We start from the raw sequence: 71,860 nt of genomic DNA on the forward strand, positions 1-71,860 counted from the left end.
CCAAGATGGGGTAGAGTGGAGGGTGTTCAAGGACATGACAGAAGGCCAGCATGGCTGGAGCTGAGGCATTAGCTGGAAGAGGGGCTGGCGGCGGGGTGGGGCAGGAGCATGGGGCAGAATCGCAGCCACCTGAGAGATTTTGATCTCTGGCCACAGAGAACTAGGTGCCATGTACTTGTAGGGTTCTTGGCAGGGGAGAGACATGGTCAGTCACACTGGCTGCTATGAGGCCATCATCTTGGAGGGGGCGCGGAAAAGACACTCGCACACACTCACTCTGACACACTCGCATGGGCACCCACATACACACTTGCTCTTGCACACTCACCTACACACACACATATGCACAGCCTCCAGCCTGTCTGACAGACTTGGGTACAGTTATCCGTAGGAATCCCAGACAGAGCTCTGATAAAGAGAGGCCCGAAATCTCCGAAATCCGAAATATTCCGGATCTTTCTGAAGCGACCTACCCCGTCCCCCTGTGTCGAAGCTGCCCCTAGAAAGAGGACCGTGACTTGCTTTTTAGTTTTTAACCAGTTCTGTGAAACAATAGAGACAGCACTTCCCACACCGTCACGACTCTCAGGGAGACCTTGTGGGTCACGGTGGATAATGTGCCTTTATCGAAGCCCATTTTCTCCTCGGTGTGGGGAAAGGGCCCGGACCTGGGGTGCTAAAGTTGGACAGGAGTGGAATTCACCCCCAGGTCAGTGTTGGCTGGAAAGCGAGCATTAGCACGTATTCAATTTGGTATAGGAGCTCCCCTTGGACACCGAACCTAGTCCTTATCTCACTTTTCCCGTTAATAATGAGCTGTTAAATCACATTGCTCGTGCCATTTGCAGAGATAGTGATGTGCTGGCCTAATTGTGGCAGCTCTGACGCCCCTTCATCTCAATCTTCCACCTAATGGCTTGGCTGGGTGAGTGGCGACTCGAAACTACCAGTTTGGGCCTGCCTCCTTTCGCTTCAGAAATCTCCGGGTTCAGAAACAGGGACTATCACGACTGAAGTGGAGTGGGGCACTGCGGAGGGGAGACCGCAGCCTGTCCCATCTGCGCATCCTCTGCTCCCCATCTCCCCAGGGACTCTCTCAGGAATGCCAATGGGTTGAGGGAACGGGGCCAGCATGGGGCACGGCTGGCCGGCCTTGCACTCCCGTTTCTCCTTTCTGGCTTCTTGCGTTCCTTGCCTGAGCATTTCAAGTAGGCCCTCTGCTCCCATCTGCATTTTTCGGGCAGCACAGACAAGCTGCTGACTTCTTTGGGATGAGGCCAGCTGATAAACAGGGATAATTATATCTGTGGGTTTGTAATCCCTCAAAACCCAAGGTGAAATGATACGCCTCAGAGGAGGGCCTTCTCCAAGGAAAATGACTCGTGTCCTGTGGTAAGGTGTGGTGAGAAAGGAAGTACGTTTCTCAAATGTGGGGAAGATGACCATTCTCTGCTCTCGCTCAGGGAGTCCAGGCATTGGAGCGCTGGCTGAAGTCAGGGTCAGGGCAGTGTTGGTCTGTAGAAGCCTGCAGAGTTTAGGAGATGGTGGCATCACAGAAAAGTCCCAGAGTTCTGGCCCCATCCTGTCACCAACTGGCTGCGTGAACTTAGACAAGACACCCTTTTGCTGCCTTGGTCTCAGAGTCCCGATCCTCACAATGAGTATGACAATGGGTTCCATCAAAAGTATCATCCTCTCCCTCGCAACCCCCATTTTTAGGCGTGTGGCTCACTTCCCTTGACCGAAGAAGCCACCCAGGTAGAAGGGCCTGTGTTCCTAATGTTGTGATCTCAGCTGCTCTTTCCACAGTGGGGAGAAAGAGGGTCTCTTATGGGGTGAGATTTGAGATACATTCCTGAAGAGGTCGCCCTCTGTTTCTGTCAAAGTGCCTGAAATTCCCATATTCACCTCTACTTTGAGAGGAGGGCCAAATACTGTTGCTGAGAGAGTGTGAGCTTTGGTCATGAGCCCTGAGCACTGGGCATTTTCCAGATTACTCACAGCACTTTGGAGCCGAAGTTCTGGGCCAGCAGGTGCCCCCTGCCCTCCGTGCTGGCCCTTATCCTTCTGGGGCTGCTCCTGCCTGTGAGACATGGAAGGCGGGCCACACTGCAGCTTGTAGTCTGTGGTTTCCTCCGTGCCTACCAAGGGGCCAAATGATACCATGTGGAGGCCTAGTCAGGTCTCAACAGACTTGGGCCAATGGGAAGGAAGGCATGGGGGGGAGCTGGACAGATGTTCCCCCACTCTTTTTCCCTCCCACAGACCACTCTGAGGTACAGTTTGTCCTTGTAGAGCAGACACACCTGCCACGTGACCTGCCATGGCTTGTAGCAGTAGAGCAGTGGCCCACATGGTGAGCCGTCTTCTTGCATCCTTTGCCCCGTCCCTCAGTCCTCTTTCCTTTCTTCCCACTCTCACTGTCCCGGGACAGCACCCCCCTCCCTCCCCCGCAGAGAGGGCTTGCCCTTGAATTTCTGCTGAAGCTCTGCTTTCCAGAGGGCCTGGACTAAGACAGCTGGTTTGGCATTTGGCTCTGCCACTGCCCAGAAAATTCTTTACGTCTCCTTAAATGTCAGTTTTTGTCACTACAAAATAGGGATAACAATGTCTCTCTTCTAGAGTGTGAAAAGCAGAGATAACGACACAAGTGCTTTGCACAGAGCCTGGTGTGTATGGCATAGTGAGCGCTCAGTTCAACATGGCTTCTTTCCATTGTCTTTATTATTGCCACTGTTACTATTTGTGACAGAAACAGCTGGCTGTCCACCAGAGACCCCTGCCACAATGAAGAGTTACTGCTTGGAAGCCCTGTCCACCCAGGGACTTTATTCTCCAGCCTTCCTCAAATCTCGGGAAAGCCATGTCCCTAAGTTCTGGCCAGTGGGATGTGGGTAGAAGTGACGTAATGTCTCATCCAGGCCTGGCCCGTAAAACGGTCTTGCTACAGCTGAAGTGTGTGCTGACATCAGCAGAGTGCCCATCACCCTGGAGCCCCGAGTGGCTGCAGACTGGGAGCCTTCTGCTCCCCAACCCCTTACTCCAGCCTTGGACTTTTCCTGAACAAGAAATGAATTCCCCTTGTGTTGAGCTACCGAGGTTTTGGATCTTATCTGTTAATAGCGGGTGATGTTACCTTAATAGTTATTTTGTTGTCGCTACTGTTGCTATAATTTGTTATTATGCAGAGGAAGGCCTTCTCCAGGAGGCCCTGTGAAGGCGCTGCTGGTGGTCAGGCACGAGGTCTCTAGCGTTAGAGTCTCTGCAGGTGAACTGCAGCTTCATTGCTTTCCGAGCTATGGGACGTCTGTGCTAAATCGCTTTATAAGGTAGGTCATAGGGTGTTGTGAGAATCGGGTAAGGAAGACTATATGAAGAACAGGACAGTGTCCAGCACAGAATGAGGCCAGTGAAAGTAAACAACTGCCACCATCGTCACCACCAGCACCATTGTCATTTGTCAGTGGAGGGTTGGGGGCTGGGTGAGTGGGAGGTGGGGCCACGGTCTGGCTCTCAGGTTGAAGAGGGGCGTGAAGATTCAAAACACAGTGCGCAGCTTTGAGAAAGGCCTGGAGACGTGGGAAGGGGAGGCGATGCGGTTCTGAAGACAGACAGGGCCCACCTCACATTTCAGGGAGGAGCGGGTGACAATCTTCTGGAAGAGGTCCTACTGGCCACTCAGCCTCTTGTGAGAGCGTCCCGTGGGTGGAGCACCATTCTGGGTGCTGTGGGGGATGCAGAGGAGAGGAGGAGGGTGTGAGGGAGGACCCCCAGCACCTAGGGTGCACCAGACACGGTTACTTCACCACAAACCTCATGAAGTTGCTAGGATGCCCATTTTACAGATGAGGAAGCTGATGCACAGGACTCCGTGACACTTGCGCAGAGTCACGTGGTAAACTGTGGAGCTGAGATTTGCATCTGCAGCTGGGCAGGGACTCTGCGGTCTCTTGAGCCACATCCATTCACTAGAGCAGATCCAACAGAATTTGGAAACGTGGCTGGGGAAAGACAAGGACTGTCAGTAGCCAGGTACTTGCTTTATCTTTACTGGTGGCTGACATTGTGGCATTTGGCACGTCCCTTTATTGTCTCTGATGTATTTTTTTTTTTAAATAAGAGGGAAAAGGCTGTGAAGGAAAGCCACATGTGTCAGGTGACTCACTGGATTCTTTCAGGACAACAACTAACTCAGTATCTTTCCAGCAGTTTACAAGGTAGGTGATGTTATGGAAAACTGAGACCCAAAGAGAAATCAAGTCACTTGTCCCAAATCTCTGTGGCATATCCAACTGCCTGGGCATGTGTGTCAACAATGTTTTGGTGGCTTAACATCCCCAATTATTGTGCCTCCCCATATTGGGTATCTTCAAGACTTCTTCCAGCTCTTAATTGACTCAGACTTCTTTTTTTTTCTTTTTCCTTAAAGATTTTATTTATATATTTGTTGGAGAGAGAGAGAGAGAGAGACTGTACAAGCAGGCAGAGGGAGAAGCAGGCTCCCCACTGAGCAGAGACCCCCCCGATATGGGACTCCATCCCAGGACCCTGGGATCATGACCTGAGCCAAAGGCAGAGGCTTAACTGACTGAGCCACCCAGAGCATTCCAACTCGGTTTTCTTTTTGCAGAACTTCTTCAAGATAAGCAGCAACTTGAATATGCCTAAGAAAATGGAAATGGAGCCAAGCAGCTGCCTTTGAAGCAGAAGGTCAGGGATCTTGGTTCTTCTGGCTCCGAACCCCTCTCTTCCCGCTCCTGCCCTGCCCCCATCCTAGCTGTGGCTACCAAGCTTCCTCTATTTTTTTAAGGATAGGGAGGAAAAATTTCAGTGCTAATTTCACATCCTTTCCCTGCAGATCTTCTACTGTGTGTTTTGTGTCATTGACCAAGGCCCACCCAGCACAAAAAACAGGACTAGGGCTTATTGGGGTTTAAAAGAAAGTAGACACAACTCGGGGTATATCTCTTCGATGGACAGCTCTCCAGGGAATGGAGTTTCTGGACTTGTGGAGGGAGTTTCTGCCTCTTAATGAGCTGCTTGCAGCCTGCCAGGTGATAGCAGAGGGCCAGTGACTGCTTTAGGGGATTTGATGACAAGAGTGAGGACTGTAGCTCACACAGAGTGCTGCCCGCCCACCCGAGTCATCATTAATACAAACAGCTGAACTGCAGAACTGCTTAGGGCTCTTGGGTGCATGGGAACGAGAGAGAGAGAGACCCAGGGCATTGTGAGGGTGCCCTTGAGTATGCCCGCCCACCTCTGCACTCGGGGGATCCCACAGCTGCCAGATGTGGATCTCTGTGGACGACTATGGGGAATGCATGTTGACATATCTGGGCCCAGTGGAGAGAGATAACTGGTGTCAGCCCCGCCCCTCAAAGGTCCTCCGAGTCCTTCAGGCAGGTGTGATTCATTTCTCACAGAAGGGAGGGAATCAATAGTGAGAAAAAGAACACAGCGTGAGCCAGTGAGGTCGTGCTGCTGCCAGTTGGGCCAGAAGGGAGTTCTGTGCATTCCCTTCTCTGAACCCTGGTGGTTTTGCCCCCTCTTATTGTACGATTTGAGATACCAAGGTCCACTCTTGTCCAGAAGACCTGTGGTTAGGAGAAGGTTCTCTCCCTTCTGATCCCCACCTGAAAACATTTTCCAAGTGGACAAACCAGCTGGAAACAAGACCCAGGCAGTCTCTTTTTAGCTTACTCGTGGCTTCCCTGAAACTGAGCAGGATGGTTCTTTTCAAAGCTTAACTGGTAGATTTTCCATCAGACTGTCCTGTGGAGACCCGAGTGACCATTGGCACCTGTACCTTGCTTCACAGTTTTCAAAGCACTCCCATGTATCCTCGTTTGAGCAGCTTGTGTGGTGTGGAGGGTCAGAGCCTGGGTTCTGGAATCTGACGGAGTAGCTTCAGACCCCAGCTCTCCACTTCCTGGCAGAGACGCCAGGACCAACGTGCTCAGCCTCAGCTTCCTGATCAGCAAAGTAGAGATAGTAATTCCTGTCTTGCAGAGGTTTGGGGGAAGATGATAGGAGATGATGCATTTAAAGCACTAGGCTCAGGGTTTAGCATTTACTTTGCAGCTATTATTAGCACTATAAATAATTCTTACAATCCTGTGAACTACGAGGTAATAATCTACGAGTTATTGGGTGAAATAATATGCAACCTTGACTTTAAAAAGACGTTTGCCTCACAGCCAGACCCCCTATCTCCTTTCACTTAGTAGAGTAAGTTATAGGATGTGGATTCATGGACCAGCTACGAACTTGGGTTGATTTGTGAGGATGTCCCAGAAAGAGTTCTGTCTTCTCATCCTCGGTGTTCCATGAACCCGTCCTCCCGTAGGACTCCTACAGGGAGGCATGCTGCCTTCCTTCTCTTTCTTTTGACCAAACACATCCCAGCACCCTGGTTTTAGCCTGAGCTGTTGCCCATCACAAGTGATGGGAAATGGTTAAAGGTGTTCAGGATGGCCTGGGTGCTTCTTCAGCGCCCCTGCTGGCCTGGCTGTCTCACTGCATGGATTGGAAGATGAGCGATATGCTCCTCCCCAGAGAGCAAGATGGAAAGGCCACCTGGGGCTGGGACACCCTTGGAGTTTTAGATCCCTACCCTACCCCAAGTCCATTTTTATAGTGGATCCTGGTATGTGGTTCTCCTAGGGGAGGCCATTTGCTCTTTAGCTGGACGATCTTTGCAGAGGGACATGGTGTTTTGTGCTCTGGGCTATGAGTGTTCATGACATGAACTTGAGAAGTTGCCTAACCTCACTGGTCCTCAGTTTCCTCCTCGGTAAAATGAGACAGTTCTTCCTTACTACTGTGCGCGTTCAATGCATCATATGTGTATGCGTGCTGCATGTTACCTGGCATATAGGAAGCCCTCAGTAGATACCGTCTGTTTTCTATTTTGCTCCTATAATGACTAGTTGTATAAATAAAGCCTCTTCGGCAATGAAATTAGAGTCTGTGCAGGAGAGAGAGACGGGGGGGGGGGGGGCAGCCAGAGAGTCAGTCTGCTAAGAGTGATAGCTAAGGAAATAGAGCTGTTTCGAGCGCAGTTATTTATTTGCAAAATAAACCACCCAGGATTGTACACAGCATGGGACTATTTTTTTTCAAACTGTGAAATACAATTTGTATAACATGATCTATGGATTATTAAATTCACTGAGCCTGGAGCCAGCCTGGAACTGAGTGATTACTCTTACTTTCCCCTCCTTCCTCCTTCCCAGCCCCAGCCCCTGGCTCTCATAAGCCAGAGTGGACCTGGCCCCCCAGTTTGGGAAGCTGGACCCAGTGAGGTGGGCTCTGTGCTGAGCACAGACTCTCCCATGGCTGTGTCCATGGTGGTGTGTGTGGGGTGGGGGATTCTTGAAATACTTCCTACGGGCATCTTCTGAGGAATGTGGGCATTTGGTTTGAAAAGTGCGTGTCGAGAAGTAATAGCTATGGGCAGGATGCGTTGGTCCTGGGCCTACAGGGAGGACTGTGAGCTCCGGGGTTGCCCTTCACTGCCCGTGGAGACTGCTTCCATCTTTTCTGCAGGGACTTCCACCTCTCGGGGCTGATCCTCCTCCCTCTTCACTGAGGGTAAAGGGGAAGTTAAGGTGGAATGTTTGGGGGGGCAGGGGTAAGAGCATGGGTTGGGGTACACTTTTACTATTACAGTCTCTGGCCATGTCTGCCTCCCCCGCCAGGTTGTGTGGTCCTTGAGGGCAGGGCTGGACCATGGCAGTGACTTCTATGTCCGTGGTGCCCAGCACGGGGTCTGTCCCAGAGTAAGTCAGTGGTGCTGCTAAGAAAACAGTTGTGGGCTCCAGTGATTCCTCTTCCTTCTGCAGTCTTCTCTTGCATCTGTCCCCAAACCTGAATTTGTGGCTTCATCCTGTTATGGTGAGAACTAACCAGGCATCCAGAACAGAGAGCAATAAGGAGCCTTATTTGCTTTTGGGCGGGGGAGGGGTATGACAGGAAGGGAGCCTGACCTGAAAATTCTATCATTTTCAATTCACCACTGGGACTTCATAAAAGAAAGTAACTGCCTAAGTGTTTGGGATGGGGAGAAGAAGACCTTCTATGATGACAGTGAGGGTCTGGTCAAGGAACTTTGAAGTCCATTTGCGGCCATACACTGGAGATACTGGGGTGAGCGGCAGTAGGGTGTGTATGAATTTTTTAAAATCCCTTCTGAGGCCCTTTGGAAATCAAGCAGCTGCTAATTTCCCTACACAGCTTCTAGTGATTCAGCTCCTCGATGGCAGGGGGTCACTTGCAATCAGCAGCACTCAGAGCTGCAGGATCTCCTAATTTCTTTCTCCTTTCATTTCCTTCTTTATCAGTCATTGTCCAAAGACCAGCTCTTCCGAGTTGCAGGGCCCTGGAGGAAAAAGCCCTGGATGTAGGAAAATGGCTTGGTTTGTCATTTCTGGGCCAGAGCCAGCCCAGGCAAATCAGCAGTTCTAAGTCCTGAAGTTATTCGTTCTGTCCTGTAGTATAATTAGCAAAAAAACAAACAACAGCAACAACAAAACCCCCCAAACCAAAACACGAAAGAACAACCCTTTCCTAATCTGTTAATAGCTTATTCGAAGCAGCTCATAATTCAAAACTTTGCTATTTCCTAGCTGACAAAAAATACCCTATTAATAAAAATACCAGAAACTGTCACATCCGTAGGCTCCTTTTGACTGTTGAATGAAGGTCTGGCCTCCTGAGTGTTGAGTTAGTGAGATCTGCCCATGTAACTTTTATGCAACTTTGTCATTTGCAGTGAAGTCCTACAGCTAGACTGGCTTCGTCGGTTTTGTTTGAGGTAGGAACATGGTCATGTATGGTTTCCACCAAGTGGCATTGTTTCTTTTCTTTCAAGTTTGAGGTCCTCTGTGTGACTGGCCTGTACTTAGTTTATCTGATGCTTCCTGATCTGGGCTGCCTATGCACCGCAGGTACCAACGGGTGGGTGATTGTTTGGGTCTGCTGGGTGGGGTAGAGATCTGTAGCAATTGTGGAATAAGGTATGGGTTTAGGTTCAGAGAGGATAGCGTGATTTGGAGGTTTCGGATGGGAGAGTCACTTAGTAAATAACCACATAGTAGGGACTCCTTCAGTTACCCTCCCAGGATATACAGACACAGAAGATTTAACTCACCCCAGATGAACTCTGGAAACACGGAAGGAGCTGCTAAGATAAAGGGATCTAGTAGCTTTGTCTGCCCCTTAACTCTGGCCACAGCCCTCATCCTCTTGCTCCAGAATGGAGTTCCAAGGCTGCTGTGTGTGTGTGTGTGTGTGTGTTGTTTCCCTCTCCTCTCTGTTCCCTGCCCCTCCCCAACTCTCTTCTTTTTTGAATCTCATGTATTCCTAGAACTCTACCTCTGTCCCCCAAGCAGCACAGAATCTGTGACACCCCAGAAAGGGAAACATACCTCTTTCTGTTGGACTCATTGTCCATCTACACCTTCTCCTAAATGATACATATTTTGTCTTCCCCCTTCCTTCTTCCCTCCCTCCCTTCTTTCTTCCTTCCCACTTTCCTTCCTTCTGCCCAGCAGTTTATCTAGTGCAGACCTGCTCCTGGTATGCTCTGGGCTGTGTTGCCAGCACCCAGCAGTGGAGCCTGTGATCTGCAGGTGACGAGAGGTCACACCGCCAGTGAACCTTACAGGTGACACGAGGGCTATGGAGAAGTGTGGGATGCTAGAGCACCCAGTGTCAGGGATTCAAAATGCCTGTGTGTGTGTGTGTGTGTGTGCGCGCGCGCGCTCGCACGCACGTGCACGTGTGTGTGTGTGCATGAAGCCAAAGATCCCCTTCTCCTCATTTCCCTTCTGTTACTTCCAGAGAGTGAATGGCCCTCCAAAAATCAGTCCAACTAAAGGCAAATTTGAGGAAATCTTTTTAAGGATTTAAGGAAAACTCATTTAAGATACTAGTTATCCAGCACCTGCCATGCTCCTGGCCATGCTGGGCCCTGAGATACCGAGACCAATGAGGAAGACACAGGTCACAGGGTGGGGAAAGGACCACAGACAGAGGGCCGTAATGAAAGGCCCCATGCATTTCTTCTCTTCCAAGAATGTTACCCACTCCCCCTGGAGCACCTTCCTTCCTCAGTCCCCTCCCCTGCCCTGTCGGGATGCCACATGCTCTCTTTCCCCCACAGTCCCATATTTCCACTTGGACAGTTGCAATAAGATTACAAGCACTGACACAATGGTTTCTATCCTCAGAACAACCCTAAATAAAGGTACTTGCTGTCCCCATTTTATAGATGTTGAACCCGAGGAACAGAGCTATGAAGCAATTTGGTCAGTGTCCTATAAACCCAAAGTCATGGCTGGTGAGCGCCAGAGCTGGGGTTTGACCCCAGGCAGTCTGCGTCCAGAGGCTGGGGTCATAACCCTGAGAGTACATTGCCTGTATTCAGTGTTTACTGCTATGAATTCCCCTTTAAATTAACAGCAGACACCACATCTGCTGGGTTCCCTCTAGATCCCCAGCACTTAACCTTGTACCTGGTACATCACAGGTGTTCAAAAGAAACACAGGGAGACTTGCTAATTGCAGATGACGGCAAAGTAAAATCCTGGTCAACAGATACAGGGACCGAGCACAGAGCAAAGCTGTCAGGGTTGGAAGCCCAGGAGGGCTGTGGTCCAGACTTGACCCAGTTCTGTTGGCCGAAGAGATTTCGATCAGTTCACGAAAATTGATATCTAATCTTACACTGGATATTAGTAGTGCATTTATTTGGAGGATCCCTGACCTTGCGAACACATTTTGGTAGATGGATGTCTCCTCTGGACACCCTCTGGAGACTCCCACAGGCTGCCTGGACACACGCACGGGGTGTTATCTCTGATACCTGGCTTTTCCGCACAGCCTGGAGGCTCCACCATGCTGGTCCCCCCAGCACAGCCTGCCCTGTCCGCTGAGCCCTGAAGCTCCGCCCACAAGTCACCCCCTTCCTCAAGGGGCCACCGTCACCTCCCTCAGAGTACCTACCATAAGGGCTCCAGCTTCCTCTCAACTTGCCACAGCCCTGTCCACATGAAAGAACTTGCTCTGGAAGCAGCTCATTTACAACCTGACTTAATTCTCTTCAGATTGGCTGGAGGGACCCAGGAGAGGCTGTCATGGTTTTGGCCGAGACCCCACTGGGCCTCTAGCCCCTGGGTTTCTACCACTCCTGGGCCTCAGAGCAGAGGCCAGGGCTCGGCCCAATCCTTGAGGCCCTGCTGCTCCCCTTCTCCTCCTGAAATCCTTCCAGCCAGGGGTCTAGACCTTTCACTGATAAACCCTTTCTTTTTAAAAATGACTCATTTAAGGTTTTGTCTCCTGCTCAAGGCCGGAGTCAGCTCTTTCGAAAAGGGAGGAGAGAGCCCATCAGGAACCATTTGTCTGCCTCCCCATCACTATTGTGCCTTAACTGAACTCCTTTATGTGGGGCGAGGCCATTATGATCATTTCTCGTTATTAATTGCTCATTCGATTATGCCTCTGAATGGCCTTCCCTGGCAATTTTGGAGGCCGTTCTCTGCCGCCGTCTCAGACACGGATTCTTCTCACGGAGCCATGCTAGCTCGCACACAACGAGGGGCCTAGGGCTGCAAGACCACAGCTTAAAGTCCACAGTCCTTGCCCCTGGGGTCAGTGCCACTCAGAGTACTGAGTGGGCTGAGGGCTGGGGTGGGACAGCAGGGCCTTGTCGGGAGGCTGACCAGAGAAGCAGGAGGAAGGGCTCCATCTCCCAAAGGTGACCTCGCAGTGGGGTGGTCGTGGGGGTTCAGCTTGATTACACTGAAGGCAAGGGGTATGTGCAGAGGGGAAGCCATCCACCTGGCCTCATGGGTGAGGGCCGACACCAGCTGCCCACAGCTGTTTGGGGCCGGCCAGGAAAGTAGGTGTGAGGGAGTTTTGAGGGTCACAGCCCCTCTGCGGCTCACCTTTAAGGGTGGATCTCTCATTCAGGCCTGTCACCCTGAGGGCTGGAGGGTGTCCGTAACACCTGTCATTTATGGGTGGCTAGGCCTTGTGTTTAGGGCCTTACGTGGACTAGACTGGAAATGTCCCGGATGGGAACATCTCTGCGGACAGAGATCCTGTTCTTTATTCATGCTGCATATAGGCTTGTTGACTGGTCATCGCTTGCCTGCCCTGTGCTGAGATGGCAGGCCAAGCAGGGCCAGCCCTTCTGTTGGGGAGCCTACAGGAGAATGGGCAGTGAACCAGCCCAGGAATTATGGGGTCAGCGTAGCTGAAAGCCATAAAGGAGGCAGATGGCCGAAGAGAACATTTCTGAGGAAGTAGCAACTCCTAAGAGAAGGAGCAGCCAAGGAAGTGAGGGCTGGGAGGTGGGGGACAGACAGAGGCGACAGCACATGCAGGTCCTGAGATGCCACAGACCTTAGTGTTTCAAGGAGGAAAACAAAGGCCAGTGGCTAAAGCAGCAGCTCTCGAAGTGGACCCATAGACCAGGAGCGTCAGTGTCACCTGACAACAGGCTGGAAGTGCAAATCCTCAGGCCCATCTCAGACCTACCAAGTCAGGGACCCTGGGGTGGGGCCCCACAAGCCCTCTGGGGGACTCTGACACACGTTGGATTTCAGGAAGCCCCTGGGCCGGAGCACAATGAGCAGGGAGCTCTGGGACTTGCCCAAGAGCTGCAGGGCTGGGGAGGGTCAGGAAAAGGGCCATAGCTGTGTTGATGTTCAGTTTCACAGGAAGTCACTGAAGGATTTCCAGCACTCGGGCGATGTGACCTGATTTTTAATTTTAAAATCCTTCAGGCTGCTGTGTGGAGAGGAGATGGATCGGGGGCCGGCAAGGGGAGATGCAAGACTGGTTGGGAGGCCGTCGACCTTCATCCCTACCACCTAGAACCACAAGTGGTGCAGACGAGATAGATGTCCAGTAAATATCCACAGAATGATCACATTTTAGACTGTTACATACTCTCAAAGCATCCTATAAGTTTCATTCGTAGCATTCGCCACATTTGGAAGTAAGTGACTTGCCCCACATTGTTGGTATGTCTCTGCAACCCTGCTATGATTTCTGCAAGACCAGGACAGGGACCAGGCACAGGGCCCACCCCTTAGGGCCCCGAGGAATATTTGTTGAGTGAATAATGGAATGCCATCCCAGCATCATGATCAAGGGGTACTAATATTGTTCCCATTTTGCAAGAGATGAAACATTACAAGGGGTAAGTAAGTTGTCTTCCTCCCAGAGCCAGGAAGCAGAGGGGCATGCCTCGGAACCCAAGCTCTTCTGCACTATGTTAACTCCTCCCTCCTTTGTCCTTTTGCCTTTGTGCTGTTTCACAACAATCACCAGCAGAATTCAGGGTTACGTCTGGCTGGTGAAACAGTCCTCTGAGAATGGTTCTCAGCCTTGAGCTACTGCGCCAGAGCCACATCTAAAGGCCGGGGATATTTGGGAGCCTGCAGGGTTGCCATGGTGTTTGACCTCTTGAAGGCAGAGGTATCCTCAGGGCTATGGCTGAGTCCTGAGTGTGCATATTCATGGTGGGGCCGGCCCTGCAGAGGGGGGTGGGAGCAGGCCGCGCAGACAGCACCAGCAGCACCTGCTGGCCAGGGTCTGAGTCCTCCGGGGTGAGGTGGGTTCATCTCTACAGCCTGGATCTCTCCTGTCAACTCCTCCCAACCAGGTGAGGAACCCGCTCTTTAGACCATAATCAGGAGGCTCTGCTGGTACCGGGAGAAAAAGGAAAGTAAAAGAACTTGCATTTCAAGGATACGTGCAATGTACCAGGTGTTCTGGGGTATTCCCTAATGGGATCACAAGTCCTATCAGCTAGCTAAAACCACCTAGTGGTCTGAGGTGCTATGATGGGTCTCCAGGCACTCTTCCATCCTCAAGCCCCTTTGAGAGATAATAATGATTATTGATAAGTAACATCTATTGTGTGGGACAACTTGTAACTTGTAACGTAGCTGTTACACAGACAAAATGCTTGGGGCTGGAGAGCAGATGAAGAGCTCACCTGACCTCCCAGGGGGAAGTTTCGGAAAGGGACCTGAACCAGGTCTGTCTGACAGCACAGCGTGGCTCCCCGCCCCACCCCACCCCCGGCTCTCCTCTCCGGGCAGTCCTCTGGGATGGCTTGGTTGTCCCTCCCCAGTACTAGATTCTGCTTTCCAGTGATTTCTCCTGCCACACGTGGTTATGGAGGGGAGGAGAATCGGAGATGAACCCAAGGCCTTTCAGACTCAGTGTCTGTGGTCCCATTCTCTGACGTGCCCTTTCCCTTGTCGCTTCTCCGGCATTCAGCTCTTCTGTAAAATGTGATCAAGGCAGGGGGAGATCAGGAGACTTATTGGGTTCTTTCATTTATCAGAAACGGTAATGGAGCTTCTGCTGTGTGCTCGACCCTGTTCCAGGCTCTGTACACGAAACAGATAACATCTCCGCTCTCATAGAATTCATTTTCCTATGGCGGAGGAATATAAGCAAAATTTAAGTAAGATGGGAGAGAAGGAAAATAATGCTACCACCATGTCATTTTGGGGAGTAATGCTACATATTGGGGTTAACCAAAGTCAAATGATGGGATAGAAAAGGCTGCATAGGGTGGGAAGCTTGACTCTGGTTGGGTGGAGGGGAAGCGGGTCTCTAGGACGGTGACTTGGGGGCAAGAAACACAGCACTGTGAAGACCTAGGGGACCATCAGAGGAAGAGCAGGTACGGTTGCTCTGTGGCTGGGAACTGTTGTTCTGTCACTGGGAAGAGTGTCCCAGACAGAGCCAGCTCTTGGAGGGCCTTGTTGGCTGCCGTGAGTTCAGGTTTCATTTTAATTAGGATGGGAGGCCATTTGAGAGGTTTAAGCAGCGAATGACACCCTCTGATTTACATTTTGAAAAGGTCACTGGGGCTGCCACAGGAAGGAGAAAATACGGGAGTGGGGTAGAGAACAGGAAGGCCTGTCATCTCTGTAGGAGATGCCTGGCCCCGGCTATCACAGGCGATGTGGAGAAAAGTAGACAGATTTTATAATAAGTTTTAGGGCAGGGCTGTCCTGGGAAGAGGGGAGAAGAGAGAAATTTGTGATGAAGCTCTTGTCCTAAAAGACCTTCCAGGCTTGTGTTTTACCCCCAAGAAATAATTATAGAGAACTGAAGAGAAAGAAATGCAGGAGTGGGTTGTTGGGGCATGGAACCATCTACAGACAGGTGTAGGAATTAGAGGAGGAAGGGAGATGGGGGGGGGTCTTCCCTTCCAGGCCCACTTAATCACTGTCTACCTTCTTTCTGGACCCACAAGCCTTGTCTGGGCTCTCATCACATGGATGGTTTCATGACAGGTATGGCACCTGTGGGTCAGGCGTCTTGCTCCCGCCCAGTCTGCAAGCCCAGCCAGATGAGAGCATCTGGGAGGCGGAAATATCGTGGGAAGAGGAGACCAGGAGTGGCCTTTGGGCCTGGTGCCCATAGCTGTCACCCAAGGAGTGGCTCACGCCACAAGAGGTGATTCCAGTGACAATCACAGTGCAGCAGGTGGGAGCAGAGGGGGCTTGTGCCAAGGAGTCAAGGGAATGAGAAGGGGACAGGCTAGCCGTGCTGCTCCCAGAGCCCTTCCCATGGATGTCTGGTCTGGATGGAGAGGAAGCATCAGGTGAGGGACCCTCCACTCATGCAGAGAGTTCACCAAAGCCTTCCTGTAGCGAGCAGGTCAAGGCTAGCTCTGCACATGCCCTGGAAACCTGCCCCAGAACATTCCCTGGCTCCCTGTGTCCAACAGACCACACTTAGACGGCACTTAGTATGTGCTAAGCACTGTTCTAAGTGTTTTGTGTTTGTTTACTTATTTAATCCTTACAATAACCCTTAAAGGTAGAATCTATGATCACCCCTGATTTATAGATCAGGAAACCAAGGCACAGAGAGGTTAAGATGTTCCAGCCCCACAGCTGGTAAGAGGAGGAGTCAGAATTTAAATCCAAGAAGTCTGGCTTTGAGCCCCATGTGTAACTAGTTCACAATAAATGACAAATAGAGCCCAGAGTCCTCTCTTGGCACTCTTGGCTCAATGGTCCATCAAGCCACCTTCTAGACATCTCTCCTACCTCTGGAAGGCAGTCATCTACACACCGAGTAGTTATGCATTCAAATGCTGTGGTGTGGGAGTGCAGATTCAACTCCTGACCGAGACCTAGACCTAGCCTCAACCAACCTTGGCCTTGTGACTGGGGGCAAGTTACTCAGGCTGAGAGCAGCTTGGCTCCTGGCAGGGAGGCTTGAGTGTATGAGTACAGGTGACTGGTGCTGGGGTTGTGGAGGAGAACTAATAGGCCGTGAGCCTGGAAATGTAGGCTGAGCTCCTACTGTTCAGGTCCTCAAGATCCCTCAGGAGACTGAATATCATGCTAAAGGCAGGGAAGAGCCCCATCCATTTTAGCTCCCAGTTGTAGGGCGGCTACCAGTTGTAAGCTGTAAGAAAGTCCAACACCAACTAGCTTCAGCATAAAGGAATAGCAGGGGATAGAGAAGGTTTAGGGCAGGCTAGATCCAGGGATGACACACCATGTCATTAAGAACGTGCATCTCCTCTCTGCAAGCTGCATTCTCATATACAATCTCCTCTGGGGTGGTCAGGGGACTGTCAATGCCCCTGTACTTAAGATCCCCAAGAACAGAGCATCCTTTGCCTGAGCCCAGTCCTGGGATTAGCTCTGGGGCTAGGATTGGCTTGGTTTCGGTTACTTGCCCATACCTGGACCTATCACTGTGACTTGGGGGGTGTGGTGTTCTGATTGGCCAGGCCTGGTCACAGGCTCACCCCAAGGTAGACTGAGTGGAGGACAGTCCCCTCTATTACCAGGAGAAGGACAAAGATGGCAGCAAATACAGCAGATATCTCCATAGAGCCATGCTCAAACAAAGGAGTGGGGTAATCAAACAGTATTTTAGAAAGGATTCTTTGGTGGTGGCATGAGGATGGACCAGGCCAGGGAGACGGTGGGGACAATGGTGGGGGTAATCTTCTTGTGCTGGAAATGTACTGTTGGGTATGGACACTGGAAAGACTGGAACTAGACTGAGGAGAGCCTAAGTCCAGGCTAAGTTTTTTAGATATTATTCTCTAGATACTTGGGAGCCATAGAATGTTTTTGAGCAAAAGAGTGCTACAGCCTGGGTTGTGTTTTAGAATGATCACTACCACGTAACCTAAAGGGAGGTTTGGAAGTGGGAAGGAGAAAACCTTCCAAGATTCTGATCAGTGTGGTATAGTGGAGAAAGAAAGAGGTTTAGATTCGGAGAGTGGGACTAAAGTCTGGTTCCTCCACTTTTAATTTGTGTGACCCTGGGCAAGATACTCAACCTTTCTTTACTTCAATCTTATTTTTCATTTTTCCTTCTCTCTTTTTCTTTCTTTCTTTCCTCCTTCCTTTCTTTCTTTCTTAAAAGATTTTGTTTATTTGACAGAGAGAGTGAGAGACAGCGAGAGAGGGAACACAAGCAGGGGGAGTGGGAGAGGGAGAAGCAGGCTTCCCACTGAGCAGGGAGCCCGATGCAGGGCTTGATCCCAGGACCCTGGGATCATGACCCGAGCTGAAGGCAGACACTTAACAACTGAGACACCCAGCGCCCCTACTTCAATTTTCCTATCTGGAAGGTGGGTTAATAATCTTTAGAAAATTTCTGTAAGCTCCTAGCATGGTGTACGGCATATTGCCAGTAGACAGCAAATACTACTTTCTTTTTATCCCCCTTCCTCTTCCTGTGATTGATTAGGCTGAAGAGTTTCAGGAAGTAGGTACTGATTTAGGGTGCGTGTTTGGGCTTTGAAGCCAGACACCTGGATTAAATCCAAACCTCCCTGTTAACCAGCTGTGTGACCGTGGACAATTAGTCAATCTCTTGAGCTTCTGTCCTCATCTGAAAGATTTCATTTACAGTCCCACTTTACCTAACAAAGAGAGCTCAGCATGTTGCCTGCCTGGCACATAGTGGATGACCTCCAGATAGTAGTTATTGGATATCATCATTTAAAACAGTTCCTGGGCAGGGAGAGCAAAGATGAACTTAGTAGGTATGTGAATATCTCACTGGCGACCCTGCAGGAGAGCTTCCCCTCGCTTGATGGGTGGAATTCTTGACGCTCCTCATTTCCTTCTGCGTGCCACAGAGGGATTTGAGACTTACAGCATGCTTCTGATGGGATTCATAATTTCAGATCCTTAGAATTAAATTCCAGGTCTGATTTTCCAGGAGGGGGCGATTAGCAACTCCAGTGGCTTCCATCTGCAGAGTTCAGGTGCTGTGATGGTAATTTGTAACCAGCACCTTCCCATTTGGCTCCTTTGCAGCCATCTGGTCCCTTTAGTGGAGATCTGTTTTGCTGGCAACTACCATGCTGAGTAAATGCCACGGAAAAGTTGAAATTTATCCGTCAGAGCTCAGGGCACCACGGAGATTCCCTTTTTAGCGACCCTGCCTCCCCCCTCACTGGTCCATCGCCAACACTCCTCCATGGGGATTTTCTAGCACTATGATTATTTTATTGCCAAGAAGCAGAGCAATTATAACTTCGGAGGGATTTCCTAGGAAAAGATGCACTTAGATTTATGCACAAGCCCACGTGAAAGAAGAGATTTGGGACTTGAGCATTTTATGTGGTTTTAGATGCAAACCTGAGTTTCATTTCACTTAAAATACTTCATAAGTGTCTACCTGGTGCATACTTCATTAATAATAACGCAGATGATGATGATGATGAAAGCTACCAGTAATTGAGAACCTATGCAATGGGCCATGTGCTGGATATTTTGCAAACCTCTCTTCTGATCAGTGCAGCTTGGAAGGGACTGCTCGGATTCTTGTTTCTTTGTAGGCCATAGTTGAAGATCCACTCATGGGTCATAAAATCATCTTAAAGAACTGGAACCAGCATTTTAAAATTGAAATAGACTAAGATGATATGAAGTAGAAGAGCAGATAGCAGAAAGCCTTGCACGTAGCAAGGGGAAGAAGGTTGCCCGAAACGTGCGTCTCTGCGATGAATGTAATGTGTTTGTGTTGTAGTACTAGTTATGATGACAGATGCCCAACTTACTGTGGGTTGGGTGACAAAAGTGTGAACACACTGGGCCTCTTCAAGTGGTTCTCGAGCTTTATGTACATCAGAACCACCTGGGGTCCTGCTAAAGCAGCGTGCTCTACCCGATCCCTAGAGTTTCTGATTAAATAGGGCTATGTAGGACCTAAATATTTGTTAACATGTTTTCGGGTGCTGCTCGTGCTGTTAGTCGCAAACATTTGAAAATTACTGGCCTAATGATCCCCATCTCATAGGGGAGGAGATTCTGAGATTCAGAGAGGGAGAGTAACTCACCCACCACCGTCCGCCGTTGGTACAAGGAAGAGCTCGGGCTCAGATCCAGTCTGCCTGAGCCCTGAACTGTGAACTGTGTTGTCCTTACTTTGGTTTTGGAAATAATCTGTCTTCAGTGATTAGGATCCAGCAGGAGTTCCTCTCTGTATTTTGCGTGTGTTTGCATTTTCTAAGTCCCATATAAATAGCCTGAGATAGAAGAAACATGGCATTTGCAAGCTCAGCCCCCCCATTATTTAGATGAGGTCCTACTACCCAGAATGGGAGAGTGATTGAGTAGCACAGGCTGGATGAGAAGCCAGGCAGCGTCCTTACCTTACATCAAGCTTTGCAAGCCCACACTAACTTACGCTGTTTCTTCCTTCGTGCCTGGGTCTTCCTTGGAGTCTTGACACATGGGTTGCTTGGTTTCGTGAAGACCCCAAGGCCAAGAGAAAGCCCTACTGTTCAGGAATGTGCCCTATATCAACTGTTTCCAGAAGAGCCCCCGTAGAGGCCAAAATTTGGTACTTTCTGGGCTGGGACACTGAATATAGTACTGAGAGTATAGTATTGAGAGGATACTCAAGCAGAATACTCAGGGTACTCTACTGAGTATAGTATGCAGAAGATACTTCTTTTCTTCTAAGTGTAGCTGAGTTGAGTAAGCAGTAGCTATGGGATTAGACAGAGCTGGGTTAAATGCTGGGTCTATTACTGTGTGATCCCCAGCCATCTACTGAATTTTCTCCAGGTCTTGATTTGTCATTTTGTATACAGGACTAAACATACTATACACTCATAGGGATTCTTTGAAAATTAAATAACATACAAAAACACTTAGTGTGGTACTTGCTACTTTAACGAGCCCTCACTAGGTAGCAAGCAGTATAGACTTCATTCATCCACTCACAAATGTTCATTGAGCACCTGCTCTGTTTCACGCCCTGTTCTATGAATGCCAAAGCCACAGAGCTGGATACAGCCCCACCCCTGGCTTTAGGCAGCTCCCAGTCTATTGCTAAACTGGCACGGGTGCCTCCACTCTCCAATCCCGGGCCCGTGGCAGACGAGGTTCCCTGATTGTCATATCATTTCTCGGGGCGCTCAACGTGTACCTTTAGCATGAGGCTACCCACGGCCATTAGGGCAGTGCTCCCAGCAGATGGAGTGGGCACAAACCACCAACTTCTCTGCCTTCACTAGATTAGTGAGTGAGACCCAGAAATGGACAATTATGGGATGTTTGTAAATGTCGCTAGGGGAAAGCGGAGGTCCTCAGGAGCTGTGTGACAGTTGTTGAATTCTCTGGGGAGCGCATGATGTGTAAGGCTTCCAGAAGGCACGGAATCTGGAGGGACAGATAGGAGTTAATGAGGTTTAAAGGAGGGGTGGTGATCAGAGAGAAGGGAGGACAGCGTCTATGCATTCATACACGTAAGACAGACAGACAAGCAGGCAGATAGCTATCTTCCTATTCCTGTCCTGGGTTCTGGAGGCAAGCAGGCACAGGGAGGGTTTGGGGACCTGAAAGGAGAACAGAGTGTGAGGAAAGAGAGCTGTTGAAGTTGCAGTTGGAAGGAGGGGCCTTCTGGCCATGTTGATGCCCATGGACCATCAGTGTGCCCCTGGAAGCTGGTGGATGAGTGGCCCCCACTCCCCCCGAGGGAGCTGAGTGGCCACTGCTCTGCTGTGTAGGAGGAAAAGCTGAACGGATGAGGATTAACCTGGAGAAAAGAAGCCAACAGGCAAGAAATGTTCCTGCTCTGTGTGAAAACCCCTGAATCCAGCGAAAAGATTTAAGGGATAATGGAGGCATTTCTCTATTTCATATGGTAGTAATCCGGGTCCCTTAGGATCAAGCACAGAACCTGATTAGTGCTGGGCCAAAGCGGCCCAGAGCACCCGTTTCCATCACAAGCTGACTGCAGGCTATACTCTAATGGGATTGTTTGTTTGGGAAAAAAAAAAAAAAAATCCCTGCTTGAAAAGAATGTCCTTCTCATGGAGCCCAAGCTCTGTTGCTACTGTGAGGGGATGGGGCTGGAAAAAATATTTCAGGCCCCATTCTTGGGGGTGATTGCCTTTGAATTTTGGCTGCCGAGCTTTCTGGTTAATGAGCTTTAGAGTTGAGGGAGTAGAAAGGGAGTGAGTGGATGTAGGGAGATATCCTCTGGCTGGAGAAGAGTGATGGACAGAGACAGCACTCCTCTTGGTCTGGCACTTGGACTCACACCTGCAGGACCCTAAGACCCTTCCCCTCTCTGGGCCTCAGTTTCCCACCTGCAGGACAGAGAAGTTGGAATCCTACTGTCTATATCTCCTGCCATCTATAACGTTCCGTTCCGTGTTCAGATGGCAACTGCCAGGGAGATTTAGCTCACAGGGAGTTTGTTCAGCAAAGTTTCCAGGCTCTGTCTGTTCTCATCCATCAGGGGGATACATACAGCTAACACGCCTCATCTGCATTTGCTGTTGTGATCAGAAGCAAACTGTGGGTTACAAGAAAGTGAGCCATTGCTGCCAGGTCCCTGCTGAAATGCGTGCTGTGTTCCTACAGTTGGTTTTTGGGTCTCTTGTGTCAAACTCAGAATGCACTTTCCAGGGAATATTCAATTTAAAGATAACTTTCTTGGCCAACCTTCAAAAAACAAAAAACAAAAAACAACCCCCCCCCCCCAAAACTACAAAACCAAACCAAACCACAAAACCCCTGTTTAGCTCTTAGTGGAACTAACATATTCATTCTAGGGGACTGAGCTGATGACAAAACCATTTCTGTGGAATAGCTTGGAGCTTGGTTCCTTCACAAGCTGGCCTGAAATAGTAGGGTTTTGATGGGGTTTCTATGGACTAGTCCCATTTCTTTGGATTGGTTTGGAATGGTGTTGATTTTGATAGGCTGACTTGGGATGAAATTATCTTACAGGCGGGCCTAGGAAAGCATCCATGAGATAGCATTTTCTACTTCCCTTTGAGTAAGAGGACATGGGGGTGAGGGACTGTATGGGGAGGTTGTATATTTTCTCCTGCAGATATGTCAACTATGGTAGCAAGGTATGAGTGCTTCTGATTGCCCAAAGAGAAGGGAGCCCCCTGCTGGAGGGAGGACTATCCTGCCATGGTAGCCGCAAAGAAGTCAACATTTCTATTTTAGGATTTGTCTGTACCTACAGGTAGAGTAGAACCAAAGATCATAATTGGTTTGAAAAGTAAAAACTTTTTTTCTGTTAAATAACCATTATTTTTCTAAAAGATTTTGACTGTTATTAAATAAATTAAAATTTCAGATTTGTAATGAAAGACTAAGAAACTCTGGACTTTTTGTGTGTTGGAAAGAGATGGAAAGGGGAACTTAAGAGAAAATCCCATGAGTTGGGCTTTTGAGAAAGTGACTGAACTAGTTTGTAGCTGAACTCAAAGATCAGATGAGGGTAGAGCCTAAAACATACTCATCTGAGGTTGTGCTTTGGGCCAGCCACAATTTACGTTTAACATTTCACTTTTTCCTCGAAACCACCTGTGATGTAGGGATCTTTCGGTTGGAGAAATTGAGGTTTAGCTCACTGGTGGTGGAGGTGAAATTCAAACCTGGCTGTCCGATTCCTTTACTCTTTGATCTTAGAATTAGAAATGGTCTTTTTCCTAAGGAAGGAACCCGGAAGGTAATCAGTAGAGAGGAAATTGAACAGCTAATGCTCTCGATGGAAGAGCATTAACCTGTCCCTAGAACATTTGATGCTTCCTAGAGAGACATAGGGGTCCAGAAATGTACATGAATATGAGCGTCATTAAAATGCAGTTCACGGTAGAGAGTTCATTTGGTTGAATTTCCTGTTTCCATGAGAGAGTGATGATGATGATAATATTGGTGCTGTGTGCGTTTGGTATATTATTTAAATTTTTATAGCAACATGCCAGATGGGAGGACAGGCAGCATTTATAAAAGCCTTGTTGCTGCCCTGGGTGATAGGCCAAAGTAATGATTCACATGTTTCATTTTGTCTGTATTGGTGGGATTTCTCCCCCTGTGACCTCACCAGAGAAAATGCATTTGCACCTGTCCACACTCCCCTGTTTCCCCCACCAAGTGTCCCCACTGTGCCTGTCCCTGAGATGGAGCTGGTGGCAATACACTTGGGAGGGACTCTTTCCAGTTCAGGGGTGAATGGACTTGCCTGCAGGGCCTCCTAGCTTTTGTTTCTGAAAGTCTGGGAACAAGGTAAGAGGTGTGCAGGTGTGCAGGTGCCCGAGCCTGCTGCTGCTCAGAGCAGATGAGCCTTTCTTGGAAACAGTCCCAGATGATGAATCATTCATGTGGTACAGAGAGATTCTCAGGAAATTTTTCCATTCACGATGTCCACTCTTTGACTCTTGAATGCATTGATGTTTGCTTAGTCCCCAGCTCCATGTGGCTTGGGAATGAGCCACACACATAGGCTCTGAATGAGCCCGGGGGAACCCCATGTAACCTGCTACTTGGAGCAGGAAGGGGAAAGGTTGGAACATTTCCCTGGGCAGAGCTGTCACTCCCCTTCTTCCCCTCCACTTATAAAACATTGTAGAGAGCTCAGAAAATGCAGAAAGTTACAAAGAAGAGAAGAATTTCACTTCCAACCTGCTACTCAAAAGAAAAGGATTTTTAAAATGTATCTCCTTCTGTGAATCTGAGAAAATCTCTCTTTCCATCACCCTTCTTAACCCCCACCTATCCATTTTTCTTTCTTTCTTTCTCTTTCTTTCCTTCCTACAGTCCAAGTTGTGGTCATATTATTTGTACAATTTTAAATTTTTTTTTTCACTTAAACTTACAGCATTCATATTATCCCATGATATTAAATTAGCTTCAGAATTCACATTTTGCATATGCCAGATTTGATATTTAATATTTCAGAAGAATTTTTTAAATCAGTAAGGCATAATATTCAATGAGTCTACCACAGTATAACCCATCACCTATTGTCAGACATTTAGGCTGTTTTCAAAATAATAGTATTTTAATAAGCATCTTTGAACATGAATTTCAGTTGGCATTTCTGATCATTTTATTAGAGGCAATTTCTAGAAGTGAGTAAAATCTACATACTTAAAACAGAAAACCACTTGTGATATTTGTGACTGACTTACTTACACTCCAGGAAGTTTGAACCAATTTACATTTCTGTTAGTCGAAGAACTTGTTCCTTGGTACTCTGGGTGAACACAGATTTTTCTTGGAGAAACATTGCATTTAGAGTGAGTTGAAGGGAGAGACATGATGTCCAGTGTTGCCCGAAATATATGGGAAGTATCTTGTTTCTCGTGAGCACCTGCGAATCTCTCAGATCTTTGGATGGATCAGAATGACCTCTTGCTGCCAGGCTCAGCATCTTGTCCCTGGATGGAACAGTCTGAGGGCAGCTGGGCAGGTGCTTGGTGAGGCTGAACTCACTGTCCTTAGCTCTGGTCAGAGCAGAGAGGATGTCCACCTGGTCCTGGCCTGAAAGAGCTTTTGGTCTAATGATGGAGTCCAGGCTCAGCCCAAACTGAAGAGGGCCCACAGAGAGGACGACATAAAGACAGGTGCCACGTGGCCACACATGCTCTGTGGAAGCACGGGAACTCAGAGAAGGGAGAGGTCACCGGGGTGAGAGCCAACAGGCAAGCCTTCCGAGAGGAGGTGGGCCATGGAGCCAAGGAGCCTCGGGGTGGGCAGCAGGTGCATGGAAGGGAATTTGCATGTGCTGAGCCTCTCTTGTGGACAGGCTGTAGGCTTGGGTCATGCACGATGGTTCTGGAGTCAGACCCCCTCACATTCCATTCCCAGCCCCACTACTCACTCTCTGTGTGATCTTGGACACGTTAGTTAACTCCCCTGAGCCTCCTCATTTTTCTTATCTGTAAAAAAAGGAAAAAAGAAGTTGCCTAGGGTTGTACAGTAGTTTCCCAGGACTGCTGTCATGAAGTACCATTAGCTCGGTAACGTAAAACAACAGAAATTGATTGTCTTACAGTTCTGGAATCTAGGTCCCAAATCTATCTGTTGGCAGGGCCACATGCCCTCTGAAGTCTCTGGGGAACGATCTCCCCTTGCCCCTTCCAGTTTCTGGTATTCCAGACTTTTCTTGGCCCGTGACAGCCTAACTCCGATCTACCTCTGCCTTCTTCCTGTATGTTCCCGTGTCTTCCCAGGTCCCTTTCCTCTCTGTGTCTCTCCTCTTCTTAGAAGGCTACCATTCACCTAGAGCCCAGCCTCCTCCAAGATGACCTCATCTTAACTGATTACAGCTTCAATGACCCTATTTCCAAATAAGGTCGTATTCTCAGATATTGGGGATTAGGACTTCACCATATCTTTTGGGGGAGATACAATTCAACCCATTACAGGTTGGTTAGGGGGACTGAATTGAAGTAAAACTCATAGTCCAGTGCCAGGCTGCAGTAAATCGAAAAAATTGGAAGCTATCACTGGGAGCTATTATTACGGTTGCCGTGCAGCTAGGCCTCTCTCTGTTATTGCATATTGAGGTAGCTAGTTAGTCCCCATTTTTTGAAGAGGAAATTGAGGTGCAAAGAGGTTATGTGAAATACGGATCCCATAATGATTAGGTGTAGAGACTGGGGAGACAAAGAGCTGCGGTTTCAGTTCCCACAAACTATGTCTGTGACCTTGGAGCTGCATATTAGGGATAATCAAACTGACCTTGTGGGATGCCCATGAGTTCTTGCGAGGCTCCAGTGAGAGCATTTCATGTCAGGCTCCTAGCCCAGTCCCTGGCAGGCAGAAAGTCCTCAAAAACTGGTAGTCATTTTGTTTACGTGGCAGAGCTGGGATGCGCTGCCTCCCAAAGGCGGGTGGCTGCTCCCTGGCTCCGGTTCTGGTTCTGGTTCTGGTCCCAGGAATGCCTGTGTGTGGATGTGAGTCAAGAAAAAACGGAGGCAAACTCCCCTCCCCCACCCCTGGATGAAGCAGAAGTGATGGGGAGGCCATCTCTTCAGACTATGGTCTGTGGCCTTTGTTATCAGCTCTGTGCGGGTGGAGTGAAAGATAGCCTGGGGCTTAAAAGATTGGCCCTGGGCTTCCAGAGGATGGAGTGTTCTCCGCTGTCCCTTCCAGGCTGAGCAGGAAAGACCCACCATTCCTAGAAACCAGTCCCACTTGCCCTGCTAATAAAGCCATCTGGTCCACCAGAGCTGTTGGGCTCATGTGGCCAGGGGTGTTAGTCCCTATGGTTTCTCATCTCCAGCATATTCCATGATGACTTCTCATCTCACCTTACCGGGTGGACTGTCACCTGCTGCAGGATCCTGGCAGGCTTTTCCTTGGCACATTTGGCAGGCATTAGAAAGAACAGGAAGAAAACCACTGAAGTCCCAAAGTTATTTTCCTGATATGGAAAGTTTCTGGCTGTCCTGTGTTTCAACCTGTTCTATATCTTCTTACTGGACTACTTTTAGTTAATTTTTCTTCTTGCTGTATTGAATTTTTCCAAATAGGCAACTCTGGCCAGTCCTGCTAAAGCCCCCCTGAGGGGCTCTCACTTTGATTCTCTGTCTTCTTAGAAGGAAGCCAGAATGCAAACTAAGGCAGGCCCTGTGCCTTGTCTGTCATCTCAGTCCCTATATTAATGCTAAGAGAGGAGGGTTGCCCGATGACCTGGAGGTAGCTTGACGGTGAGCTTGCTTCTGGCTAGAGGGTCAGCCCAGGTCATACCAGGCAGCCCTTACAGGGGCTCATAGGGATTTATTTCTGCAGATATTTCATTTCCAGGAGTGGAGGTAGGGGTGAAAGACCCAGAGGGGCCAGTGAATCAGTGTTGGCTGACCCATGGGGCTTCCAAGAAATGTTGGTTGCTGTGATGACCCCCTGGAGGTTTTTGGACTGTCCCCTAGACAGTCTCCAGGAAAGTCAGAATGAGTCCAGTAATGTTTCTGGAGTATAGACTCCCTGCAATCTTAGAAGCCTCAAAGAGGGCTCCTGTAGGAAGTGGGTAGCACACTGGGAAGGATTGATTGGAGGGGCTTGATTGAGGGACTCTTTACAAAGGTCTGGACAGAGGTATGGGAGCCAATAGCAACTAACAAAAGTAAGAGCTCTTCCAGCCCCTAGGAGGGAGTTGAGGGGAGAGAGCTCTAGCCTTGGGCAGGGGCTGCCCCAGATCATCCTTAGCTTTGGGCAGGAGAATGAGGCATCTTGGCAAGGAGGGAGCTGGGGAGTAACTCCCTGATCTCCTCTCTCCCTCTTCTCATGTGAGAGCCTCTCATTGACCTAGAAGGAAAGGGAAGGCAAGGCAGTCTGCAGAGTCTCTTGAGCCACCAACAGGGTGGAGAAATGTGCAGAATGGATCTGGTGGGGCAAAAGGAGAAAATCAGCCACCACCACCTGCCCCAAAGTCTCTGGTTTTAGTGAAGGTCATTTGCACTGGCGTTGAAATTTGCCTTCTATCTCTTTCCCATCTCCGTTTTCTGGATGACTTTCTTAGCACCCATGGCTGCATCCTCCTGATATTGGCATCCTTTAGAACACTGCTCTAAGGGAGAGACAGGGCTCCATGCAAAACACGCACGCCAGGGAGTTGGTTGGTTGGTTCCTTAACCTTTCCAAGTCTCCATTTATTCGTCTGTGGGTTGGAGATAGTAATGCCCTCCATAGCAGGTGGTTGAGATGAGGAAGTATAACGCCCTTTGCCAGTACCTGACATGCGGTCAGTGCCCAGAAAGTTGCAGTAGCCCTCGTGAGCCACAGCAACAATTATTTCTTGAGCACTTACTCTGCACTGGGCTGATGTGACTGCCTTTAGGACCGTCAGTGGATTGAGTTTTCATTGGTGGAGGAGGTCTTCTTTCCGACATGATTTTATCTGTGCGGGGCATGAGGGGGTAGAGCTTAAGCAGCTATCATCACACTGAGAGCCGATGAGGGAGCTGACCCAGGACTTCATTCTTAAAACCCTCACCCTCTGCTGCCTCTCACTAGTGAGTACATCCCCGTCCTCAACCTTACTAAATACTCACCTTTGATTTTCAGAGGTAGAGAAAGCATGAGGAGGGCATTGCTCAGCCCAGTGAGGGAACTGGGTATGATCGCGGCCCCTGCTCTGCTCGGATGGGGCTGCCCTGGCACCCATCTCTCTGGCTCCCAGAGCCTCTAGGACCTTCTCTTACTGAGCCACTTCACTCTGCTTCCCTTCCGTTAGGTGCTGCCCTCAGATACCCCCCCCCCACCCGTTACAGGCACCTTCCTTGAATACCAGTTAGACCTACAAGATTCCTAGATCTGTTGAAATAAAAAAATGAAGTTCAAGGAGTAAAGAGTGCTTTGCTTTTAAACTTAATTTTGAATTCCTCCCCATTTCCTAGATCTTGGCTCTGCTCCCGGGACTCTTGGTCCCATCTGTGTGTTATTGGGCAAGTCTCTTTTCCTCTCTGGCTCTCAGTTTGTCTGTCTGTAGGATGGGGAGATTAGACTCTGTTCTCTGCTCTCCCTTTCAGCTCCAGTATTCTATGGCAAGCTGACAGTGTGGAGGGGAATGGGGGGCAGTGAGGCCAGATGGCATAGCGGATAAGCACAGGGATTCCCAAGTTCATTCCAACCTCTACTTGCCGTACACTCTTAGGGCTTAACTCCCTCCTTTGTAAAGTGCGAGCATTTACTTTGTAAATTGGAGCATTTACCTTATAGAGTCGTCCAGAGAATTCAACAGCTGGTATGTGCAGAGTGCTTAGAACAATACCTAACATAGATATGGTAGTAATAATAGTACTCTTGCTGTTATCATTGAGCCCAGAGCCACACAGGGCTGATCGAAGCCTCACTATCAGCCTCAGCAAATTCATCAATTGGTCTGGAACCTGATCTCCCCATCCTGTCAGACCTAGGTCTCACAGAGTGTCAGGAAGAGTAATAGGATGTTATCTGTAAGCATCTGGCCCATAATAGGCCCTGGGAAAGTATTGTCACCTTCCTCCCTTGATGCTGTTTCTTCAAGGCTCCTGATTCTTGGTCTGTTGAGGCCGTGCTGTTCATGAACTCAGTGGTACCTGCAGGGAAGATGAAGATCGGCCTGACATTCCAGTGGTGAGAGCACCCTTGAGGCCGCCGAGTCTGGTGCTGTTCGCTATCTGATGTGGGGCCCCCCCAGCAGCTTGGCTGTGGGGCTTCCACAAGCACCACTATTAAGTGGAGGCTTTCCAGGTCTGGGCACAGAGCCCACGCTTTGTGCTGCAGGCCAGTGGGCTCCATTTTTCAGATGAGAAGACCGAGGGCCCACAGGAATCTTCCCAGGTCTCCGGAGAGAGCATCCAAACTGGGATTTGGAGCCAGGCTTTCCGAGTTTGGCATTCTGGTTCAGACCCATACCTGCGTCTTTGCTGCTGCTTCTCCCAGCTATGTGTTTTGAGATCAGAGCCAGCCGAAGCCAGAAGCTAATATGGCTTAGTGGGGTCCGTGCGGGTCTATTTCTGGCCAAGTTGGGTTTGCTTTGTTCATACCTCTGACAGAATCTTTAACAGTTGCTAGAATCCTTGCAGATAGGTCAGAAACGGGCCCAGGTTGGAGAATGTAGCTAGCCCAGTTCAAAGTTATGTCTGCGAAATGGGCACGCTCATAGTCTGCAGGAGGGTTATAAATTGGCATGGGCATGGGTGAAGGGGGTTGGGTGAAGAGGGTAGCTGTCCCTAGAGCGCCTCCCAGTAATCTTCTGCCTGCAGTAGTCTCCACCAGCGACAGTTTTAGGGAACCCAAATTAAGGAAGCTGTGCTCTAAACCATAGGAGTGGTGGAAGGATGCCAGGAGCAAGCAGTCCCTGTCACCTGCTGTGATCCCACATCTCACATCAGCTCTGAAGAAAACGCTTGCAAATGGGCCCCCAGGAAGCAGCACAGTGCTGCTGGTGAGGGAAAAATCAGCGAACAGCTATTGAACCACAGCATGGCTGTACTACAGAGCATGTTAAGAAGACTGAGAAAGTTCTAGATTTGTGGCATTCTTCTATCCCCAAGAGTTTATTGCGTATAAAAACTAAATTGTGGAAATATATTCATAATATGATTATCATTTTATTAAAAAGTGACAAACACTACATAAACGTGTAGCCTTGGAAGTATATAGACTGTGCATGCTTTGAGGAACAGTAGAAGGTTACCAGAGAAACTTCTATAGTGGTTGACTTCGGGGAGGAGAGACTGCATGTGTGAGTGTAGGGGTGGGGTGAGGAGATGGAGGAGGGTGGTATAAGGAGCTTTAAGCTTTTTCTGTACTCTTTGGTAAAAATAATATATTAGCATACATACATGGATTATTTGTTTGATTAGAATTTTTTTAAAAAGATTTTATTTATTTATTTGAGAGAAAGAGTGAGAGAGAGAGCACGAGCCAGGGGTGGGGGGTAGAAGGAGAGGGACAAGCAGGCTCCCCTCCCTACTAAGCCAGGAGTCTGATGGTGGGCTCAATCCCAGGACTCTGGGATCATGACCTGAGCCACCTGGGTGCCCCTGTTTTGTTAGAAATTTATATTTAAAAAAAGAAAAAAGAAATTCATCCTCAGTCATGGGAATCACAAAGTCCTCTCCCAAGGATAGACGGAAAAAAAGCCAGCTTTGCTTTCCAAAGAAAATCCTTTATTTTCATTTCAAGAGGCCTCAAGGCCTTGGACAAATCACTCTACCTCCCTGGCCTCAGTTTCCCCATCTGTGTAATGTCAGTCACAAACTGCCTCTCAAATATCGCAAGGTCCAATGGGTAAAATTTAAGAAGCTGTTAGTGTACTTCTGTGAGAAGGAGAGGATGGACTTGGAGAAAACGGTCCTCTGGTTGTTCCTGACAGAGTGTCAGGCTGGTCAAATGAACAAGGGTCTGGCTCAGCCTGACTGGCCAGTGGCCGGCAGTGTAGACAACCTTCAGCAGGGCCCTGGGTCAGCAGCCACAGGGAAGGGGAGGGCTTCTTTCCCTGGTCACAGCCCACACGTGTGGGAGCTGAGACAGACTGTTCCAGAACGCTCCAGGTGTTCTGCGACTGGGTCTCCGTTTCTGGGGTACGAGCAGCAGCCTGTGTTGCTGCGGAGGATATATTTTATATTATGTCAAAGGGTTCGGGTGGTTTTTCTGTCCTCTTCTTTCTCAGAATGAAGAGGACAAAGCCTCCCTCTCAGTGCAGCCCAGCAGACCAGAAAGGCTTTGAAATAATGAAATGCAAATTCTGGCTGCTTTTGAGCTGTGTTGAAGGCAGAGCTGCTGAATTAAATTAACACGGCCCATAAATACAGAGGTTACAGAATGGGAAACGAAGTGCTCAGAGCCTTTTGTCCCGAGGAAAAATAATCACAGGACAATGATCTATTTTGTTTGGATTACAGGCTGGGCTGATATCACATTAGCTCAAACCTGGCAATATTTATGTTGAAAACTGCTGTTTGCTGAGTACTGTTGTCCCAGTGTATCCCCATGGGGAATCCCTCCACGAAAAGCAAGCTGGGCACAGGAAACCTTTGCCTCCCGCTGACCCGCCTGGCTCTGCCCAGATTGCCTGAGTGCTAGAGTTTGGCTGCTACCAAGAGATGTGGATAGAGATGGAAGGGGAAGGCTCTAGCACAGACAAACTGGGGACCCACAGGAAAAAAAAAAAAAACAAAAACAGCCTGCCAAAGAAATTGTTTTTTGGGATCTGTCTCTCCTGCTTCTCTTGAGAAATAAAATTGCAACAACATTTGACCTGCACACCCACGTGGCCATATCACAGGAGCCAAAGAGTGGCTGTCCCTTTGGCCAGAGTACTCCTATTAGCCTCAGTCCCCACCAATCCCTTTTGCTCCCCTGCCCTCAGGCTGAATGTCAGTTGCCATTAAAAGCATATCACTCTTGTGCTATTGTTTGTCTTATCGCCCAAAAATATTTATTTTACCCAACCCCGGGCATACTAAAATGTAAGATAATGTGAGTAGGATCATCCAGACCTCCCTTTTTTTTTTTTTTTTTCTTGTAGCCAGCTCTGTTCCAATGGGTACTGCTGAAGCTGCTAGGCCTAGACATTGGTCTAAGTTCTTCACCAACTGATCTTAGGCAACCAGTTGCTCTGACTGCCCCCACCCCCCACCCCCTGCCCCACTTTGGGTTCCAGTGTCCTCCTATGTAAAAGAAAGAGCATCCTAAACTGGGTTCCAAGTAGCATTAGCTCTGTGGGACATAGATAGTGTCCCATGATCCAGTATACTGGGAAGTGCTATTAGACAAAATAAGGTCAGTCTGTCCCCACAGGCAGGCTTTCCAGAGCCCCGAAGGCATTGACAGGTGTCTGTTTCCCGAGTGAATTTACCAAGGAAGCCTATTTTCATGGAACACTTTAGACCACTAGAGTTCTGTGGCTGGGATCCTAGGGATGGGAAGGATGGTGCCCAGGTTCCTGCCTGGCAGCAAGGCTCAGTGCCCGGGTCTGGCCCTCCTGGTCCTCAGCCAGCATCACGGCATCTTGCCCAGCACCAGCAGGCCCTGTGGTTCCCTTGTCGTGTAGCTTCCTTCTGTCCTGCTCCCAGTTTCCTCTCCATGCCCCCCTTGGACATCAGGGGAGTCTGGAGGGTGAGAAATCTTTATCTTCCCCATCATACCATGTTCCTAAGGGCCCTAACACCCAGTCTGAGCCACAGTAGGATAAAAGCAGACAGTATGGGGTTAAGCAAAATGATGTTTTTGGATAAGGATATGAAGACGCTTTTCAAGGTGAATCAGACACTTGCACAGCCCTTCATCAATGTTGGCAGATGAACGGTGGTGAGGGTATTGGTAAGAAAAAATGGCAAAGCTTGTAAAACCCATCTTGTTTATGGCCCCTTTTGTCAGACTCTGACATTCTCTGTCTCCTACAATGTTTGCTGCTTGCGTGACACTGAAAGCCCTAGAGGGCAGGGAGCAGCATTGATTTTATTTGCATTATTTATTATACCCTATGCATTCCAACAGTTAATCAAGAAGGATTTATTGAGTGGGGTCGCTGACCCCTCAGGTAGAAGGTCCCACCTTAGAGTCACAAATAGCCAAATGCCCACCGTATGACAGAGCAAGAGCTGCAGACTCTGCAATCAGATAGAACAGGAACAAAATGGTCTACAGGGCTTGGTCACATCGCTTCTCTCTGAGCCTCAGTTTTCTTATCTGTACAATGGGGATCATACTGGAACCGTCACAGCCCTCACAAGGATTCCTAGCACAGAGCCTGGCACATAGCAGCCTATAGGAGATTACTGTTGTTGTGATGCCTGAAGGTTTGCAAGAACCTTCTTTCATGTACATCATCTCATTGCCTGCTCCCTGAGCCAGGTGAGGCCAGGATCAGGACAATCTGCATTTTACAAATGAGGAAACAGAAGCTCAGAGAGGTCGAAGGCCTTGCTAGAGGCTTCTCAGCCAAGAGGATGGCAGGAACCAAGATTTAAAGTTTGGACCTCCTATTCTATATGCTGGGTGGCATCTAGCACACGACTGGTTCCCACCTGATGGTGCGTTGCCCAATGCAAACCCCATTTTGTATGCTGGCTGATGTGTTGTTGTCATGACAGATGCAGCACTTATTGCTATGAGTGAGCAAGGGTCTTTCCTAGAAAGATGTCCTAGAGCCCTCAAAGAGCCTTTGTAAGGGTAAGAAGCTGTGCCCGTGGCACAGGGTTCTGTCTGGTAGAAAGGTGGTCAGGATCAACACCAGAAAGTGTGAGTGTCCGGGGAGAGAGGGTAGAGCACAGGAGCAGGAGCCCCTTTTGGCAGGTGGGGGGAGGTGGGATTCTGGTCCACACAGCAGGAGGGAAGGGCAGAGGAAACTCAGAGAGCAAAGCTCTGCATCAGCAAAGCAAAGGGGAGTCTGGGTCATTCAGGGTGACTAGACAGGCCGATCCAGAGCCAGGTGGCTGCAAGAATCATTGATGGAGGGCTTTCAGGGTGAGGGTATGGTAGAGGAACGGCTGGGGGTTTGCAGGAGACAATGTCAAAGCAACATTTTTTGACAATGTCAAAGACATGGCAGACCAGTTTGGAGCTCACCAAGGAGGAAAACAGCAAGGGCCTAGCAGACCAAAGTAGAAGGAAAAAGAGGGGGCTTATTAACTAATTACTTAATAATCAAATAGGTCAGTCAATCAGTCAACAAAAATGTATCAAACATCTACTGTGTGTCAGGCTTGGTACTCGCGGCTGCACTAGCAAGATGGTAGGGCTCAAATGAAACCACGACCGACCCACCAAGATGAGAGCCAAGGTCTCGCCTGCTGTCCTAACCCCTCTGCTGTTTGCATGCATGTGTGCACATGTGCACGAACACACTCGCATCCCCATCTTCCGTTCTTGCTGGCTTCCGGAAGCATTACCGGACATCCCTCCTCTGTGCCAAGGCAAGGTCCCCGACTTGTCAGGTCAGAGATTCTGATGCACACACAATGTCTACTTTAGAAACAAGGCTTTCCCCATAATGAGATGATTAAAGCGGAGGCTTTGCCTGGCATCCAAAGAACTGTTTCTCATTACATGAGACAGGTGCACGTTTTTTGTATAGCTTCCAGCTTCCAGAGGTGTCCCGTGACATTGGCGGTCTGGACTGGGCCCACAGACGTTCGTGGGCTTTTTACCAGGTTGCCCCAGCCAGCTGGATGGGGCTGAGTCTGGGGGGCAGCTGGGAGTCGAACTGGGAGTAGTTCATTCGGTGGCCCCAGTCACTGTGTCGGGTGCAATTAACTGAGTTGAAAGGAGGCTAAAGCAACTTCCCTGACAGGGAGGTCAGAGAGGATGAACTCTGATGGGAAATTAATGATGAGAGTCTGGGAACACCACAAGAGGGCTTTGCCTCCAAGGCTCTGGGGGGTACACTAGTAGCGAATCCTGCCCACTACTTACCTTCCAACACAATGCAGGCACCCAAGGGGCCTCTTTGGAGATTGTTTCTTCTGGGTGTTTCAGAGAACGCACCACTGCTGGATGGTAATATTAATGATACCAACTAAACTGTCATCAGTGACATGAATAATTAGTGAGCACTTACGTGACAGTGGCTATGCCAAGTGCTTTATATTCTTACAACAAAGTGTCACAGTGACTCCCCCATCCATACACCAGGAGCCGTCGCAGAGCTTAAGTCATTTACCAGAGATTCAGAATCACTAACTGGCAGAACTGGGATTCGGACCTCAACTCTCCCCTGCTGTGTTATTTGACCTTTTAGTAGGTCTTGCCTAGAAAAGAATGCTGGGGCTTGGGTGGTTCATGGTCTAGGGCAAAGACTGGCAAACTGATGCACCAGCTGTATTTTAAATAAAGTTTTATTGAAAAGCAGTCTCCCCCCCCCCTTTTTTTTTGCATATTGTCTACGGCTGCTTTCCACAGTAAACAGCATTATTGAGCAGTTATAACAGCCTGGCTGGTGTGCCAAGCCTAAAATACTTACTGTCTGACCCCGTTCACGCCAAGTTTGTCAACCCTGATTTAAGGAAACCCACAGTGACTCAAATTAAATGGGTTTCTTTGCCGCATGCCTTCTCAGACATTGTAAAGTTCCAAGAGAAGACTATATATTATTCAGTATGAGGCAAACGCTTACCTGTTTGACCAGAGGACCCCCCCCCCCCACCTTCACAAGGCATCCTTGAGCTTTCGGAAGCACTGCCAGAGACTGATCTCAGTCATTTGGTCAAGGTTCTCAAAGAGAAAAAGTGGCCCAAAGGCACGTAACTTGTGTGTGGTTGTACAAGGACTTGACTTCAATCCCAGGAGTTTCCCGAGGGGCTATGCGGTACTGTTTGCCCTGTGCCAGCTTCAGTCAGAGAGCTCTGTGTAGCTCTAGCGGCTCCTTCTCCAGAGGGGGGTCAGCGGCGGTGGTGGCCAAAGCAGCCTTTTCCTCATTCAGCTGTCCGATTACAATGATGTTCTACAACCCTGTCTTTATGGGGCCTGTTTGTTCTTCAAGCCCAAGAAGAGAAGGAAAAATCATCATACTAATAATGAATGTCAGGTTTAATCAGCATCATCTGACATTATGAGAATTGAATTTCTACCTTTCACTGCATACATTAAATATGGGCCTTTATCTCCTCATGCAGAATTGATTTGCTATAATTCTCTCCTTTGGTTCTTGTCATGTAAATCGTGGCATTTCTCCCCTATTGACTGCATGAAGCATAATCTGCAGAAGCAGATTAGAGGTGTGAATCCAGCCTCCCGGACCAGCTGCTGCTGAGCTCTTTGTCTGTCTGTCTTTCTTTCCCTGCTCACGCTTTCCCTCTCTAGAATCCTCTTTGGGGCTGCCTACTGGCCAGTCATGCCCTCTACAGATGGAGCCTACCCCAAGAGATGGTGGTGTGCGGGCAGTACAGAGAGGCTGCATGGAAGTCTTGAGACCTCAGCCATGGGGACCTCCAGCTCCTGTACTGTAGACCGGTGACCAAAGGGTAGTTTGTGAAAATGGACAATGGGGCCATTTGCAGTTCTTGGCCCACTACTAATCAGACCACCAGTGTCTTCAACAGAGCTATACTCTCAAATATGCCCCAATGGGTCCTGGAAAATCTCTAGTTCCTGGCATCTGTACTGGATGGCTAAAGACAAAAGTGACTTCTGGCTGGTGGAAGAGCCAGGAGCCAGATGAGGACCTGCCCATGGGCTAGACCTATGAACTCTGGCTTGAAAACCTGCTCAAGGCTCTGTGGAAAGGAGTGAGTTCTTGCAAGAGCTGTCTCTGACACATAGGCTGTAACACTCTGTGAGACCGCAAGTGTGGACATTCATACCACCATTCTGTAAAGTCCTTAATCCTCAATTTTGTCTTTTAAGTATTTTTTGCTGAATATCTGAGTAGTGGCTAAAAGACGGAGTTCTGGAGGCAGAAAGGTCTGGGTTCGAGTTCTGTCTTTCCCACTTAATATTAGTTGGGTGGCCTTGGGCAAATTACTTAACCCCTCTAAACCTCTGCTTTACCATCTGTAAAATGGGGTCATAGTGGTAGCCTTGTCCATGAACTTCTTTGGAAGATTAAGTGAAATAATCGATGTGAAGCATCTGGAAAAGTGCCTGACACATAGTAAATGGTCAACACAGAGAGGCTGCTCTTAATGGTAAATTTTTATTCTGTGCCAGCTACGTCTTTTTTTTTTTTTAAGGATTTTTATTTATTTATTTGACAGAGGGAGATCACAAGTAGGCAGAGAGGCAGGCAGAGAGAGGGGGGAAGCAGGCTCCCTGCTGAGCAGAGAGCCCGATGCGGGGGCCCAGTCCCAGGACCCTGAGATCATGACCTGAGCCGAAGGCAGAGGCTTAACTCACTGAGCTACTCAGGCGCCCCTGTGCCAGCTATGTCTTAAAACACAACTTGTGGGGGGGGCACCTGGGTGGCTCAGTTAAGCATCTGTCTTCAGCTCAGGTCATAATCCCCGGGTCCTGGGATCAAGCCCCACATCAGGCTCCCTACTCAGCGGGAAGCCTGCTTCTCCTTCTCCCACTCCCCCTGCTTGTGTTCCTTCTCTCACTGCCATTCTCCCTCTCTGTCAAATACATACATACATACATACGTACATACGTACATAAAATCGTTTTTTAAAAAAAAGCCACAATTTGTGGTAGACTATATTAATATAGCGTGTCTACCAAAGGGCTTAAAGGCTATTGAATATCAACAATAGGTCTCAGGGGTACCCCACAAAGGTGGGGAGGGGCACTTACTGAACACCAGGCACTTTTTAAAATAATAAGTGGTCAATGACAGGTGGTTTTCATAATATCACTCATTGCATGTCCCTCAGTGTTGCTGTCAAAGATAGAATCCTGGGCAAATAATCAAGAGGTCTGGCTCAGGTGGAAAATTCTTAATGCTTTCCATAGGGACATATAACTTAAAAAGGAAAGTATAAGTTACATTTGTAATTTTCAATTTATTATTCATTTATTGAAAGACTGCTCTGTGTAAGCACTCTGTCCAGAACTTTATTGTAATCTAATTATATTTCACAATAACCCAGGAAAGCAAGTACCATCATCATTCCCATTTTACAGACGATGAAAGTAAGGACCATCTACATAATCACTGGAAAGAGGACCACATCAGTTCCAGAATCAACTCCAAGATGAATTTCTTCTACAAGCCCTCTGCTGCCTCGTGGTTAGCCTCCCAATTCTGTATTAAGCCTCTAGTAATGAGAATGTGCTGCTGAATTAGTAACTTGTTACCAGAACTATATCCATCTAAACTCTATTGCTCTGGACCAGATGGAAGTCCCTCAGGACCCCTGGGTTGTTGCCGCCTGTGGAATAAGAAAGCAGGCTTCCATGAGTCAGGCCATGGCCAAAGCAAAAAAGTGGAGGTGACATGTTGATGTCGATGACCAGGAAAGGTGAGGCTTTAGATGATGTGAGCCACTCTGACCGCTCAGCACTGTCCTCTCCAGCGGCCTTTACAAGTCAGTCAGGGCTGTTGGCACAGGCGAGGCAAGGTCCTGAGAGGCCAAGAAGTCAGCCTGAGCTGGCCAGGTGGGAGGTGACCTGGGATTCCTGTCAGGACCACCTAAGCAATAGCCAGCATACCTTAGTGCTGTTTGTCACAAGGTAATGAGGTGGGGTTAGTCTCCCCCTAAGTGTTCTGGGGAGTCACAAAGACTCCACCATCACATGTGCATGCACGGGTGAATATGAGTGTGTGCCTGTAGGCATGTGTGTTTGGGCTTTCTTGGGGGGGGACTGGTGCAGGGACAGCAGCTAACATTCCCCACCATGCCTCTCATTGCTACTGTGCACCATTGCTGGGCCCTACACCCCCGTCTTCACATAAACACCAGCTTCCATTTCCTGAGCCCAGCTTCCTATGTACTGGGCATTGTGCAAGCCTTTGAGCCTGCCCTCTGACTGAGTCAGACGCTGAACCCCCGTCGTAGCTGAGTGAGCACTGTGATTCGACTTGGTTTTCAGAAGAAAAGACAGAAGTTCAGGGAGGCGAAGCCACTTGTCCAAGAAGTAGGAGAGCCAGAATTCACACCTAAGTCTCTTGATTCTGAAGCCCAAACTTTTGACTCAGCAGATACGGTACAAACACTTCTGTACCCCTCTGATGACGGGGAGATCAGTGCTGGTTCCACTGTTGCAAAGCCATGGCTGTTAGAAAAAGCATGTCTTCCTAGGGAACCATAATAGTCCCCTGGAAAACCTTGCTCCCGATGAGCAGTTTGGCCAACTGGTGTTTTTCTGTGTAGAGGAAGGGGCGCTCTAGCTCTTGACCCTGAAAAACCTTTGCTTAGACCCTGAAGTATCTGTTCTTCTTGACCTTGGGCTGTGATTTCTCCCTGCTCCCAAAAGTGGACCCCTTCTGGGGGAAGTTCCAGCTTCTGGTCTTTCTTTCCCAGAAGGAGGCAGCAATAGGCTTTGTCCATCCTGAACCCAACCCCCTCCCTCATCAGCCCGCCGGCACCTGAGCCATCAGCCCTCCAGCCCACGCCCTCATCAGCCCCACAGCTGCCGGCTTCTGGGGTCAGGCAGGCAAAGGGCTGATGGATGGGCTGGCAGGTGCAAAGAAGACCACTCAGTGTTGAGTCTCTGGCAGCTGGCACAGGGCCCAACTTTCATCTGCCTGCTCTCCGCCCATGTTCCTGCCCCACCCATTACCCATCTAGACAAGGCTGGGAGGGAATCCATATGGGGTGATAGGAGAGTTCTGTTCCCAAGGCCAGGAGAATCCCTGCTTCTTGGGATGTCTTCATTCACCCCTCATGCTAGAGGCTCAGGATGCAAACCCAGTTGTTTGATTTCCCACTTCAGCTCTGCCCTAGGACTTACCATAGGCAACTCCCATGGATCCCTCTGGAAATCAGCATGGTACATTGGACAAAGCACAGGCCTGGGATTCCAGAGTCCCAGGATCCTTGCTTGGCTATACACTTGCTGTGTGACATTTGGCAAGTCACTTCCCCAGCTTGGGTGCTGATCTTCCCATTCACAAAGGGCATGTGTGGGTTTCTGGAGGAGTCTTGAGGCCAGGTGGATATCCAAGGTTTTTCTGGTCCTGAATTCTCATTGTCAGAACCCACTGACTTGAGATGTCCCCTGGGCACAATGTTCAAGTGGGAAGTGAGTAGAGGAAAAGAAGGCTAATTCATCTTTCTCTGCCCTCCCTTCTGCCTGGGATCAGACTCCTGGAATGTTACCAGCAAACGAGGCTTGATTTGGGAGATACTGAAAGGCTCATCTATCACCAATATCTTCTCCATCGCTGTTAATTTAACAACTGTAGTCACTCTTTTGGGGGCACATGGTATCCAGAAGTCACCTGTCCACATTTAAATATGGTACTTGGGAAGAGAATTGAATAAACTCATTCCCATCCACTAACTCCCAACAGATGGAATTTGTTTCCTGTGAAGCAGACCCTTGAAAGACCACATGGGTAGAATGAATTTTGATATGGGAGAATTTACTAAGGATTAGAAAGAAAGAAATTGGTGGGGGGGGGGAAGGGAGGAAGGGGGGGGGGGGGGGAAGGTGGGGGGGGTGTGGACAGTCCAGGGGATTCCTTTGAATATTAGGGCACAGAGTGTACAGGGGTGGGATGCTATGGCGTGGAGATGCTCTGGTTTCTAATTATGCCAACAATAGGCCCTGTGGCCTTGCGTTGTACAGGGCAGGCCTGCGCCAGGCTGCAGGGCTGGAGAAAGGAGTCTGGCAAAAGCCCCTTGCATCATGTACCTCAACCTGACCGAGCTGGGGAAGCTTGGCATCGCCCACTTCTCTGAGTGGGTTGGGTTTTGCAGCCCTTCAGGAGTGGGGTAGAGCAAAAGCATACCCCACCCCTCCGCAGTAGCCCTGCCCAAGAGGCCCAACCTAACCTTCCTTTGATGTTTACCCAGTGTAACCTCTGGGGTATTAGACCAACCAAGCAAAAGTGGGTGGCCTCAGGGTTGCTGTGGGAGGTTGCCAAGGAGCAGGGAGGCTTTACATGCACCCACTTATAAGCTCCCCCAAACCCTGTGCCCCTGAAGCCACCAGGTAATGGGCTTTCCCACCATTCTCTCAATCCCCAGGCCGTGGGTATTACAGGTTCTTCTGCCTCAGTTTCCCTTTCTGCCTTTCAACCTACAAGACTCAGCTCAGGTTCTTCTCTCTGAAGCATCCTGCCCGTGAGTGAATGAAAGAATGAATGTGGGTAGTCCCTCAGATCTAGAACCATCCTCAATCTATGGAAGCACTTCCTAGTATCCTTGAGTGGGGGCTCTGCAGCCCCAGAGAGCTCCTGGAGGCCCCACAGGATGCCCAGGGAAAAGTACAGTCAGTTAGCTGCAAGCTGCAAGTCCTCTCCTGGCCCTCAGAGAGTGATCAGGATTCAGGTGGATCCACCTCACCCAGAGGGGCGCTGGGCTCAAAAACCAAAGGAGAAGGCTTAGGCACATTGCCTGGGTAAGTCGCTTCCCCTTCTGGGTGCCTTTCCCTGGAAAATGCCTGGATGACATTGGGACGCCTTCCAGCTGTAGCAGGGAGGGGCTGACTTAGTGGTTTTAAAATGCAAAGATCTGACACTTGCAAGGTCACCCCAGAAGTGATGTGGGAGATTCAGTGCTGAAAGGCATTCCTGTTTAAAATCTTCCTCCTAAGGAAAAGAAACAGCTTCACAAAATGTGGGTTGGAGATGGTACTCTGCTCCCGAAGGCTTCTGACACATTCCCAATGACCCCCGCCTTCTGGGACTCACTGCCTGTTGTGGTCGCCTCCCCTAGTGACTTGTTTCTAGAAAACGGAATATGGCGTTGATGTAGAGATGTCATATTCATATCAGGTTACAAAAAACTGTGACTCTGTCTCGCTGGATTCCCTTATTGGCTTCGCAGCGTGCTTGCTTTGGTGAGGCAAACCATGTCGGAAAGGTCCAGGTGGGGGCTGCCTGGGTGGCTCAGTCGGTTAAGCAGCTGCCTTCAGTTCAGGTCATGATCCTAGGGTCCTGGGATTGAGTCCTGCATCGGGCTCCTCACTTGGCAGGTCGCCTGCTTCTCCCTCTGCCTGCTCTGCCTGCTGTTCCCCCTGCTTGTGCGCGTGCTCTCTCTCTCTCTCTCTGATAAATAAATAAATAAAATCTTAAAAAAAAAAAAAAAAAAAAAAAAAAAAGGTCCAGGTGGCAAGACCTGGGGACAGCCTCTGTCCAACAGCCAGGGAGAAACTAAGTCTCCTAGTCCAGCTATGTTCAAGGAACCAAGTCAGGCCAACAGCCATGTGGGTGAACTTGGAAGCACGTCCTTTCCCTGTTGACTTTTGCCATGACAACAACGCAGCAGGTGCCTGGTTTGAAGCCTGTAAGAGAGACCGCAGTATAGAGGACCCAGTTAAACTGTGCGTGGGTTACTGACCCACAGAAACTGTTGTTGCTTCAAGCCACTAAGTTTCGGGGTAATTTGTTACATAATAGATAACTCATACATGCTCCCAGAGTTTTAGGGAGCCATGGATGGAAGCCCTAAAAACGGAAGATAGCCTAAAAATTAGGAAGTTCCTTCTCCAACTTCAGAGAGGTAGGGAGAGCACCCTATGGTGTCACTGAGTGATTGCAGACATGGCACTGCCCCTCTCCTGCCTCAGTTTCTCCATATGTAAGAGAGGGAGTTGGGTTAGCATGATGACCTTGGTGAATCATAACTTCAGCGTTTCAAGGAACATTGCCTTCCTCCTCCTTAGTAATTTTGCTTCCTGTAACTGATTGAAAAGATAGGAAATGACAAAAAAACTACTCTAAATACCACGGCTGCTGATCAGCTTTGTTAAATAGTCATAATCAGACTTCCATATGTTTGATGATTTGTCCTCCCTTTTCCTGATTCAACCTGTAAGGCATTGCTGGGCAGGGAGTGACTATGGCTGAGGAAGGCTCTCACTGAGGACAACCAAGACAGGCCTTTTGGGACTCAATGGTACAAATATACAGGCGGCCAAGTAAAAGTGAAGGGGGGATGCAGCTCTCAGACAACCTTGGGTTTATATCCCAGGTCTGCTCCTTCCAGGCCATGTGCCACGGCTTCCTCTCTGAAGTGGGGATCGTAACAATCGCCCCACAGTATTGTGATAAGAATTAACTTAGACGATAGACAGAACGAACTTAGCAGCCAGTGAGTGCTAATAACTACTCAAATAAGCAAACATTTACCTTTGCCTCATTCTTGATATGCTAATGTACACATAGAGGCCCTTTATTGAGCATTTACTATGTGCAAGGCCTGGGCCCAAACTCTTGGTGGAGTGTTTCAGATGCCAGCTTACAGGACTCCCCATCTGGAGGGTGGCCCTGCCTGTCTTCCTCTCTTTGGGGTAAAGCAGACAGTTTTCTCCCCAGGCTGCTTTGGATCCCTTGGGCAGGCCACCCTCTAGAGGACATCAGGGTGTCTGCTTTCAGGAGTCTGTCACAGGTGATGCATTCTTGGGCCCAGAACCCTGCATCTCTTCTGCTCTCCAAGGGTCTGTTTCTCCCTGGATGGAGTGGGTCATGTCCAGAAGCTTCCCCAGCCCCAACAGAGGTTATGAAACTGTCTTGGCTGACGGTGTGTGGGGTCATGTCTCTGGGACCGGGAAGATCCAAGGCCTCCATCCCTTCCCCCAGAGATCTGTGCCTTAAGTGAAACTATACCTGGAAATCACGGAAACCTAAGACTCAACAGTAGTGTCATAAGCCCCTGTAAGGGTGGGCTGGGAAGAAGGGTATTCTACCGTCTGAAAATCATGGTGCCTTTCTCCTTCAGCTGTCACTTCTAATAATATGTTTCTTTGAAAAGAAAGCAATACTCTGCATTATGACATGGGAAAGGCAGAGAATCTGGTTTCAAGCACAGTAGTGTTTAATTTTAGCTTCACCAGTCACAGGCTGTTTGAGTAACTGTTACCACTTTTCTACATCTCAATGCTTCATCTGTGAATAGGAGTCCAGTCCCAGACTTGCAGAGGGACACTTTGAGAGATGAAGCAGCAGCCTGGACGTCAGGAGTTAAAATGAAATGCACAAGTAGGTGTTCAGATATGATAGAGAATCACCTGAGCCTGATTTTCAGCTTTGTCCTGGGAAATCAGAGATGACATGAGAACTCTCTTGGAGTGTTGGGGTATACTAGGTACCAGGTAAGTGTTAACTATCATAAGAATGTTTCTTATGAAGACTTTCCTCCCCCAATTCATGCCTGACTTCTAGACCCATGATTTTCCCACTATCTCTTGAGAAGAACACTGCCATGGGATCTACAGGGTGGTTCCAAAATACATTCTTATTTCCCCCCACAATCCCAGAAATCCAGTATTTAGCTGAGTGCATATTTCCACCCTAGGAAACACTATACTTCTCAGCTTCCTTTGTAGCTAAATATGGACATGTTACTAAGTTTACAAAGTTATGTATCACATAAGGATAGGGCCACACTTCTCTTTGTTATCTCCGTGATCCAGCTGCCTGGAATTTGGATGTGATGGTTGTAGCTCTTGCAGCCACTTTGGAGTATGAGGATAAATTCTGTACTCAGAGTGAGGGGCAGACAGTGAGGCGGAAGGAGACTGACTCATTTATGTGCCAGCATAGAGTGTCTATCTTCAGACATCTTTATGTAAGAATAAACCTCTGCCTCATTTAAAGCACTGCTTTTTTACTTTCTCTGTTATATTTAGCAAAATCTCATCCCCATGGATACAGATAGAAAAGCTCTGTTTTCCAAAAGGGTTAAAACTTTGTTTTCCAGGGGCAACTGTGTGGTTCAGTCAGTTAAGCATCTGCCTTCAGCTCAGGTCATGATCCCAGGGTCCTGGGATTGAGTCCCACATTGGGCTCTTTTCTCCCCCTCCCTCTGCCTCCTACCCCCTGCTTGTGCTCTCTCTTTCTCAAGGAAATAAAATCTTAAAACAAAAATCCCTTTGTCTTCCAGGAATTTATCCAAAGAGTGTAATTAGGTAATGCTTAAAGTCATGTGGAAAAAGATATTCAGTCTAATTGTTTTTTGTAATTGCAAAAGAAGTGGATACAACCTACATTTCCAACAGTAGAGGACAGGCTAGGTGGAACATGAGCAGTGGCTGCAAGTTAAGGACGTGGAGTCTGGAGTTAGAGACCTGGGTCTGAGTCTCAGCTCAGCCCCTTACAGGCTCTGTGAATGGAGCCACTTCTACCTCACTTCTGTGAGTTGTTTGCTTATCTGTGAAGCAGGCTGATAACAATAGTGTAAGTTTATATTCTTGTCAGGAGGATAAAATAATATCAGGTAGGTAGAGCACTTCACCTAGTGCCTAACTCAGTGTAATCACGGGGTGAAAGCTAGCAACCCTTCTCTCTTCTCCCTCCCTGCTTCTCCTTCTCCCCCACCAGGGTACTATCCTGGACTTAAAGGTAGTTGCACCACCAACACCACTACAATGAACACAATAAAGGTGGTCAAAAGATATTTTACTGGAAATTAGAAGGCACGTTGCACCTATACTATACAGCATGATTCTAAAGTTTGTATGTATCTGTAGAAAAGTCCAGAGGGATAACACACCAGCAGTGCTTATCTCTAAGATGTAGATTTTATTGATTTTACCCTGTTCCTTAAGCCTCTCTGTAATGTCTAATTAGACAATGGAGATGAAATATTGTCATAATTTATCATTAAACATAACTTATTATTTCCCTCTTATAAGAAAGCGAGGCACCGCTGAGCTATCCCAAGCCTTGTGGGAACTGGTTCTTTAGGGAGCTGGTGAATAGGAAGCCGCCAGGTGGCCGACTCAGCCCTGTCTGGTGGGGTAGAGCCTCATGGTAGGGCAGGTGGCCGGAGGGGTTGGAGAGACAGGTCTCTAGGTAGAGCTGCCCGGAAGACCTGCTACCTTCCCTACCATCCCTCCCAAGCATTCCCTTCCAGTCTCTTCCACCTGGAGGAATGGCTTCTGCTCCTAATGAATGCCCTCCAGAGAGTGGAGTTTAATTCTCTATTCTCTATGAGGAAGAAAAGTTACTTGCCTCAAAAAAAAAAAAAAAAAAAAGAAAAAAAGAAAGAGAAAGAAAAAAGGCAGGAAAGAAAGCAGGACATGAGCCCACTAGCTACAATATGCTTAGTTAATGTGCCGTGTATTTTGCAAATCCTCTTAGTAGGGAATTGTTTTATCTCCCCTCTGGCTGGGTCTGCAGCTGCAGTGATGACAGATGCTGGTCTGGGCCCTGCAGACCCAGTGGAAAGCCATAGAGGACCCAGGCCCCTGGCGGAGGAGCGGCTGACCCCGGTGCCATGGGGTCTGAGGCCCTAGTTGGAGTGCCCTGGAGAACAGAAAATAAGACAGCTGAATGAGGTAGAAGCCAGGCACTGGAGGGGCCCAGCTGGGTCGCTGTGGGCAGAAGCACCCACTGGCTGGGCACCTGCTGTTATAAGTTTTTATTCGCTTAATTGTCCAGGGACTCAGGCCAGGCCTGCTGTGATCTCTGATCTCCTGGCTTATAGGTTCCTCTCCTTCTCAAACCTTACTTCTTTGAGCTGCCAGGTCCTGGGACTTAACCATATACCTAATAAATATGTGTTCTTTACTAGGCAATGTTGATATGTGATTTAATCCTCATACCTGCCTACAAAGTTGTCCCCATTTTACAGATGAGGAAAGTAAGGCTCCGAGAGTTAATACCACACAGATCTTTAGTGCTGAGCCAGGGTTTGAACCCAGAGGTGTCTGGTTGCAAAGAGTATGCTCCAAAGGTGGCGGTCTCAGCCCGGGTCACGCATCAGAGTCACCTGTGGGGCTTGCTCATTACAGAGACGGCAGGAACCCACCCCAGGTTTCCCGAATCACCATTCGGCAGATGATGCTGAGGGTCAGCCTGGCTGAAGATCACCAGGAGGCTCCAGGACCCCGAGTGCTTGCCCTGCATGAACTCGGTGCTATGGGAGCAGGGGTGCTGAGCCTGAGAGTCCATGGTGCTGGGTCTGTGGAGTGTGTGCCTGGGCTGGTCTTTGGGGCCCTGCCATCCTCTTTCCAGTCCTTCTCACTCCACTCCTGGTTAGCCTCCTGCAGACCTCAGCTGACCTCTGGGCTAATGGGGTTCCTGGGGCCCCTGGTCAGACCACCACACCCCATTTTTCCCTCTGCTTCTGCTGGGCCTGACCTCTGTCCTTAGAGGAGAGTTGTGGGAACAGATCTGGGGCTGCCTGCTGGGAAAATTTGTCGACTTTCTAGGGCCCTGGTCTCCAAAGGACCTGGGGGTTAACTCTATGGCTGACAGTTGGGATGGGAACACTCGTCCGCCGCCCCGGTCACAGCATGAACCCAGATGTCTGCTCAGCCCATGACAGCTGAATTCCTTTGTCTTCTGTTTGTTCTTCTCTTATCTCACCTTGGCTCTCTCCCTCATTCCGCAAGCCAGCTCTAGGCTCTTGGTTTGGGCAGCTGGAATGGAAGCAGGCTCAAATAGGCAGGACAGACTATCAACAGACCACTAGGTGCTATGCTTTCTGCTGTGAGAAATGGAAGCAAACTCAGCTATGAGACCACAGAGGGGGGCTACAGTTAAGACTGGCAAAAGGAAAGCTGCATGGAGGAGGTGTCAGTGGTTACTGACATGCAGCTTGTTAAGTGTACTGAACAACATCTATGCAGCAGAACATATAGGAGTGCTTAAACATAAACTGCCTTTTATTCCTTCGGGAAACATTTACTAAGGGAATCATTAATCATGGGGTGGGAGGGAATGCATTTTGCTAACCAAAAGTTGAGCCCCCATGTTCTAGGAACCATTTTAGGCATAACGGAGTCTCTGTCCTCATAAAACTTAAATGCATGGATAAGATGCATTTGGTGTGTGTGTGTGTATGTGTGTGTGTGTGTGTGTGTGTGTGTGTAAAATAAAAAACAAAAAAACAAAAAAACAACAACAAAAAAAACCAGTAAATCCAGGAAGGAGAATAGGCAGTGCTGGGGGAGGGGCAGTTCCAGACATTGCTGTCAAGGCTTCTCTGATAAGGTGATATTCAAGCAGGGGTGAGGGAGGGCCACTGAGATAGAGGGGAGGGAGGGATGAAAGGACAGAGAATGGAGGGGGCTGGTCTACTACTGGATTTAGAGATTACATTGTCTCACCTCTCATCTAACACAGTGGCTACAGCTCAGACCCAAAGGAGGAGGGGCTTTAGGAATAGACAAACTGAAAAGAGGGAATTTCTCCCCAGATCAAGGATAGAGACAGACTTGGGGCTACGGCATTGGGTGAAAATCAGAGTCACCATGTGATTGTTTTTTCCAAATAAAATATTGACACATTCTCAGAAATTTTCTGATAAAAAAAAAAAAAAAGCTTTCAAAGGGTTAGAAACTCATGTTTAAATATGTGATTAGTTATCTGTTCCTGTGTAATAAATTACCCTAAAATTCTGTGGCTTAAATTTTAAACATTTATTATTTCACAGTTTCTGAGGGTCAGGAATCTGGGAGCTGCCCAGCTGGGTGGTTCTGACTGAGGGTCTCTCGGGAGGCTGCAGTGAAGACATTGGACATGGCTGCATCCATCTGAAGGCTCAACTGGGGCCAGAGTCTCCACCTCTGAGATGATTTCAGCCACATGCCTGACACATTAGTGTGGATGGCTGGAGAAGGCCCTTGTCAGGTGGACCTCTCCAAAGGGCTGCTTGAGTGCCCTGACAACATGGCAACTGACTTCATTCAAAGCGAGTGACTCAAGAAGAAACAAGGCAGAAACCCCAGTGGGTTTTGTGGTCTAGCCTCGGAATTCATGGAACATTGGGTCTGCAACATCCTATTTGTTACATGGCTCTGTCTTGTTTAGTGAGGGAGAAGGCGACAAAAGGGCGTGACTAGTGGGAGGCAAGGATCTCTGGGCGCCATCTTGGAGACTGGCTCCCAAAATTGGCACCTAAGAAAAATCTGTTTTAAAATGACATGCAATTCGTGTTATTCCAGGAAATTTTTGATAAGTGATCACTTAAAAAACAAAAACAAAAACAAAAAAAAAACAATCTGCTTGACTCTTACTGCTTAAGGCCGGGTGGGCTCCTAATGACAAAAGAGGAGACACAGGCTTTGAGTTCATCCAAACTTCAGGTTAGTTCGGAATTTCACTTGTGCGTGGACGTGTTACTTAATCTTCCTGTGTCTCAGATTCCTCACTTGATAGAGTGGAGAGTAACAATAGTGCCCTTCCTGGGGGCTCTTAGGGCTAACACCCATCCCGGTGTGTAGAAGGTGAGGGGTTGAATTCCCGGTGTTACCTGATACGGGCTATTTGACTCTGAGGAAGTTTCTTCACTTCTTTTTGCCTCTCCACTTCTATAAAATGGCAATAATCATAGTCTCTGCTTCATGGGGTTGTTCTGAGGATAGAATGAGCATTTTTTAATAAAGTGCTTAGCACTGTGTCTAGCATATCCTAAGTGCTATATGAGTATTTGTGAAATAAAATAGCCTTAGGGTATAGTAGGAGTTTTGTTACCGATAACTCTCTCCCCTCCATCTAGGCTTTTGCCCCGTGACAGAGACAGAAGGTACCAGAACATACTGGGGGAAAAAGGTTTCATTGCCTTGGTTGAGTGGGGGCCTTGAGAGTTGGTGGTGAGGCCTCCCTGGAGTGGTCTAACGTGTCGGCTATTCCTTGGCTTTTCACAGCCTCAAATCTCCCAGGCTCTCCTCCTGTTTTAAAATTTTGTCCTGACTTTTCCACAGTTAGACCAACAGCTGCAATCCCAGACCCAAGGGTCCCCATGGCTCTGAGCGTTAGGAGTCATTAATTAGGGGGTAGGAGGGAATGAATTTTGCTAACCAGGAGATGAGCCCAGCACCTGAACTTGTGACCTGAAAGCCACACGAAGAAAATGCAGTTCCCTTTCGGAATGTCCCGCTCTTAAACATCAGTTAGCAGAATGTCCCCCGTGAGTCCCTTTCTGCTCATATGTTGTGCTGGGGGTTGTCAGGTTTAGAGAAGCGAGGAACATAAAGGAGCTTGGAACAGCCGACTCTGAGAGAGATCGCTAACATCCATGGCTAGCTTATTCTCAACCAGATATCATCAGAGCTCATTTTAGTGCTCATGGTTATCCTGAGGTCATTTTGTCATTGTCCTAATTTTACAGATAAGGAAATGGAGGCACCGAGAAGTTCAGTACCTTGCATAAGAACATGCACTTGGGAAGATATAGAGCCACGATTCAAACACAGGCAGCCTGACTCCAGAGCCCCGACTCTGGGCTCTCTATATGCCATCCTGGGGGCTCCAGTCTCTTGGGGCCATCCACATGCACCACAGACTCCTCTGGAGAAGAGGACAACAGACCCAGGCAGTTCCCTGGCTCTTATTAGATACTGACCCACTGGTGGCTATGGACAAATCATTGTACTCCCCCTGCCTCAGTTTCCTCAGCTACAAAATCAGATCCCCCAAAGTCCTCCCATCTCCTGGTGGGAAGGACATAGGCATTAGGAAATTGGCAGATTTAGGTTGGAACACTAGCTTCTTTGGCCAGGTCCCCTAAGTGACCTCTCTGAGCCTCAGCGTCCTTTTCTATACACAGAGGACAATTAAGCACACTCCAGAAGGGTGCAGTTAGAACTGAATGAGAAAAATCATGTTGATATACAGAAGGTACTAGTAAATGTTTTCTTCTCATTCCCACCCAACCCCATAAATATTGTGAAACTCTATTTTTAAAAAAATCACAAATCCATTTCTTTATGCCACAAACATTTACTCGTACCAGTTTATCCCCAGATTTATCCTATTACATTCATTCGTCTATCCATCTGCCTGTCCATCTTCCTCCTACCCATCCATTTGCTCATCCACACATTCATTTCCTCAGATAATTGCGCTCTTACTGTCTGCTGTCTTCCAAAGATGGGAAAGCTGAGGGCCTTGCTCTCAAGTAGCTCATAATCTGGGTTCGGTATACGCTGTTGAGTGTCACGTCATAATCAGATGTCCAAAAGTCTTAATAAGTCAGGTTTAAATCACGGGTTGACAGCTCTGTTGTTAAAGTAGCTTTTCCTCCCAAGGTTTTCCTTCACTTAGTATCAAGGTTCCATGGTTAATCCATTAGTTTAGCCTATCATCATGTTCAAATCCATGTTGTTGAAATAAATCCACAGTCAATGTTTGTCTCTAGCTCATTCATTTTACTCGAAGTGTACAGCCTGGCCAACCTGCTCAGACCAGCTCTGGGCTGTTGCGTATGTATTTCTTAGAGGGCAGCGCCAACATCCCAGGCAGGCACAGCTGCCCTTGCCACCTGGGTAGTGTGCTTTCTCCAGGAGTGCCCACCTCATCTAATTGGTCTGGATGGGGAGCGATTAATGATGTGGAACCTCTTTGAAAGCACTATAAATAAAAGGTGGGGAACCTAAGATTGACGTGAACCAGAGGTTGCAGTAATGATGACGAATTGTTTCTCCTAGAAGGTTTTTGTTGTTGCGTGTATTTTTTTTTTTTTAAAGGAGCTAGTTAGCGTCTCTCAACCGTGATGACCCCACATCAGGGTAAAGATGGAAGAAGGAAGGGATTCTCTTTGCAATTGGTGATGTGTGATGGATGCTAGGAGGGAGAATTCTCATGAGTCATTTCTAAGGAGATATGAACAGTACCTGGCATTTAGATATTGGCGGAGCCGATGAAAGGATGTTTTTCAGAAAGGAGTAGAATGAATCTGGGTTTCAGAATGACACAGACCTAGCTCAGCATCTTGAACTTGGAAATAGACACAGCTTTACCCTGCTCAGCTTTGATTTCCTGCCTATTAAATAGTGATGGGCATAATGATCACCTCTCAGAGCCCCTGTGTAGAACCGGTGAGAACATAATGTCCGCAGCTGTGTCCCCAGGAACTGGCCTGGGCTTTTGCTCCTTAAGTACTCATTGTAGATGTTCCATGAGAATGTAAGTCCCCTTCATGAAATAGGTTTTATCTCTGTGTCGTCTAGATGAGTTTCTGGCTTACAGTAGGTGTTTAATCTCAAACAAAGATGAGCCACTTTGCTTTGCTTTTCTTCTCTGGGGTAGATAAACTGCATCAATTTCTCCATTTGTTCACACATGCACACACACACACACACACACACACCATGGTATCCATGCCCTTTGCCATGTATCCGCATTTGCTTTCCATAAATAACCACTTCCTTGGCTCTAAGGCTGGAGAGGTGACATGTTTTGGCCAATGGGATGTCACATGTGACAAATACAGAGGCTCAAGGAGACACGGGCCCATCTCTGCTCTTGCTCCAATTCTATTGCCATAAGAAGATGCTCAGGCTGGCCTGGTAGGGGGTGAGAGACACCTAGAGAAGGACTGGGTCACCCGACAGCCATCTGACCACTGCTCATGAGAGTGAGCGGAGCCACAGCCGCACTGCCCGGGCAAACCCAGCCTAAATCACAGACCCGCAGGCTCATGAATGAAGTAAATGCTTTTTGTTTTCAGCAACAGACTTTTTGGGTATTTTGTTACATAGCATTATTGTGACAATAGACAGCTGATACCGCCTTTCCCAATTAATACCTGGGATGGATCTTAAAAAGTGGCCAGGAGAAATAATGAATGTTTCTTGTCTCTTTTTTTTTTTTTTTTTAATCATGCCTGGTAAAATATTTGGTCAGGAGAAAGCTGGTATTAATTGCTTAAATGATTTTTAATTGGAAAATCCCAGCCATCCCTGTAGGGCTGTCTATCGCATAGAGTGTAGTCAGCTGGAATAATAACATTAATGACATTAAAATCTTACCTCCACAACACACTTTAAGACGTATGAAACCTTCCCTATTTTTGATAGGTGAGGTGACTCAGGCAGGTTCACATACCTAATGAGTGGCAGAGAACTCTTGATACAAGGCGTATTCATTTTCTATGGCTTTGTCACAAATTACCACAAACAGCGGCTTAAGAGAACATAAATTTACTATTTTACTATTCGTTAGGTTGGAAGTCTGATACAGTCTCAAAATCAAGGTGTCAAGAGGACTGGTTTTTTTTTTTTGTTTTTTTTTGTTTTTGTTTTTGTTTTTCTGGAAGATCTAGAAGTAAATCTGTTCCCTTGGTTTTTCTGGCTCCTAGAGATTTCCTGTGTTTCTTGGTTTGCGCCCCACTTCCTCCATCCTCAAAGCCAGCTATGTTGGATCTCTCTGACCCCTCATGTGTGGTCCTATCTCCCCAACTGACTATGGTCAGGAAAGTTCCTCCACTTCTAAGGAGTCACGTGACTGGATGGGGCTCTCCTGGATAATCCAGAATTCTCTCCCTGTGTCAAGTTCCTCCGCCCTAATCACACTGGTGAAGTCCCATCTGCAGGTGAAGTCACAGAGTCACAGGCTCCGGCAGCTCAGATGGGGCCCCCTTGGCAGGACCCCTGTTTTGCCTGCCATACAAAGGGTCATTTCCAGTGACTCATCTCACCAGACTTTGGCGGGTTATTAACCTCTCTCCCCTTCTTCTCCTCTCCCCCCCATCACTGGACCACCATAGTTTAACAACCCCACTGGTTATAAAATCTCAGTGTTTGGGCGAGTAGAGAGAAATGCTAAACACTTTCCCCCGAACAGATCTTGAGGCAGGGTAGCATTCGAGGACTTTGCATCCACAGTACTTTCTATTCCTATAAAATCACTTATGGTTAGCTACAGACGTGTTTCTGATTAAAACGGTCCAAAGGGTGTGTTCCTTCAGCATTTATTGCTTACTCATCTCTCTTGGTGTAAAGAGACCAGATCCTGTAGGAGAAACGGATTTATTTTATGGCGGGGTAGCTGCAGCAGAAATTATTTCATGCAAATGAAGCTTGGCAGTGTGACTTCATGAATAAGAAATGAGCCGGTGTCTCCTCTCCCCACGGGCGATACTGCACACTGGGAAATTAATTGTGGCATTCACTGGGTGGCCCCGGCTTCTCTGTCAGGGTTTCAGGCAGATACAAAGACGCTTCCCTTCACCCAACTGGATATAAAACATCCATGCTCCACATTGTAAGTGAACAATGGGCGGGTCTCAAGTCTAAAAGCATCTGAAAACCTTTTAGGACTTGAGAGCTCGGGGTGGAGGTCAGTATGGCACTGAGCCACACTATAGTGGCTGTGGATTCAGATCACCTCTGACTTGACCCGAGGTGGCCTGGCTCTTTTGAATGACAGTATCCTCAGTGGCTAAGCACCTGGTCCCGGGAGCCCAAGCATCTGGGTTCGAATGCCTACTCTGCTCTTTTCTGGCTACATGCCCTTTGGCAAGCCACTTAATCATTCTGTGCCTCAGTTTCCCTTTCTACAGATTAGAGATGATAGTAACACTTCATAGGGTTGTTGTGAGGATTAAATAAGTAAATGGGAACAGAGCATTTATAACAAAGCCAAAGAGCTCTATTGACTCTAGGCTATGAAAGTGCCAGAGAATGTTACTTCAGCTAAAATTATAGTGAAAGGTGAGTGCTCTTTGCTGATGATGGTCTTGGCGTTCACAGGGTCATCAAGATGAAGTAGAAAAATAAGACTAAAAATGAGAAGTCTTGGGTTCCAGCCCCACTTGTCAATGCCCAAATGTCTAGATAATTCATTTACCGTACCCTGCCTCTGTTTCCTCATCTGTTGGATGGAATAATGATTGTTCCAGTTATATTAATATATGTAATATTATATTAAGTCAATATAATAATATATATAGTTACTATTAGTGTAATATAGTTATAATATAGTTAATATTAAGTTAATATAATATTATATATATACATATGTGTGTGTGTGTGTGTGTATATATATATATATAAACACAATTCACCACCAAATTTAGTAACTTAAAAGCCATTTTATTATAAGTTACAATTTTGTGGGTCAGGAATTTGGGCAGGGCTCTGCTGAGTGATGATTCTGTCCCACGTGGCATGGTGTGGACTAAGGTCACTTGTGGAATTCAGGAAACAATGAGCCTATCTGGTGGGTACAAGATGGTTTCACTCACGTGTCTGGTGCCGGGCAGGAGAGAGGCCCTGAGGGCTGGGCTCAGGTGGAACTCTCAGCTGGAGCACTTACATGGGGCTCCATCTGTGTGCTGACTTTGGGGTATGAATTTTGATGCACCAAGAGACAGTGTTCCAAAGGACAGGGGATGGGAGCTGCCACCTTCACAAGGCCTGGCTTTGGGAACCAGCACAATGTTACTTCTGCCATGTTCTGTTGGTCAGAGTGGAAATAGAACTCACCCAGATCCAAGGGGATGATGGGACCTGGACCTCACCTCTGGATGGGAAGCTTGTCAAAGAATTTGCAATCTTTAATCTTCGAGATGATTCTGATTTAAGGATCATGGTGTGTGGACACAAAGTACTGGATAAACATGGTGCTTGTTGTTGTTTTTGTTTTTAATTAGAGAGAAATAGACAGTGAGATAGAGAGCAAGCACAAGTAAGGGGAAAGGTAGAGGGAGAAGCCAACTCCCCGCTGAGCAGGGAGCCTCATGCAAGACTCGATTTCAGGACCCTGAGATCATGTCCTGAGTTGAAGGCAGACACTTAACTGACTGAGCCAGCCAGGCACCCCACGGTGTTTATTAAAGTGAACTACCTGTGGTCTTTTTCAAAGGTCTCATCTAGGCTCATGATGGCAACATACACAGAGGAGCTTCAAGGCTTTGATCCCACTGTGTTCTAGAAATCTGGAGCTTCCAACCTGTCAAAGATCCCAAGCCTGATAGAGGAGACAAATGAAATGTTTTGCTCACATCAGAGCCATAGAAACATGGAATGTGCTGTCCTTGTGAGGGAGTGAGGGTCCCGCCACTAAAAATACTCAGGTCTAAACTAAATGACCTCTTCTTAAAGATTTTCAAAGTGGTCAAATGTGAGAGGTGAAGCCATATGACCTGTGCGGTACATACTTTGGGAATGTTTATGAATCTTTGATTTCTGGGGAAGGCATCTAGGTCTTTCTCAGTCCTGAGTGCTACAAATGAGGACAGTTAGAGTGACTCACAGGGCTTTGCGACTACACCCCATGGGACCGGGAGCAGAAGCAAAACCTTCCTCTATGGATAGTCCCCACCACCGACATGGAAGACAAGGGAAGGGAATCAGCATTTTGAGCAGAGATGGGGATGGGAGCAGACTGGCTAAAGCACGACCTCATTAGACCCTCACACCTGCCTTGAAAGATGGTACTGTTCCCCTGACTTTTTAGATGAGAAGACGGAGGCACAGAGAAGTTAAATTTCTTGCCATGGCATTCAAGATTCAAACCCAGCCTCTTCCCACTTTTGTGTTCCACTTCCCTCAGTGGGAATACACTGGACTAACTGGGATTCATTTGGTTGCACGTGACAGAAACTCAGGATGGCATTAGGTAACCAGGGGACATTTAATGGAAGGCACTAGAGAAGCACATAGAGCAAGTTAACCCCAAGGAGGATAAAGGAGCCGTTGAGTTTAAAGAACACAGAAACCATGCCTGGGATAGCTTGTAGGGCTCTTGCTGTAGCTTCTGCCTTGGCTCCTCTCTGCATGTGGGCAGAGCTCTTTCGTGCTACAGACGGATCTTACCCAGGTAGCAGAAAGCATGGCCACTAACCACTACAAAAATCTCTTACATCCAGCCATGGACACTGGAGGTATGTATAAAGAAAAACAGACTGAATCACTTACACCCAGGTTAAAAATCCCCAAGGAAAGGAGGAATTCATTGGTTCGGCTTGGATCAGGTATCCCCAGTGGACCAATTAACCATGGTTTGGAGAGGGTGGGAGGGTCCCTGGAAGACAAGGATGGAGTGGGGAGGGCGAGAAGAAGAAGACGAGTGCTGGTGAGCAAGGCTGTAAGTGACCACTGCATCTCTTAGATGGGGCCATTTCTACGCTCATGGCAGGACCAAAAATGACATCTCACTTCCAAGTTCAGCCTGTAGGTGGCTCAGCCATAACATAGGCCGAACCAGGAGGCAATCTGCCTAGATGTGTCTTAGACCAGCTTCTCCAGAGTACAGAGCCTGAGGCAAAGGCTAAAATCTGGATGTTTCCTTTGGGGGGGTGCAAACCCAGGTGACAAAGGTGAGACAAAGGGAAATGAGGTAAGAGGACGTGAAGTAATGCTAAACGGTGTATTACCTTGATGGCTGCTATCTCAAGAGCATCTCAAAAGGGCCGTGGAGAAACTCCGCAGGTCAATGTGTAGGATCTCTTGGCATGGGACTTCTGTGGGTAGGCAGCAAGGAGAGGCTGTCATGAAGTAGCCCATGGAGAGAGGAAGGAAGGAGAGTGGGTGACCAGCTCCCTCTCGACCCCATTTTCCCCACTGGTCACTGTGTCCAGTCGGGACTTAACTCTACTTCACCCACCCAGTGCCATTAGCAGCCTCTGGGATAGCAGTTCTCACACCAGCTGGCAGAGTATTTCATCCGAGTCTGGAGGAGGTCAGAGGAGCCAGAAACTGCAGGCATGTGGCTGGGCAGGGCCCGCATCCCTAGAACTTACAAGAGGTATGCCACAAATGGCAGACCTGCCTGGGCCCAAGTCAGGCCCAGAAGCAGCCAAGGCAGAGTGAGAAGCCCCTGAGAAGGCCCTTGGGAATGTTCGTAAAATTTATGTCCCAAGTGCTGTGTGACTTTGCAAAGTTACTGCACATCTCTGAACCCCAGTGTCCTCAGCTATAAAATGGGCTTGATAGTAATCCCCCATCTTCCAGATCAGAAATTATATCAGTTCCCGTTGAGTGTGGTGTCATGCTCATAGCCAGTGGTAAATAGAGAGCGACCATTATTAGTAGGGTTAGGAGCAGCTCAATTCTGGTGACATTAGCAGGGCTGCTTTCCCGGGAAAACCATTGAGTTTTGGTAAAGACTCTTGAGCTAGAATATCGGGTGGATTGGCAGATCTGAGAGAGTTGGAAAGAGACAAAAAATGCCAGCCAGAAAGGAAATGCATAAAGTATCTGTCCATTGCTCACTCCTCACATAGCGCCTGCTGCCTAATTTGTGGGAATCATTGCAAAATGGATATGTGGGGCTCCTTGTTTAAGAATCATTAAGGATTTGAAGACAGTGTCAGCAGAGCATTAAACCAGCACAGGGTCCTTCTGAAGGCAGAGCCCTGTCCGACTCTATAGGTCACGTGCCCACAACACCAGGCCTGTGTCCACACTTATACACTGTCAGAGTGAAGCATATGCTGCTATGGGCCAGAGCTTGGCAATGATCCCTTTTCCCTAGCAACCTCTCTCCTCGCCTGTGCCGGCTTGATGGGGTCTTGGAAACATCCCAAGATGGGGAGGGATTTTGGAGCTGACTGAAAATTGCTCTACCTGAGTCCGGATGGTGTCATCAGCAAGTCAATGTGTAACATAGCTTTTAAGGGCAAATATAGAACATACACATATAGATATAATTTTTTGTGTTGATGCGAGTCTGTGTACTTACAGGAGTGTTGCCATGGTGATTGGCAGGGCCGGCCGGCCGTTGTTTCATTTCCCCCAAAGAATTATATGGTAATGATGGTCCCCTGGAGAGTTCTTCCAGGGCAAGGAATGATATTAAAAATCTGCAAATCAATGAACAGGTAGTATGTAGAACCTCATTCTCATTAGTTGTAATTAACAGGAGTGTACAACACATTGAAGGGAAGTGGCCAATTTGGGCTAGAAATGCAGAGAGGGGACTGCTTTTGGAGCCTGGGTTTGAATCCTCATTGTCACGTAAGAGCTGGGTCACTTAATTCCTCCGAGCCTCAGTTTCCCCATTTAGGAAATCAGGATCATTATATCAAATTGTGGGAGCTTTCAAAATAAAGTGTATGAAATACTTAGCTCAGTTTCTGGAGTATTGTAGACATGTATTGCATGGTTGTTATGTGGCAGTATTAATGAAATTCATAATAAAATAATAATAAAGTTTCCATTTATTGAGGACTCCTACCTATGTGTCCCAATGTTTATCTGCATTATTTCATTTAATCTTTATTTCATTTAATCTTATAGCAAACCTACCAAGTTAGTAAATTGTCTCATTTTATAGATGAGGACACAGAGAAGTTAAGAGACTTGCCTGAAGTCACACAGCTGGTAAATGAGTGTTAGGATTCAAACCCCTGCAGTCTAATCACAGAGCCCACCCTTAAATGCTATATACAGTTCCCCTGGGATGGGGATTAATAAAGACATGAAACCGGAAAAAGTGCTGAGAGATATATGTAGTCTTCTAAATTTCATGTTGGTTCTGGGAGATTGGTTCTTGAAGAAATAAGGAGTACACTTCTTTCTATAGCAAAGGCAGTGGTGGGGCAAGAGTAGGGGAGAGGGGTTTTCATAGGCTTCTACTGGTAGGGGCTGCTCTGTGGACCAGCTTTGCTTAGTCCCAGGGGTTCAAAGATCTCTTCATAGGACTTTTTCACCAATTCTTCTGGAGTTGCAGAAACCCCTACCCTGGTCTGAATTATGGGTTAGGATCAGTCAAGATTAATGGGCCGACTCATTGACTTCCCCCTCCAATGGTCCTTCCTCCCCAGGGCTCTGGGGCTGAAGATCTTTGTCTTCCCCCAAATGAAACAAAATCATGTAAATATTCAAGCCCAAAACCAGCCTCTTGGACTTCTCTCCAATGCTATCTGTTTCCTTAAATATGGCAGGTAACTACTCTCCCCAAGGTCTTACTTCTTGAGCTGCTTTCCGGCAGCCTTCACTCCTTCCACTCCTAGCCCCACTCATTGTTAGGCAAATTCCCAATCAGCCTTCACATCTGAGGGAAGCCTTCCCTGACTGACCCCTTCCCCGGGCTCTGCTAAGCCCTCTTGTTATAACTACTATAGCCACCTGTCTGTCTCTTGTGGCATTTATCAAAATTTTAATTAATTATGAGTGTAATGATTTGATTAAGATCTGTCTCTCTCAATCAGTCTTTTATTACTATTGTATCCCTGAATGCTTATAACAATGGCTGACTCTGAATTGGCTGAATAAATACATGAAAGGCTAGAACCTCCAAAGTTCCACTATCCGCACGGGGTGGGGGGTGGGGGGCGGGGGGGGGAAGCTTGTGCCTTGCAAGGTGAGAGCGTCACAGTTTTCCCAGCTTCCTCAATATCCGGTAGGCTGACTGTGGTCCTGCTGAGTGTTCAAGAGAAAAACAAATAAGATAAAACAAAGTCATCACATAGCAGGTCAGTGTGGGAAGGAAGGAAAGAAGGTAAAATTACTAGGCATCTACTGCATTTTTATTTTGTCCTCATAAACCCTACAATATAGGGGAAATGATTTGCATTTGACGAAAGAGGAAACAAAAAAGAGAACGGAGCATTAATTAGGGCAAGTTAGTCCTTACTCTGGACCCCAGTGCCTTGCCCTATAAAATGAAGGTGGGATCGGGGGCTGAAACAACCCTTAAGAACCCTTTCAACTCGGTCCTTCTCTGACTGAGGCTTAGTCCCCTGACATTCATCCGTGTATGTGCATGTGTGTGTTAAGTCCACAGAATCATCTGGGACAGGGACACTGTCATCAGCGTGAGCATGGGCACTGCAAGCTCTTAGGGGAGCCCCCAGCCTTGGATAATTATATCCCAAAGTTCAGACTTCAGATGGACTCTGGGAGCATCCGTGTCCTGTGCACCCTGCGAAGGCTGGAATGTCTTGTTCAGCTTTTATAGCATGCCATAGGAAGGATTATAAAGGGATTAGATGCAAATGCATTTAAGATTTGGCTGAATCAGGCTTGTATTCCCAGCACCGATAGTTGGGATATTTATTCAACCCAGGATCATAGGATGCTTTTCCTAGCCTTTTCCTGCTGAGCTGTGATAAATGATAATGCAATCAGCAGAGGCAAGATGGGAAGATAACTAGCTGCCCCACCTCCTTTTTGCTGGTTCTCTGGATTTCATCAATGTTTACCCCCTTAAGCCACTGATTTGCTGCCCCTAGAACTCTAAGGAAGAAATGAATTTTCTTCTGGAGGCTGGGTAGTTAAACCCTTGATATTTGCTGGAATTGCTTTAATCTTACCCAGAACTTCCAGCCAGACATGTTATGATCTGGATCTTACAGGCAGGGACCCCATCCTGGGCAATGGGTCTGGGGGCCTTTTTCTCCTCTTCTGGGCATTAGCCTTTTCCAGGAGGAGTTATCACGTGGTTTTAGTTCCTTGACTTCTGTGGTGTAAACAGACTGTTTGAATGGAAAAACAGAGGTTATTTTACAAGATGGGAAAATACCAGAAGGAGGCTTTTAATGGAGAGCAGGGACCAAGGAGAGGTATACAGGGAGCAAGTGAAAGGAAGATATCCAGGAGCTGTGTTTGGCCTGGGAGGAAATGAGGAAGACGGCTGTAGGAAGTAATAGTAACTAATCCTTCCACAGTTTTCTGTTCCACGCCCTGCTGTAAGCACACTGTGGGTGTGAACCCACTGACCCTCACAGCTACACTCTGAGTTTGATACTCTAATGTGTCTATTTTATTTTATTTTATTTTAAAGATTTTATTTATTTATTTGACAGATAGAGATCACAAGTAGGCAGAGAGGCAGGCAGAGAGAGAGACAGGAGGAAGCAGGCTCCCTGCCGAGCAGGACCCTGGGATCATGACCCAAGCCGAAGGCAGAGGCTTTAACCCACTGAGCCACCCAGGTGCCCCTATTGTGTCTGTTTTAAACATGAGGAAACAGAGGCATCAAGAGGTGGGAGCCAGAGCTCTTCACCGAATAGCTAGACTTACCCTCTGATAATGGCAGTGATGATTATAACCATGATAATACTAACAGTGGTGGCCACAATTTACTGTTAACCATGAACCCAGCTCTGGGCTAACCCCTGTCTCCGGCAGTCCTACCACACACCTCATAAGGAGGGACCTATTTTTATTCCAAATCGTATAGGTGAGGAGACAGCTGAGAGGAGGTTCACTGGGCTGCCAGAGGTGACAACACAGAACCAGGCCTCAGAGCCAGGACTGTTCCAGTCCAGGTCCCCACTCTCGGTCACCGCACAGCATCTTTCGTGGGATGCCCAGCCCAGCAAGGACTGATCCTTTTGTTTTCTCACCAAAGAGCACAGAGAAGCGGGTAGCTCTTCTTTCCCTCTCTTGAGTTTTACTCAGCAGCTGTGCCCATGGCACACAGAGTAAAGAACCCAGAAGAATAAAGATGGGCGCTGGGGGAGAGGACTCAGAATTATCAGGGTAGGAAGACCAGCTCTTTACTTGTGCTTATAAACTCAAAAAGAGCTGGGATTGTGCTGAATTTATTGGCACGTGATGTGCTTTTGACGTGCGATGTGTGTGTTCACACACTGCGTCTTGGTGGGTCCTTGCCGCAAAGCTATGGGGCACATATGTATTAATCTTGCTTTGTGGTCGAGGGACAGGTCCAGGAGGCTTTGCTGGGGTCTCAGAGCCAGGAAAGGGCAAAGCCTGTCCCTGCGCCCATGTTTCCTGACAATAAGTGTGTGGGTCTTTTGGGGCCATCGCTCCAGAGTGCTTGAACCAGGTCCCTGGGTGCTTAAAAAGGGAGGAAGTTCGGATTTCACTTACACCAAATGCCCAGAACAGGCAAATGTAGAAACAGAAAGTAGGTTCATGGTCGCCTAGAGATGTGCAAGAATTTGGGGCGGTGGTGGGGGGGGGTGGAAATAACTGCTAAGGGATGTGGGTTTGTTTTTGGGTTTTTGTTTTATTTTTTATTTTTTTGGTGGGGGTGAAAATGTTCTAAAACTGGTGACTGGTTGCACAACTCTGAACGCACTAAAAGCCACTGAGTTGTACACTTTAATTGGATGACTTGTATGAGTGTGATCTGTCCGTAGAGCTGCTCTTACCTAACAAATGTGGGGAAGGCGTTTGGGGGGTGTGGACCAGGGAAGTCCAATGCATGAGAATTGCCATGCTCGGAGTGGGAGCTGGTTCAGGCAACCTTGCTGGTCCATAAAGCCTCTGGAAACAGACACTGTTGACCTCTTATCTAACAATTGTTATTTCTCTGCCAGTCTCTAATACCCTTCAGTTCAGGCCTGGGATGTAATGCTGGAGGGGCTCACCGCTTTCTTCACCCAGTCTGCTGTGACCTGGGGACCACCCATGGGGCCTGTGCCCTTGCTGGAGCCCTGGTGAGCCCAGCAGCCTCTCCCCAGCCTCAGGCCTTGCCATCTGGCCCAGCCTTTCCCTTCTGACCTGGGGCACTTTGCACATCCAACCCAGACTGAAAAACAAAGTCCTATCCAAAAACTGCATTTGCCAAATAGGAGTGGATGTAGCCAGTAACAACATATTCTGGTGTCTGATGGCCAGAATTCTGCACACTGTCCTCTGGGGGCCCTGCCTAATGCCTTTTGTACCCCAGCCCAGTCTTTGACATTGCTCGGCCTGGACAGATTCCAAGGGAAATAGACAAAGTCTGTTTTCTTTCCCATCAGGAAACCTCCCTGTTCCCTGGGGAGCTCTCCACCCGGGAGGTTCTACTGGGACACTTAGGTGCCCTTCCTCTGAGGGTGAGAGGGAGATGGGGGTATCTGATCCATGCTGAGAGCTGGGGGTTAGGGGGAGGCTGTAGGTGGTACTCTGCAGCCTCCTCTGATTTTGTCTCCTGGGAAAATAGCCTCTTTCATTCGCTGTAACTGAAACCCATAGCTGGCAGGTTCCTCTCTTGGGCAGCCGCTGAGCGCAGACACTGGGACTTAATTAGAGATGAAGGCGGGAGGGAAATCTGAGAGGGGAAGGAAGCTATGGGAAGTGGTACAGAGATGCCAACTGCCAAGTGGTCCAAGTGTCTGGGAAGCCAGGAAGAGAGGCTGTGTGGAGGGTGGGGGGAAGAGGTAAAGAGCTAGTCCCGTCCCCTGATGGTGGGCTAGCATCACAGGGTCCCTGCCATACATTCACATTGTATTTTAGGTTCTTAGAGTAGAAGCTCAGTTCCTTAGGATGCGGCAAAATGTCTCATTGGAATTTCTAGATAACTCAGCCAGAAACCATTCTGTTTCAAGCTTTGCAGGAAAAAAGTAACTTTTGTCTCCTCCTTGTCAGTCCTGGATGGCTTTCCAGCACTGTATCTCAGTATCGATGTTCTACACATCTCTTCACAGGCATGCACCGCATCTTGGTCAGATCCACAAGCAAGGCAATGACAGAATACATTACGGTTTCCACTGGTTTGGACATTGCTACAAAGAGGGAGTACAACCTGCTGTGGAAAAGAAGCAGAAAGTTAGTTCTCACGATTGACTTGAAAGATGTGAGAACTTGGCTCGGATAGTCCGTAGGAGAGCACAGAAAGAGCACTGAGGAGCTCCGCTCACTACACAGCAAGCCAGGCTGGGGGGCGGGACGGCATGGAGGCGTGGTCAGGGCCACGTGATTTCCATCCATGCTCCTATAGCCCCTGGGTGACAAGTGTGATAACGATACTTTTTTTTAAATTATTTTTTATTTTAATTTTTAGAAAATGATCTTAATTATTTGAGAGAGATAAGAGCAAGAGAGAGAGACAGCACAAAGCAGGGGTGAGGAGCAGAGGGAGCAGGGAGCCCAGCATCAGGCTCCATCCCGGGACCCTGAGATCAGCCCTGGAGCAGAAGGCAGATGTTTAACTGGCTGAGCCACCCAGGGGCCCCACTGAGCCCTTTCACAGAAAGGGTGAGACTTGGTTCTGTTGCAGCAGCAACTATGTAATTATCGCCAACTCCGTTCCTGCTGCTTTGTGTCTTTTTGCCGCTTAGAATGTATCATCCACAGCTTTTGAATTTGATGGGGTGTTATCCTCAACCGAAAAAAAGCTGAGACCCGGTAGTGTTGAAGAGCTGATGGGAGGTGTGATGACCCTGAGCATCTCAAGTGGCTGTTTGTATGGAAAATGATGCGTTGGGAGCCAGTGTCCCCCAGGGAAGGCTTGCAGGTTGTCCAGTCAAATCCCAGAGTGGTGGCACTCTGATGTGACCACCATGCTCCCGTCACTGGACAGCATTAACAGGTGTCTCCGTGGAGGGGATGGATGGGGGTTGGAGGGTGCTCCAGGGGACAGGAACATGGTATGCAAGCCCTGCCCTCAGGTTCCCAATATTTTGTTTCTTTTGTGGCCAGTGGTTAGGGGTTGAATAGCATCCCCCAAAAAGATAGATTGAAGCCCGAACTCTCACAACCTCAGAATGCTACCTTATTTGGACGTCAGGTCGTTGCAAGATGTGACTCATTAAAACAAGGTCATACTGGAATAGAAAAGGCCCTTGATCCAAGATGGCTTGTGTCCTTCTAAGAGGAGGAGAGAGAGACACACAGGGAGCAGACTGCCACGTGATGACAGAGGCAGAGACTGGAGTGGGGTAGCTGCCAGCCAGGGAATGGTGGGGATGGCTGGCCACCAGCATAAGCCGTCAACAGGCAAGGACAGATGCCCCCCAGGGTCCCAGAGGGAGCATAGCCTGCTGACAACTTGCTTTTAGGTTTCTGGCCTTCAGAACTGTTAGGACAATAAATGTCGTTTTTTAAGGCATCCAGACTGTGGACCTTGTCACGATAGTCCTGGAATATGAACACGTCAGCTCCCGTCATGCCCCACCATCAGCGCCGACCTATAGTTTTTCTTTAAAAATTCTAATACCTGCACTGAGCCCAGCATCCAGGCCCACAGGCCTGCGGCCCATTCTTTCCCATCAACATGCTTTTGCACTGCTCTGCACCTGTTCCTGCTGTGCTTGTCTTGTAGGGAGCCCAGAGCAGGGAAATCTTCATTCACCCCTTTTAAAGCTCCAGGGAGGGACTGTTTTCCTCAGAACTAGAACAATTTAATTTCCCCCAGGCTTTAACTTATAGTTTCTCATCAGATCCTCTCAATGATGCTTTAACATTGCTGTTAACCTTACCTTTTACAGATATTTTAGGTGAAAATATTGATCACCCATCAGCCCACTTCTCCCCATCAGGCCACAAGAGTCCCTCAGGTATGGCTCCCTCACACGTAGCCTAAAAGCTGCTGATGGGACCAGAGTCCACTTTCTTCTCCTCTCAGAAAGAGCAACTCACTAGGCTTTTTATCCCTGATGTTGGGCTTGAAGGTGTATTGGACCTCTCACTCTAGGTGATGCTCCTTAAATCAGCTGAGCATTTACTGCCTGGGAGGGAATCACTGAAGAGAGGATTCTGGGTAGGAGGTCAGGCTGCCTGGGGCCAACTCCTGTCTCTCAGGCCGGTTGGCATGTTGGTCATACGCAGCAGAGCTCCAGATTCTCTGGAAGCCTCCCTTCCCTGCAGCAGCTGCTTTTATGAGGGGAAGCTTTGGACTCAAGAGCCTGACCAGAGCAGCCGGCGTGGCCCAGGCACGCCCCGGCTAGGCCCGGCTGTGTGTCGGGCTGAGACCAGGCCCAGACGACAAGTGTTGAAAGACCCCTGAGCCCATCGGCCTTCTGTGTTAAAATGGGACAAGCTGACTGGGAGTTTGGAAACTCAGGTTCTCTACTCCCACTAAACTTACGACTTTGTAGAGTAAGAAAATAATAGTGAAGCCCATGGACTTTAGGTTTTGACCCCCGGATCGGAGCATGACCAGCCATGTGATTCTGGGCAAATTACATATCCATCAGCTTTGGTTTCCTTGGCGGCAGAATGAGGTGAAGGGTGGGGAGGGGGGAGGGAGGCAGCACCTCACCTGGGATGGTGGGTGTGAAGAGTACATGTTAACATATATAGAAAGCTCATGGCACAGTATCCTGGCACCCAGGAGAATGAATTTGGATTGGTAGAAAGAAAGCAGGAACCGTTGCTAATTCCCTTCTTCTGGGCCCGCAGTCCACTTTCCCGGTTGCCAATGGTTGTTCGATGGTCATCTCATGGCTGTGTCTTGCAGAAATGTATGGTCACCCGAGTGCCAGCCTGGAGAGGTTCTGGGATGTGAGCATGTCCTTGGTGGTGGTGGTGGGGGGGGCTCTTCTGTGGGATCTCTTCCCTGATTTAACACTTTCTGGTTCTGATCCTGAGTGCTCGCATGTCCTCGAGCCCATCACCGACTCTCCTCCCGTCTCAGTGTCTTCTTGTAAATTGCTGAGCAGATGAAGTAACGTGGCGCCCACAAATGGCCACTTGGTGCCTGATGTTGGGTCTAGTTTCACCCACTCCAAATTCACCTCTGTCTGGCCTGCCAGTAAGTGATTGTTTTTAGCCCAGCGAGGAGGCGGGGGTTGGGCACCAAAGGCCTAGGAGTCATTCCAGAATTCCAGGTCAAGCCACAGAGCTGCATGAGGCTCTTGGCCAGGCTTATCCAGAAGTTTGCATCTGGAACCAGTGATACCCCCAACAGATGGAGTGGCTAAAGGAGTGGTTCTCAAGCAGGGTTTGGTGACCCCCACGTGGTATGCCCAGCACCTTTTACGGGTGAAACCAATTAGAATCAATGGGCAAAAGTCATTTTGTTATAATCCTAGGGAGAGCTAGGATTTGAACTCTGACCATGTAGCTCTAGAAACTCCAGCAATGGCTGGCACACCCTGCTGCCTCCTGCTACCCAAAGATAGTGGCCCCTCCATAAATATTTGTGTAATGAAGGAAAGAATAGGAGGACACCCCCTTTCCAGTTCTGGCATCCAGGAAGGCTTTCCCTTGCTCTGCCTGCCTGAGCTTGCCATCCAGCCCAGTACGTTGGTGTGCTATATTACTCTTCTTGTCTGACCAGACCTGGTCAGGGCAGGCGAGTTCATGGAGATCAGACCTGGAGGGGATGTCCTTCAGCAAATAGCTCTTTGGAGGAAATGAGGCAAACTGTGTGAACACCGGAGGAATGATGATTCCACAAACACTGGCAGGCCTCTTGGGGAGATGCTGTGCCTTCTCTGGGGTGCCGAGGCTGGAAGTGGGATGCCCTTTTGGTAATTCAGCTGCAGCAGGAATCTGCTAATGAGCATGTGTTTATTTTGTGCTACGTAAGGCAGATTTGACGAACCGAGCTGGATGGAAGCATTTTGAAGGAATAGCTCTTTCTCTCTGGCTGAGTCTTCCTTTAATTCTCCTTGGGCCCGGGGGCCCTAAGTCCTTTCTTTGCTGGACCTGAGAAGGCAGGTTTCCAGCAGGGTACCTGGAGCTGGGCTGTCCTGCTGCTCAGGCAACCCTTGGTTTAGGGACCATTGGGATGATGGCTGCTCCTAACCCTTGTATATGCCAGGCACCTGTAAACAAACACACATGGCAGTTTTACCAGACAATGGCCCAGAAGCCAACACCATACCATTTCTAGGCAAGGATCGCCATGTACAGACGAATTTTTAAAATGTTGCCGAAACCTAGAAAAGCATTAAAGGACTTGCCAATGCAGAAGGGAATGAGCCATGGAATGCCTCTGGCATGGCAAAATTCTCCCCATGGCCCGTGGGCTCCCCCGACTGCCTCTGCCCCACACATCCAGCCCTTTCCCCGTCATCACACTCTACTCTGAGTCTCACCCACACCACATGCTTTCTGTTCCCATCCCAGCTCCTTCTTGGCCCAGGGTCCTTGCAAACACTGTCCCTTCCTCTTCCTTGCTTCGTCCTTTCTCCTTCTTTGGGGCTCCTCTCCCTTATTGCACTCTATCTTTGGGGACCCTAAGACCTCTTGCAGAGAACATGAACTCCCCAGTGACATGAAAGATGGTCTGGATTTCTGGGAGGAAGAGCAGGAGAGGCCTGTGGTGTGTGTCCAGGTATCTCTGGGTACCAGACATTCTGCTGGTTTCTGTCATAATCTGGCATTCACAGGAGGCAGGGCTGTGGGCCTCGAGGGAGCAGAGGCCACTACCAGCTGCCACTGCCATTTCATTACTCATCTGCTAATTGTGGCAAATGGGGATTTTACAACTCCCCTGGCCCTCATTGGGAGCTGTGGCAGTGCTTTGATGGGGGCGGTGGTGGGGGGAGGGGTGGAAGGAAGGCCAGCCTGGGAATCCCTTCAAGAGGCCCATGTGTCTGCCTGGCTGGCTCATTTGGGTCCTGCAGGCCTAGTCTGAGTCCTATAACCATTTGGTGATAAGGCAGGGAGGGTGAGGATCCACAGATTCCAGGCCAAATGCTGCTTCTCCCAAGTCCTAGTGAAATCGGCAGCTTGGATCATTCACAACTGGTGGTCATTGGTTCCCATTGAGCTCAGAAGAGTGTCTGGGTCACATGTGGCTGCTGGGCTCAGCTTCGGAGAGGAGAGTCGGGGGACCAAGGACAGAGAAGAGACTTCCTCCTGGAGACCATGGGCCCGAGTGGCCATGGGGAGCCAGAGCCGCAGGGTATAGGGCTGGGAATAGCACAGACTTGGGAGCCTGACAAGCAGGAGCTGGCTGGCTTCAAGTGTGACAGGTCTCTTAGCCTCCGAGTCTCAGTTTCTTCACCTGTAACATGGGAGAAGAATCCTCATCTCTCCAGGTAGTGGGGAAGATGAAGTTAGATAGTGTGCCTAAGTGCTTAGCAATAAAGGATGGCTTCTGAGAGCCAGTTGTCAGGGAGGGAGAAGATTCTTATGCCCTGCCCAGCTCACGGTTCCATTCTTGGCTTATCTTCCATGTTAGTGGGGCTGCTGGAGGAGCACCCCATCCTATCTGCAGCTCAGCACTAATACCATTAATCAGAGCTGCCATCAGGGAGCACTCTTTGAAGGCCAGAGCTTAAATAACGTACTTCTGATCTTGACAAACACCCTGCAAGTAGGTCCTCTGAGATCCACTTTCCAGGCAAGGATGCAGGAATCAGGGAGGATCGATAACTTGCCCAGGATCACCCAGGGAGATGCAAGCCCAGACTGTCCCTCTGCCTCGCTTAGAACCAGAGGGTCAGCTGGATCCTTCCTTTCTCTTTGGCTACAATCTTTTGGTTCTTTTTCTGAAGAGCTCTAGCCAACTTTATCTGTCCACCCCATGCTCTGATAGGTGGGATGCAGTGGGAGTTAACCCAGGGTTTTGGAGTTTAGACAGATGGGGCTTTGGAACCAGTCCAGCTCTTACTAGCTGCATGGCTCAGACAAGTCATTTGCCCTCTTTGGATCACACCTCCCTGTTTGCAAAGTGAAGATAAGGCCTGCTTCACAGAGAGGTCACAAGGGAGTAGAAGTGTTCAAAGATGTGCTAGGGCCCAGAGAGATGCCAGATTCCCTGTCTCCTTCCTCAGGGGAAGCTGTGCAGCATGGAATTCTCCACAGAGCCACCGTCTGCATACCATCCAGAGGGTGATGGGAAGACTGGATGGAAAGCCAAAGTGGGCCAAAGGCCTGCTCTTCCTCAGCCATCTCCAAGCCAGGAGATCCAACACTCTATCCTTTTTAGTAAGGAGAGGAGTAGTCCAGAGAGCACCTGTTTCTATGGTTATAGGAGTGTGGCCTCCAGAGGCTTCTGACTGGGTGATGAAGGGCTGAGGCAAGGCTACCTCCCACCTTCATAAGGCCCACAGAGTTGGCTAAGGGGCCCACAGAGATGCCTCCTCCTTCTTCCCTTTCTCACCAGTTGGGGGCATCTGAGCCCCCATCCCTGACCTCAGCAGGAGCCTCTGGAGCCCTACTCTGTGGTGAGCATCCAGGCTTCAGATAGTCACTCTGCCCTCCACTGACACCACGTGGCCTGCATCTGAGGTGTCCCATCTTCCCTGTGATGCAGTCTTTCCACATTGGAGAAAAATCATGAACTTTGAAGTGGGGATTGCTGGGTCATCCTGCAGGAGAGGAGAAAATGTACTAGCACCTCTGTTGTTTCTTGTCTGTGCCGAAAACCTTCCCCTGTGGTCTCCCATGTCAGTGAGATCAAGACCATGTGCCTGAACTGGCACTCAGCATTCTCCACATACCCTGACTGGTCTCTGGGGTTGTAGTGATCGTTATCATTATTATAGGGAATCATGATGACTGTTGATTAACACGATCAATCATCCACATTTGAGGACTCACAAACCGAGAAGCAATATCCTAAGGACTTTACTTGCATTACCTCACTGACTGCTAATGACCACCATGGGAAGTATGGGTGAGGTCCCCATTCTCCAATGAGTTGACTGAGGCCAAGGGAGGGTAAGTCTGGAGGCTGTTGGACTCCAAAGCTCAAGCCAGGGTCATTCTGTGAGACTGTCACCCATACATCCAAGGCCCCAATGCTCTCTTCCTTCTCTTGACTGGTCAGTCTCTGGTGTGCCTTCTGCCATCTTCCCTCAAGCTTGCTCATACTCTTCCTCTCCCAGGAAGACCTTGGAAGCAGCATGGAATAATGGACAAGGATCAGGCTCCAGAGCCAGGCTCAGCTGGGGTTGGAATTCTGGCTGTACCACTTCCCAGCTGCTGAACTATTTAAGCTCCCTGGGCCTCAGTTTCCTCACCTGGAAAATGGGAGCATGGCATGGCATTGGTTGATTGTTGATTTGATGAGTCAAGATATGCATAGCATCTGGTTCGTAACACTATCTCACCTGTCCACGTTCTGCCTAAAACCAGAGGCCTGGTTCTGGCAGCCCCTACATTGATAACTTCTCTGACTAATGCAGTCTGTTGACACTTCTTCTTCCAAGTGACTCTGTGCCACCACTACGTCCCTTCCTCATTCTATCTCTTGAAGGCAGAGGCTGACATTGACCTAGTCCCATCCCCTGTATAGTACAAGAGCTTGATACAGATTTGTGGAGTAATTGCTTTTCAGGGTTCTTCACCAT

Source organism: Lontra canadensis, unplaced genomic scaffold (assembly GCF_010015895.1).
Source record: "Lontra canadensis isolate GAN:19392208 unplaced genomic scaffold, GSC_riverotter_1.0 scaffold74, whole genome shotgun sequence".
Taxonomy (NCBI): Eukaryota; Metazoa; Chordata; class Mammalia; order Carnivora; family Mustelidae; genus Lontra; species Lontra canadensis.